Here is a 70,729-nt window from a genome sequence, read left to right on the forward strand (position 1 = left end):
GTAGAAGATAGTACAGGAACAAAAACAAGGAGGAAATTACATTTTTAGTAAATTATGTGCTCATGGGCACTGGACCTCATGGGGCTTTGCAGGTTCAGTTAAGGTGTAAAGTTTATAAAGTTTGCAAACAAGGGAAGTTTAAACAAAGGCCAGGCAGGCCTACCTATAATTAGCAAGCCATTATTTTCCCCATCTAAGGCAAAGCAGGAGGGGAAGGAAAAAATTTAAATTGGGTATATTTGACAGATTTTCAAATGTAGTATTTCAAGAATTTAGCTTTGTGACATCTCAAGAGCCCTGAGGTGACACAAAGATCTACTCTCTACAAAAACGAAACGGGGAGAAGGATGTTATGTGTTAATTTTTTTTGAATTATGATGCAGAGGGCTGTACAGCAGCTGAAAGACATTGGACCTCCAGTACCATAATCTCTTCGGAGTTAGCCCGGTGGAAGGATGCACAAATTGGACAATGGTTTGGACCAGATCCAATAACGATGTGGGGCAGAAATTGTGTTTGTATCTTTCCAGAAGGAGCAGGGAAGCTATTTGGGTGCCAGAGCGTTACGTGTGTCACCACAATGGGTCCAGAGAAGCTCCTTGTTCAAAGGACTGAGAGTTGCCCAGATGATAGTGAGAAGGTTAACTCCTATTTTGTAAAACGACTGTTTAGAAATCTCTGCTATTTTTTAGATGGCCTCTTATTCTAAAAATATAACTTTGCTTTCTAGCTTGCTTTAGCCTGCTTGAATAATGAGGAAGATAAACTTAGCTGTCTGACCTTGTAGGCCAGAGACTAGATATGCCCATACTCGCAATGTCATGCCACGTGCATTTCTTAATTGGCTAGAACTGTGTTGTTTTTAAGGCCAGCAGCAAGAAAACCACTAAGCCCACATAGGGCTGGCTCTTTAATGAAAAGGCAAGTTCTGCTTGTAGCTTTGCTTAGAATTTGAACTCATTTTCTCTAAGCTCACCTCAGTGAATAAACTGTGACTCCAAACTCTGAGCATTGCCTGGTTCTTCTCTGATTTCCTGTAACAGTAGCAATGCAGAAGAAGAAGATAGCGATGTTATGCAAGGGGTCAAGGTGCCAACATGGGGTCAGCTGAAGAACGTAATGTCTGAGGCCCAGCAGATGGTAGAAAAGAAAGGAGTGGAAGCTACTCCCCTCAGCCATGTTTCTGAATAGTGTTGGTGAGCTGCCAGTTTTCTATAGTCTTTCACAGCCAAATATGAGGACTTTGAGTAGATATACACCAGCAGAAAAAGAAACTTTCATTTTGTAGAAATAGTCCTAAAAATGTTAAAATGTCTGTAGTTTGGTTTCTCTCTTGTTGCTGTGTTGCATCGGCAATTTCTTTTAAAAAAAATATATCTTATTGATTTTCCACAGAGAGAAAGGGAGAGGTACAGAGAGCTAGAAACGTTGATGCGAGAGAAACATCGACCAGCTGCCTTCTGCACACCCCCTACTGGGGATGTGCTCGCAACCAATGTACATGCCCTTGACCGGAATCGAACCTGGGACCTTTCAGTCCACAGACTGATGCTCTATCCACTGAGCCAAACAGGTTTTGGCCAGCAATGTTTTATTAATAGCCAGAGTTTTGCTTTTGATATTCAAGTTTTATGTTTATTGTAATAGCTTAAATTTTTTTTAGAACTCCCAACATTGAAATAATCCTTATAATTCCAAGTGATCATAATGAATAAAGTAAATGGAAATAAATAAAAATAGATAAAGGGGGGAGACAGAGGGAGTGGCTACAGGGTCAAGCCTTGGACTGATCTATGGTAGAGTCACATATAAGGCCCAGAATAAGCACAATTAAGGTGGACCTTATAGTCCTTCCTCATTCCTGGGTAGTTTAAGAGCTGTGGAGGTACAGCAAGTGCTACCAAAAGAAGGCTTGAGTGATGAAATGGAAATGAAATTTCCAAGAACTTTGCAAACATGTCGATAATCCCCCTTACTTTGCTTTGTGTGCTCTGACTATAAAATAAAGCTACCGTTTACAGGCTGTGTCATTGTTTCCTCATCCAGGCAGTGATCCACCTTGTCCCATCTATGTTCTTTTGTCTGTCTTCTTTAATCCTTCACCGCTCCAACTCAGGTTCACCACTGGAATGCTGGAGTAGCTTCACTAACTAATGTTGAAGGCATTCCTTTTAACTTAAGGAAAATACAATCGGGGGGAAAAAAAGAATTTTTAAGCACAGTGACCGACTTCTTCAGTAAGGCTGAAGGTCAAAACTAAATTGTTTCAAAGCAAGTACACTTCTTGGCCTCTCTTTATAAGAAGTTATTGTTCACTGAATCTCTAGACCTTTTTGTCGAGAAAGATTAGATTTTTTTTGCCCTCATGCTGAAAGATTTGTTATTTCCATTTCCTTTTATGACATTTAAGATCCTTTGTTTTGAAATGGTTTTAAAGCTTTGATACAATGTTTGGACGATTAAAAAAGTTTTAAAAAATCACCAAGATAAAAATTGTTGATGTTTTAAATATTGTATCAGTTGTTATAAAAGTGCTTTGTTCAAATCCCAGAATGTTTACCTCAATAATGTAAAGATAAAAGGTTTGAAGGTCATCTGCCCACAAGTGTAGCTCTTCAGACAGGTTTCTGGAATATTGGGCATCATCAAAAGTCCGTCTGCTTAAGACATCCAGTGGAATCCAGGGGCCCACCCTAATCCTGCCCCAGACCATGGCCACCCCTTCCCACGCAGTCCTGGGGGAGGATGGAGAAACCAGGAGCAAAGGCAAAGGCAAGCAAGGCCACACGGATTATCACTAGGGAATGGGCCCCAAGCCTGGTGAGGGACCCAACACAGCAGGTAATGGGGGAGGCTCTGTGCACCCCTCCAAAGCCCAGTCTCAGACTTTCCTACCAGCTGGACGCTCAGAAGGGAAAGAAGTGAATGATGTGGGTGTGTGGGGCTGCCCCCCTCCCCTCCCCAGTTTGGGTGGATGATAAAGGGCAGGAATGGGAAGGTTAGGCCAGCTCCCAGCTGAGGATGGCACTAGCTCTTCATGCTGAGGCGTGGGGGAGAGGGTGGGGTTTGCTGCATCTTTTTGTGCATCATCTACTCTCTGAGACCAGAGTAGAAAGTGTGGGGAAGGTGGGGATCTGGGGGGAAGCGGTTTCTCCTCTAGCTTGCATTGTCCTTGTTAACCTATTGAGTTTGGTGGCCAAGTCTAGCTGTTTTGGGTGGCTGTAGAGTGTTTATTTATTTATTTAATTTTTTTAATTTTTTTAATTTATTTATTTTTTAAATAAATTTTTATTGTTCATATTATTACAAATGTTCCTTTCCCCCCCTTCTCACCCCACCCTCTGCCCTTTCCCCACCCCCCATTGTCCTCATCCATAGGTGCACAGTTTATGTTCAGTCTCTTCCCACATCCCCCTCTCCCCTTTTCCCCAAGAATAAACAGTTCACTCCCCTTCCATACCTCTGATTCTATTATATTCAACAGTTAATATTGTTCCTCAGATTTTTTTTATTTAGTTTCCTTGGTTTTTAGATTCACTTGTTGATATTGTAGTTACGTATTTGTTGTTCATAATTTTTATCTTTATTTACTTTCTCTTCTGAAAGAACCCCCTTCAGCAATTCATATAATTCTGGTTTGGTGGTGATGAACACCTTTAGCTTTTTTTTTATTAGTGAAGCTCTTTATCTGACCTTCGATTCTGAGTGATAGCTTTGCTGGATAGATTATCTTTGGCTGTAGGTTTTTGCTATTCATCACCTTGAATATTTCTTGCCATTCCCGTCTGGCCTGCTCTTGGAATCTCAATTATGATTTGTCTTGGTGTGGTCCTCTTTGAATTCCTTTTGTTTGGAGTTATGTGTGCTTCCTGGACTTGTAAGTCTAATTCTTTCACCAGGTGGGGAAAGTTTTCTGTCACTATTTCTTTCAGTATGTTTTCGATATCTTGCTCTCTCTCATCTTCTGGGACCCCCATAATTCTGATGTTGGTTCGCTTGAAGTTGTCCCAGAGGTTTCTTACATTATCTTCAACTTTCTGGATTCTCTGGCCTTCTTGCGTCTGCGGAGGAGTGTCTTCTGGCTCTTTATGTTCCAAATCTTTGACTTGATTCTTGCGATCTTCCATTCTGTTTTTAGGACTCCATAAACTATTTTTTATTTCAGACAATGTATTCTTTATTTCTTGTTGATCCCTTATTATTTCTAGTTGATCCCTTTTCATATCCTCATATGTCTTGTTTATTTTATCGGCCTTTTCTAGGAGATTCTTGAACAACCTTATAAGTGTGGTTTTGAACTCTATATCCAGTCGCTTTTTGTCCTCCATTTCTTTCGTTTGTGATCTATTTGGTTTAGGCATTTTCGCAGGCAGCTTTCCTGATGGGGCGGGGTTTCAGGGTGGAGCCTACAGCCTTGGCTTCCGTCAGCCCTGCCCTATGCGACTCCTGAGACTCAGGGTCCTTCAGTACTTGTTGCGAGCGCCTCTGAGAGAAAGGTGCCCTCGATTTTCGCCTGCTGCCAAACTGTCTATGCTCTCCCCCAATGAGTCCAGTATTGGGGTTCAGTTCAGTTGGTAGTGGGATTGGAGGTGGCGTTCAGAGCAGTCTGGAGCCCCTGTCTCCTTCCCGTCAGGGCAATCCCTCGGCACAGCCGGCTGGCCCTTCTCTGCGCGCAGTGTGCACGCCTCCGGGGCCTCCTTTCGCCGCTTCCCCGGAGTCCCGCCTTACAGCCCCACTCCCTATGGATGAGCCTGGGTCCCCGGGGTCTGGCCAAGAATTGGGGTTCAGAGCAGTTGGAGCTGGGCCCAGCACAGTCGGAGCTTTTCTCTCCTTCCAGCTTGGGACCGCCAGCCAGGCACTCGGCCTCCCTCCTCTCCGGCTCTGTCCTCTCGGCGCGCGCCGTGTGTCTCCGTACCTTGGGCTTTTACAGCTCCTCCGCACTTCCTTCTGGTTTTCTCCTCGCTTGTCGTTGTAGAATTTCCAGTCAGTCGACTTTCCTGTAGTTCTGGGTAATGTCCATTTTATATTTTAGTTGTATTTTGTAGAAATTGTTGTGTGTGGCTGCGGCTAGTTGCCTACCGGAGCAGCCATCTTGGATTCTCTATTTATTTAAATTTTTAAATTAAAAAAAATTAAATTATCTTTGTACATATACCATTGCTCCCCCTCCCATATATGCCCTCCCTCCCCAGATTTTTGTGTCCATTGGTTGTACTTATATGTGTGTATATAAGTCCTTTGGTTGATCTCTTATCTCCCCCAGATCTCCCTAACCTCCCTGCTGGTTGCTTTACTGTCCCTATGGTTCTTCAGTTTATAATGGTTAGCCTGGCTAGAGATTCATCAATCTTGTTTATGCTTTCAAAGAACCAGCTCTTGGTTTTGTTAATCTTATGTATTGTTTCTTTGATCTCTATGTCGTTTATCTCTGCTCTAATTTTTATTATTTCCTTCCTTCTGCTTACACTGGGCTTTTCTTGTTGCTCTTTTTCTAACTCTTTCAGTTGTAGAGTTAGATAATCTGTTACCATTTTTTTTTTCTTGTTTATTTTTGCAATAGGCTTGTAGAGATATGAACTTCCCTCTCAAGACCACTTTTGCTGTGTCCCATAGATTTTGGATTGTTGTGTTTTCATTGTCATTTGTTTCCAGGATGTTTTTAATTTCTTCCTTGATTTCTCTGGTAACCCAGTCCTTGTTTAATAGCATGCTGTTTAATCTCCATGTATTTGATTTCTTTGGATTATTTTTCTTGTAGTTAATTTCCAGTTTTATGCCACTATGATCTGAGAAGATGCTTGATATGATTTCTATCTTCTTGAATTTGAAGAGACTTTGCCTATGTCCCAAAATGTGGTCTATCTTTGAGAATGTCCCATGTGCGCTTGAGAAGAATGTATATTCTGTAGCTTTGGGGTGGAATGTTCTGAAGATGTTGATTAATTCCATCTGGTCTAGTGAGTCATTTAGGATTGATATTTCTTTGCTGATTTTTTGTTTAGACGATTTGTCCAAAGGTGACAGTGGAGTATTAAAATCTCCTACTATGATTGTATTGCTATTAATCTCTCTCTTAATGTCCTCCAGCAGTTTTTTTTTTTTTTAATGTATTTGGGTGCTCCCGTGTTGAGTGCATATATGTTTACCAGGGTTATTTCTTCTTGTTGGATTGCTTCCTTTAGTAGTATGAAGTGGCCTTCATTATTTCCTGTTATGTCCTTCACTTTGAGGTCTAATTTGTCAGATATAAGTATTGCTACCCCAGCTTTTTTTTTTTTTTTTTTCATTTCCATTCGCCTGGAAAACTTTTTTCTATCCCTTCACCCTCAGTTTGTGTGTGTCTTTTTTTCTGAAGTGGGTTTCTTGTAGACAATAGATATATGGGTTTTGTTTTCTTGTCCAATCTGTTACCCTATGTCTTTTGATTGGAGCATTTAATCATTTACATTTAAAGTTATTATCGATAGGTACTTATTTGACACCATTTTTATTCTATACCCCTGTGTTCCTTCTTTGCTTCCTATTTCTTTATTTTTACAATAGACCGTTTAGCATTTCTTGCATTGCTGGTTTGGTGGAGATAAATTCCTTTAGTCTTTTTTTTGTCTGTGAAGCTCCTGATTTCACCTTCAATTTTGATTGATAGCCTTGCTGGGTACAGTATTCTTGGATTCAGACCCTTCCTTTGCATGACTTTGTATATTTCATCCCATTCCCTTCTGGCCTGATAAGTTTCTGTGGAGAAATCAGTTCCTAGTTTGATGGGGATTCCTTTATATGTAACTTTCTGTCTCTCTCTGGCTGCTTTTAAGATTCTTATTTTGTCGTTGGTGTTTGCCAGTTTAATTATAATGTGCCTTGGGGTCGGTCTTCTGGGGTTCATTTTGCTTAGGACTGTGAGCATCTTGGATTTGTGTGTGTGTGTGTGTGTGTGTGTGTGTGTATCTATCTCAGGAAAGTTTTCTGTCATTATTCCTTTTTAAAAAAAATAAGTTTTTATTGTTCATATTATTACAAATGTTCCTTTTCTCCCCCCACCATTGCTCTCCTCCACCAGGTTCCCACCCCACCCTCTGCCCTTTCCCCACTCCCCATTGTCCTCATCCATAGGTGCACAGTTTATGTTCAGTCTCTTCCCACATCCCCCTCTCCCCTTTTCCCCAAGAATCGTCAATTCACTCCCCTTCCATACCTCTGATTCTATTATATTCAACAGTTAATATTGTTCATCAGATTTTTTTTTTAAATTTCCTTGGTTTTTAGATTCACTTGTTGATAGTTATGTATTTGTTGTTCATAATTTTTATCTTTATTTACTTTCTCTTCTGAAAGAACCCCCTTCAGCAATTCATATAATTCTGGTTTGGTGTTGATGAACTCCTTTAGCTTTTATTTTATTTTATTTTATTTTTTTTATTAGTGAAGCTCTTTATCTGACCTTCGATTCTGAGTGATAGCTTTGCTGGATAAATTATCTTTGGCTGTAGGTTCTTACTATTCATCACCTTGAATATTTCTTGCCATTCCCATCTGGCCTGCATGGTTTCTGTTGAGAAGTCAGCTGACAATCATATAGGTGCTCCTTTATAGGTAACTACCTTCTTTGCTCTTGCTGCTTTTAATATTCTCTCTTTGTCTTTTGCTCTTGGAATTTTAATTATGATTTGTCTTGGTGTGGTCCTCTTTGAATTCCTTTTGTTTGGAGTTCTGTGCATTTCCTGGACTTGTAAGTCTAATTCTTTCACCAGGTGGGGGAAGTTTTCTGTCACTATTTCTTTCAGTATGTTTTCGATATCTTGCTCTCTCTCATCTTCTGGGACCCCCATAATTCTGATGTTGGTTCGCTTGAAGTTGTCCCAGAGTATTCTTCCATTATCTTCAATTTTCTGGATTCTCTTGCCTTCTAGCTTCTATGGAGGAGTGTCTTCTGGCTCTTTATGTTCCAAATCTTTGACTTGATTCTTGTGATCTTCCATTCTGTTTTTAGGACTCTGTGTAATATTTTTTATTTCAGAGAATGTATTCTTTATTTCTTGTAGATCCCTTATCATTTCTTGTTGATCCCTAATCATTTCTTGTTGATCCCTTATCATTTCTTGTTGATTCCTTATTAATTCTAGTTGATCTCTTTTCATATCCTCATAGGTCTTATCGATCTTTTCTAGGAAATTCTTGAAAAACCTTATAAGCGTAGATTTGAACTCTATATCCAGTCGCTTTTTGTCCTCCATTTCTTTCCTTTGTGATCTATTTCGTTGTCGCATTTCTCAGCTACATATGGGGCAGGGTTTCAGGATGAAGCCTACAGCCTTGGCTTCCGTCAGCCCCACCCTATGCGGTCTCAGTAATCCCCAGGGTCCTTCAGTAATCGCTGCAAGCGCCTCTAAGAGAAAGGTGCCCTCGATTTTCTCCTGCTACCAAACAGTCTATGCTCTCCCCCAATGAGCCTGGTATTGGGGTTCAGTTCAGTTGGAAGTGGAGTTGGAGGTGGCGTTCAGAGCAGTCTGGAGCCCCTGTCTCCTTCCCACCAGGGCAGTCCATGGCACAGCCAACCGTCCCTTCTTTGTGCGCAATGTGTGCGCCCCGGGACCTCCTTTGACAGCTCCCCTGGGGTTCCGCCTTACAGCCCAGCTCCCGCTGTGTGAGCCTGGGTCCCTGTGGTCTGGCCTAGAACCGAGGTTCAGAGCAGTCACAACTGGGGCCCAACGCAGTCGGAGCATTTATTTCCTTCCTGCTAGGCAACACCTGCCAGGCACTCAGCCGCCCTCCTCTCCGGCTCCATCCTCTCCGCGCGCTGTGTGTCTCCGTACCTCAGGCTTTTCCAGCTCCTCCGTGCTTCCTTCTATTTTTCTCCTTGCTTCTCGTTGTAGAATTTCCAGTCAGTCGACTTTCCTGTAGTTCTGGGTAATGTCCATTTTATATTTTATATTTTAGTTGTATTTTATTGAAATTGTTGTGTGCGCTGCGGGTAGGTGTTTACCTGGGTGCAGCCATCTTGGATTCTCTCTGTCATTATTTCTTGAAACACATTTTCCATGTCTTCCTCAATTTCCTTTCCTTCTGAAACCCCTATTACTCTAATATTGTTTTGTTTTGTATTGTCCCAAAGTCCCCTTAGGCTCTCCTCCTGCTTTTTAATTTTTTTTTTCCTAGAAGCTGCTCTAATTGGGTATTTTTTCCCCATCTTGTCTTCTAGCTCACTGATGCGGTCCTCTGGTTCTTCTAGTATGCTCTTGAAGCTTTCTATTGAGTTCTTCATAGTAGCGATGTCATTTTTAATTTCTTCTTGAATCATCTTCATTTCCTCTTGGTTCTTCTTCATTTCCTCTTGCATCTTACTCATATTGTCATATTTGTCTTCCATTCTTTTTAGCCATCTTATGATTATTACTCTGAATTCTTGCTCTGGTAGGTTGCTTGCCTCTAACTCGTTTACTTCCTTTTCTAGTGGTGCCTGCTTTTCTTTCTTTTGTGGGCTGTTTCTTTGTCTCCCCATGGTTTCTCTTTTCAGGTTGTCTGGTTATGTAGATCTCTCTCTCCTGCATTGATTTAAAGTCACAAAATACAACACAACCAGGTACAACACACAAGGCACTGAACAGAAATGTATTTTCGATATTAATAACCTCCAATAAAGGTGACCATAGGGGAAGGCAAATTAGGGGATAGGAGAGAAAGAGGAAAAGTAAAAAGAGAAGAGGGAGGGAGTAAAAGAAAAAGATAGGAAAAAGATATATATATATATATATATATATATATATAGTGTCAAAATTGGGAAACAGGGAGGAGAGAGAGAGAGAGAGAGAGAGAGAGAGAGAGAGAGAGAGAGAGAGAGAGAAACAGAATAAGAGGTAAACGGGGAATAAACTATATATATGGGGAGAGAATTTCAATTGAACAACCACTAACTCCAACAAATGCTGGCAACAGTACCTGGAGAATAATATATCGATAATCTACAACATCCCCTAATTTCCAGCAAAGGAAGGGAAAACAGAAGTAAAACTAACAAATAAACAAAAACCAATCAAATAAGAAAATACCAAGCAACAGCAACAACAAAAGAATAAGGAACATACTCTCAATAAAAAGCATAAAAATACAATATAATCAACATTCCCCCAAACAGCATCAGAAGGACAGTGAGGAAAACTTTTTTTTTTTTTTTTTTTTTTTTTTTTTTTTTTTTTTTTGCTAGTTAATACAGCTCAGAGAGGGGTGTGTATGCACTTGGCACAGGGGCTTGGAAATTAGATATATAAGTAGGGTAGAAATTTTAGCGGGGGATACAGAAAGAGTAAGGAAAATCTAAAGCAGGAAAGGGTTAAGATAAACAGGATAGCAACAGGGGGAAGGTTAGAAAGAGAGTGACTGTGTTGAGATAGGGTTAAACAATGTTAAAGGAGAAATGAAAATAAAATGAAGAACACTAATTCCAATGTAAAATAAAAAGAAAATAAAATTTCACTTAAAAAAAATTAAAATAGCAGTAGTAATAATGCTTATTGAACCTAAAAAATGTAATAATTAAAAAGTTAAAATCAAGTGAGGAAAAAAGGAAAAAAATTTGTTTCTTAAGTAAAAGATGCAAAAAATGAAAATAAAATAAAAAACAAAAAATTTAGCAAAAAAAAGTGTGCATTGTGAAGGCCATTCACTTATTCTGTTATTCTGTTTGGCACACCTGTTTCTCAGTCCAGACAGCATTGCAGTTCCCTGTGTTCTGCTGCACCTCAGTGAGGATTCCTTAGTTTCTTGGTTTTTGATCAAATAAAACTAGTAGTAAACACAGTCAGTTTGTACTTAAACCCTAGGTGGCAGTGTTTCTGGATTGATGTCCCCATGTTTTTGGCTGTTTTAGCCTTCTTTTTCTATGACACTCAATACCGTTTTTGTGTGTGTGTGTTTTTTCTTTGCCTTGGAGCTGAATCCTGGATGATTTCTCCCTGCTCTGCTTCTCAGCGTCCAGAAAAGCAGTTTCCCCCTGCTGTCTCTTAGCGCCAGCCAATCTGGGTGATCTCTCCTTTGTAATCAGAAGCAAAGTATTGCAGGGGAATCAGCCTAGGTGCGCGGTGGGCTAGTTTGCTCGCTCTTACAAACAGACTGCTTTCCAACTCCTATGTTCTCCCTCAGTGTCGGATCAGAATGGGTTGCTCCCTAGAGAACCCTACTATTAGCAACCTTGGGGACCCCTGTCCACTCTCTCAAATCACACCAAACCCAACAGAGGGGGGCTTTTGTGGACACAGATTTCCATGGTCCCAGCGCGCGCTTTTTCCTCTGCTGCCACAGTGGCCTCAGCGTCTGCAGCTGCCACTTTCGCTGTTGGGACACAGACACCCCACGTTATCCCAGCCAAAATCCAACCTTTCTGTGGAATCCGCGTGTCCGCACCGGTCGGGGCCTCCACAGTTGTAGTCTTCCCAGGTCTCAGGTAAGATCCCCAGTTGCAGCACTGATGTGGATGTGAGAGGCAGCACTTACAATTGTTTACCTGGCCGCCATCTTCCAGAACAGGAGCTGAAGGAGCATTTTGATCACTTCTGAAAGCCAATTGGGTGATTCTGGCCAGGCACCTGGCTGACTCTAGGGACCAGCCTGCCTCACATTGATTCCCAACCAGTTCCCTGCAAGCCCAGGATCCTACCGTGCAGTCCTCCTTGGTTATGTCCTGCCAATGCAGACTCCCTTTATAAGCTGGTTGGAGATAGTTCTGTTACTTCAAGTAAAGACAAGAGGAGACTAATCCACAGAATTAAAACAATTCACCAATTCAACAAATTGTGCTTTCCTGGACAATAAAGAAGTGCCTGTGCTTGTTGGTGGTGCTCCTCTTGCCCTTTTGAGTGCTGCTTGCCCTTTTGACTCAAAAGTGAATCACACGGTGGCCTGAGACAACCCTGGAGGTTTCGAGGCACAGTCTTCGGGCCTGGAGATGGAGAATCAGAGAGGACAGAAAGAGTAAGGGGTGCAACAAACAGATAAAACATGTGAGTGCCTGGAAGACATTTCCTGCAGGAAGGCAGGCATCTGGCTGCTCTGTCTTTAGCCTTCCAGGCCTCCAGGTCCTCCCCAGGCACACCTGTGAGGAACATGAACTTGGACCCAGTGTTGCAAACAGTAGGCTAGCCTCAGAGCCTGGCTTCCGGTGGGAACCTTTGACAGGGGAGTCTCAGCAGCTCAGGGCGCCACCTAGTGCCCAGCTGGTGGCGGTGCCGGCAAATCGCTCCCCCTCTCCCCTGCCTTGCCCCTGAGAACAAAGAAAGGGAGCCCAGAAACAACAGGCCTTCAGTGCCTGGGAAGTCCTGGCAGAGGGAGGGTAGGTAGGTGATGAAGAAACAAGCCCCTTGCTCTTTTGACATGTACCCTTGAATTCACGTGTCCTTGTAAAATATGCTTCTTTGTTGCCTGAGGTTTAAAAATAGTGCTTCTTTTCTCTGTCCTTCTTCAGGGTCCTTACTGTTACTGAAAGAGTAATGGCTGGATTGTTTGGATGCAGTGTTTTGTCCTTGTGCCCCAGCTCCTGAATGTGGGAAGTTGAGAGTTATTGAAATATCCCGCCACTCTATTTGTTCACGTTGTACCGCTTTCTTTCCTTTTAAATTTCCATTTCCCAGTTGTAGTGAGATGTAACCGACATGTTACCTTGCATTAGTTTTAGGTGTATGATGTGATGATTTGAAACATGTAAATAATGCAAATGATCACCACAACAAGTTTTTAACACTCATGACCATGCAGAGTCACAATATTTTTTCCTGTGATGAGAACTTTGAGGATCTATGCTCCTACCAACTTTCAAATGTGTAATAAGGTATTGTAAACTACAGCCATGCTGTACATTAGAGCCCCAGAAATGGTTATAACTGGGGTTTGTACCTTTTTTTTCTTTTCTCATTTTTTTTTATTAAGGTATTATATGTGTACATACATTACAGTTTTGTTTCTTTTGAGCACTGTCATCCATTCCATTTCTGGCAACAACTACCAATCTGTTCCGTTTCTGAGTTCCGTGTCTTTTCAAACAATTTAGAGTTAAAGGAATAAGAAACCTGTAAAAGTAACAAGACTTTTACTCTGCTTTGCTTGAGGAATGCCACATGTATTTTTTCAGGTTAAAAAAAAATCCTTTTATTTTGAAATAATTATAAAATCACATGGGATAGCAGAAATAGTACCAAGAATCTGAGTCCCCTTCATCCCGATTTCCCCAGTGGTGACATCTTAGTGCTGAGTAAAAAGTCACAACAGGACCTTGATGTTGGTACACTGCTAGCTATGCCACAGAAGGGACTCAGTTTCCACCATGTTTATCTCTGGCGTAGACCTGTGAATCCACCACAAAAATCAAGATGCAAAACTCACCTGCTGCCTCCCTCTTTTATTCACATGCCTCGCCCACTCCTACTCACCTCTCCATCCTGATGGTTTCCTCATTTCGAGATGCCATCTGGATGATATCATTATGGCTCCATTGTTTTGGGGTGAACTTTTGTTTTTGCCAAGCATAATGCCTGGATCACAAGCTCATTGCTTTTCATTTCTAATCATTGCTCTGTTGTACAGAGTTTGTTCAGGGATTTCTCCACTGAAGAACATTTGGGATGTTACCAGTCCACTATCCTCCCTAATATAGAGTAATACTCAAATTGACCGTACCTCTGCTACATCCACAAGTTAACCTAACCAAGAATGTGGCCACAGAGTGAGCGGGAGGTTTGGGTTTCCCTGGCAATAGAGGAAGCCAAGCTTTCCACATACCTGGGCAGCCTCTGGACTCTACTCAAGGTTACAAAGTTTCAATTATAGGAGATAAATAAATCCCAGCTACCAGGGCCTTGGCATGGTTTGCCAGGGGGCATGCTTGGCCTGCAAACCACCACAGGCCCCTCCCCCAGGCCAAACCATGCCCCTAGGGAACCCCTACCATGATCTGCAACATTCTTGAGGGCAAACCAGTTGAACCCCATCCATACATCAGGCATCTATCTTATGTAATAAAAGAGTAATAAGCTAATTGACCTTCACTCCAACACACAAGATGGCTGCTCCCTTGTGGTCAAATATGGCTGTCCCCATTTGGACACAAGATGGCTGCCACAAGATAGACAGCAGGGGAGGCCTGTTGGGAGGGACCAGGTCTGTAAGGGAGGGCTATTGGGGGCGATCAGGCCTGTAGGGGAGGGCAGTTTTGGGGGACCCAGGCTTGCAGGGGAAAGAAGTTGGGTGGGACCAGGCCTTCAGGGGAGGGCAGTTAGGGGAAAACAGGTTCGCAGGGGAGTGTTTAGTGGGTGATCAGACTGGAAGGCAGAAGTGGGTAGGGGAAATCAGGAAGGCAGGCAGGCAAGCAATTGGGGGCCAGCAGTCACGGATTGTGAGAGGGATGTCTGACTGCCCATTTAGGATTGGGCTTAAACGGGCAGTCAGACATCTCTCAAGGAGTACTAGATTGGAGAGGGTGCAGGCTGGGCTTAGGGATCCCCCCATGCCCAAATTTTGCGCACCAGGCCTCTAGTGATGAATAAGTCTGCTGTGAACATTAGTGTACAGGTTTTTTTAATTTTTTATTAAAAAATTTTTTTTCATGAACATATGAACCACTTTCTCTGGGCTCAATGCCCAAGAGTAAGACTGCTGTTAAGTAAGTATGGGGTTAATTTTATCCATTTTTCTAAAATAGAAAGGAGAAACTCCCGATTATGGGATGTGGATTTGGAAGAGACCCCAGGACAGGGAATCATGCAATGCAATAGAGCATGTAACTCATCTCATGTGCAGTAATAAGTTACAGATGAAAGAGGTCCAAGATGGCAGTGTAGGTAAATATCTAAACTGCTGCTGTGCACAACAATTTCAAAACTACCACTAAAAGACAAAATGTCTATTACCCAGAACCATGGGAAAGCTGGCGGAGTGGAAGATCTACTACTAGACTGAAAGAGTAAAGAACAATCAGTTATTTTGAAAAACTGATGTATGGGGGCGTGCGCGTGATTCGAGCTGGCGGCAGATCCCGGCTGGCTGTAGGCATTGCTTTCTTCAACCCGAAGAGAGACAAGCTTCCAATTTCTCTGAAATCCATTTTCCGGGGAGAATCTGGACTGTCTGCCACTGGTGGGAAAGTGGCTTGCTTGCAGAGCTGTGTGCAAGAATAATTGTTTGCTGTTTTGGGGTGTGAGATGCAGGGACACAGTTGGAGAGGCAGAGAAGGCTCACTGCCAGCCATTGCTGTTTGCCACGCCTTAGCCTAGTGATGCCCTGAGACTCTGTCCTGCACAATCTACAAACACACCCAAGCTCCATGCAGCAGCTTTTGCATATAAATGGCCTTCTCTATTGCAGTTTAACCTAGCAAACTTGCAACCCAGTGCAGACAGCTCCAAAGCCTCCAAGCTCCAAGTAGAGAGGAGAGGACTGTGGTTCTTGCTGTAGCTCCTGCAAGATGGCTTCAGACAGTAGCTGAATTGCACCCCATTGGAGATCCAGTAGCCAGTGTACCTAGTGGTCAGTGTGAAACACCAGATTTCAATTCCTCACATCCATAAGTAACACATTTGGGAGGCAGACTCAGTGAGCACCAAAGCCCCTCTGAAACAAGGCCTGCACCAGAAGTGTGTCTCCAGCACAGCAGTTCTTCCATTATAGACCCAATGGGTCCCCACAGCCAATTGGCCTGGAGGTTAATTCCTCCCAGTGTATCAACAGCAATCAAGGCTTAACTACACTAAGACTTTGCATTCAGCCCACAAAGGGGTGTACCAAGAGCAACCACCTCGGGTGATTGGGAAGGCTGAGCTACTGGCCCCTATAGGTCACCTACCACACAAAGCCACTCCATCAGCACAGGGAGGCAGCCAAAATGCGGAGATACAGAAGCATGTCACAAATGGGAGAGATGGAGGAAAGTAAACTACTGGATGACACAGAGTTCAGAACCATATTTATAAGGTTACTCAAGAATCTTCTAAAAACCACTGAGAAACTTGAAGAGACCTTCAAGGACATTAATGAGAATGCAAAAAAAAAAAAAAAAAAAAAAAGGAAAAGGACCAGTCAGAAATTAAGCATACACTGTCTGAAATAAATAAAGAATATACAGAAACTCAACTGTAGATCAATGTACCTCAAAGTCAAACCAAAGATTTGAAATATTAGGAAGCAAAAAACACCCAACCAGAGAGGCAGAAAGAAAGAGGAATCCAAAAGTGTGAGGATAGTGTAAGGAGCCTCTGGGATGGCTTTAAGTGTACAGACATCTGAATTTTTGGGGTGCCAGAAGAAGAGATAGAGCAGGATATTGAAGGCCCATTGAAAGAAATAATGATAAAAAACTTTCCCTACCTGGTGAAAGAAATAGACTTACAAGTCCAGGAAGCTCACAGCATCCCAAACAAGAGGAATCCAAAGAGGACCACACCAAGACACATCATAATTAAAATGCCAAGGGCAAAAGACAAAGAGATAATCTTGAAAGCAGCAAGAGAAAAACAGTCAGTTACCTACAAGGGAGTACCCATATGACTGTCAGTTGATTTCTCAACAGAAACTATGCAGGTCAGAAGGGAGTGGCAAGAAATATTCAAAGTGATGAACAGCAAGAACCTACAATCGCCGAAACTGGTTTGGTTCAGTGAATAGAGTGTTGGCCTGCAGACTGAAAGGTCCCGGGTTCGATTCTGGCCAAGGAAATGTACATTGGTTGCGGGCACATCCCTGGTAGGGGGTGTGCAAGAGGCAGCTGATCGATGATTCTCTCTCATCGATGTTTCTAACTCTCTATCCCTCTCTCTTCCCCTCTGTAAAAAAAATCAATAAAATATATTAAAAAAAAAGAACCTACAACCAAGATTACTCTACCCAGCAAAGCTATCATTCAGAATTGAAGGGCAGATAAAGAGCTTCACAGACAAGAAAAAGGTAAAGGAGTTCATCACCACCAAACCAGGATTACATGAAATGCTGAAGGGTATTCTTTAAGAAGAGGAAGAAGAAAAAAAGGTAAAGGTAAAAATTATGAACAACAAAAAGACATCAAATACATACTTACCAACAAGTGAATCTAAAACTCAAATGAATAAAAAATCTGAAGAACAGAATGGACTAGTGAATATAATAGAATCAGGAACATAGAAAGGGACTGGACTGACAATTCTCAAGGGTAAGTATGTCTGAGGGGTGTGGGAAGAGATTGGACAAAAAACTTATACCTATGGATGAAGACAGTGGCGGGGTTGGGGGAGGGCTAAAGGCATGGGGTGGGGAGGGGAATCAGGTGAAGGGGACGTATGGGGGGAAAAATAGGAACACCTGTAATAATCTGAACAATAAAAATTTATTATGAAAAATAAAAAATAAAAAATAAAATAAAAGGCTAATATGCAAATAAAACAAAAATAAAACAAAAATAAAAAAATAAAACCTAAGCTGGACTTGGGCTTCTCCAGGGCACTTATATTTTTAGAGGCCCAGTCAGACTGGTCATTCTCATGGCATCTCCCTATCTTTTGTCAGTGTTAGGATTTGGGTAGGGACATCTGCTAGTCTCCCTTCTTCCACTTGGGCAGAGCCTGAGGATAGAGCCACCTTCCTGGCCCGAATGCTGTGCCCTTGGGAATGCTGTGGTCACAGCTGGGCTCTAGGCCAGACCAGACTTCCAGTCTCAAAATGAGATGACCGTCCAGGACAGCTCTCTCAGTGGCACTGCCCTGTCTCTCTGTCCTGTCTCCCCAGGGTGACCTAGACTTCTGAGGTCTGGGATTCTAGCTTCCTTGTCTTTGTCCCCCTGTGCATCCTCGGTTTGCATCAGGCTTAAAGCAAGGAGAAGCAAGGAGAGCAATGCTGGTAAGTAGACTCCAGGGACTAGAAAGGAAGGAGGTGGGAAACTGGTTGCCTGTGAGGACCACCAGGGACCGGATCTCATGAGAGGGAGAAGTGAACTCTCTGGGGTCCTTGGGGCTCCTTTCTCAGGGGCAAGGCTCAGGTTCTCTTGCCATCTCCTTAGGGGGAGACAGTGTGGTCATCGCCAAGGGAACAGCCCAAATTATGTTTAGGGCCAAGGGACAAAGAAGGGACAGGGTGGGGAGGGCAGGGGGTGAGGAGTAGGTGTACTTTTGGTGTACTTGCATTACTAAGCTGTGGGTCGGTCCCTCAGTCCCTCCACAAGCATGGCTGGGCGCCCACTAAATGCTGCCTGGGACAGACCCCGATATGTAGGAGCAGATGGGCCTCTGAGAGGGGCTTCCTATGAGGGAAGAGCTTCCAGGGCAGGACTAGTGCTCTCAGGGCCACCACAGAGCTCCCGCACTACCCCAGACAGGTGAGGACAGACAGCGGCCAGCAGTCTGCAAGCAGAAGAGGGCCTTCATGTGACTTTGCTGGCACCTTGCTTGTGGATCTCTAGCCTCCAGAGCTGTGAGCAATAGAAGCCCCGCCTATGGCATTTTGTTATAGCTGCATGACAAGACTAAGAGGACAGGCAGCCACTTTCCTAGAGTTTTAATAAATCAACTAGGCACCTGTTGTAGGAATATTCCTGCAAGACTTACGGTGGGCTTCCCTCCCGCCACCCCCACCTGTCCTGCCTGTGCCACCACACCCACAGCCACTGCCACCACTGTTTCCACAGCCACTCTCACTGCTGCTGCTGTGTTCCTGCCCCACCCACTTGACCTGCCGCGCCCGCTTCCTCCCACTGCAGCCCCCTCTGCAGCCAAGCATGCTGCCTCTGTGCACTCGCCCAGCCCCACCCCATACTCACTGCCAGTACTGTCCCTCCAGCAGCCACAGCCTCCTTGCTTTCCACTTTCCCTCCCTCTTCCTTCTATGCTGTCTTCAGTCTTCACTCCTCCATCCCTCTGTGTATGCAAATTAACCACCATCTTTGGTGGGTTAATTTGCAAACTTGCTCTTATTGGCTGGTGGGCGTGGCTTGTGAAGTGGAGTGATGGTTAATTTGCATATTACTCTATTATTAGGTTAGATATAAACATGTGTGTAGACTTATAAGTAAATATACATCTTTCTCTCATGCAGAAGTTGGCACGCTGTAGAGATTGTTCTATGCTAGTGTTCTTTTCCTTCTTAGGTTCCCCCAGTGGTACAGAGAACACGCTCTTTCATGCTTCTTTTATGATCCCCTAGAATTGCACCGTGTGGATGTGCCTTAGTTTATTCAGACCTACAAGCTCTCTCCCATAGATGGGTGTTGGGTTGTTTCCAGATTTTGCTATAACAAACAGCTCTGCAGTGAGTCACTGTGTACACGCTTGTTTCTGTGTTTGTGAGTAGATCTCTGGGATAAACCTCTAGACATTGGATCGATGTGTCCAAGGGTAGAGGTGTTGGCAGTTTTGCTAGATGTGGAAATCTGGGAAAACCCCGTCATTGACCCTGCAGATGTGCCCAGGGAGTGGCTGGACCAACCCAGTGCCCAGAGCCCAGCCGCTCCCGGGGCAAATCTGCAGGGTCAATGACGAGGCTTTCCCCAATTTCCACATAATCTTTCGGGAGCCTATCAGACTGAGGGTCAGCTGGGGCTCAGGTGCTCAGAACACTCCCCTCCTCAAACAGTAGGGTGTTAGCGTCTCCCTACAGTTGCACTAATTTGCCTGCCCCTTGGTGACCTAGGGGAGTTCCCCCACAAACTCCCTAGAGGGAGCTGTCAGCCTCAGGCTTTTAAAACCAACATAACAGATAAAGTTCGAGTTTCAGTGGCTGTCATTTGCCTTTGTAATGGAGGTCTTTTCTGGGATGGAGTACACCAAAGTGAATGGAAGCCAAGGAAGGGCAGGGGTGTGTCTTTCCCGCTGTGCCCCCCACAAGAAGCAGCACTTGGAGCTGAGCTCTGGAGGGTTTATTATCCGGGTGGTGGGGTGGGGGACTCGGGCTTCTAGTGAGGAGTTAGCTGGGGTCAGGGGCCCTTCATACAGGCCTGTAAGTCCCATTGTAGCTAAGGGGGGTAGGCGTGAAGCAGTGCCTGCCCTCCTTAGGGATCCATCGCTGCACGTAGTTGGGGCCCTTGTCCCGAGGCCACACGATCACGGTGTCCCTGGATGCCACGGATGGGTCCTCGGGGAAGAAGTTGAAGGGACGGAGCAGGAAGCCCACAGAGTTGCCCGGGGTGGCTGTGTTGGGGATGTCCTCTGAGTGGGGGATGTGCAGGAAGCCCACTGTCACCCAGGCCACCAAGTCCTGTGGGAGAGAGGGGTGGGCAGCACTGACGGGCTCAGAGAGGTAAGGGGTGAGCGACCCCTCCAGCTCTCCTTATAAGGAATGGGCAGGTCTGGGGACCACTGAGCTTGCTGTCCACACAGCAAGATGCTGCTGGCACAGGTCCCGGGACTGGACAGGGCACAGCTCTAGTCTTGGGCTGGAGCAGAAAGAAGGCGGGGCCAGTACCTCTTCTTCAATGTTCTCATTGTTTCGAAGAAACTCCTCAAAGACCACAGGTGGGTCCCAGGGGTCGTTCTGGTTGTAGATGCTGCTGCTGCACAGCTCAGACTCCCGGTACTTGGTCACTGCCAGGGGGTACCTGCGGGGCAGAGCAGCCAGGAGGCTCTGGGCACTGGGGTGGCCCAGCTGCTCCCGGGGCACATCTGCAGGGTCAACATCGGGGCTTTCCCTGATTTCCACATCAACTCCTGGGGTCTGTCAGTCTCACTGAGGGTCAGCAGGGGTTCAGGTGCTCAGAACAGGCTTTCCACTCCCCTCTTTAAACACAGAGCCATGCCTTGGAACACACACATGCACACACATGCACCACACACACACACACACACACACACACACACGTCCAGATACACTGCCACAAAGCCCAGAGTCTCATAGACAGAAATACAGCCTCACCAGACACAGGAAAACATAAGGCAGGGCCTCCAGCCTTCCCTCCTTCCCCTGCCTCTCAGCCTCCTCACCTGGCCCAGGTGACAGCCCGCTCCTCCTGCCAACCGGACGGCAGCACCTGCTCAGCCATGGAGTGGATCTGCAGCCTGTAGCTGCGCTGGTGGCCCCAGCGGTTCTCCTTGGGGCTGGTGAAGAGCAGGTACTTGGGCAGAGTCTGTCCAAAGCGGAAGGCCGCCTGGCGCTCCCGGGAGTACCCCGTCTGCTCTAGTGTTGGCTGGACCAGGTGGTGCTCCGGGCTCCAGGGGTTGGTGATGTTTTCTAGCTTCATGCCCAGGGTCTGGAAGCTATTCTTGGTGCCTGCATGTGTGAATGAAGATGCAGAATGAAGATCCAGCCCCCAAAACACCTGCCCCATTTATACTGTGTTCTCCACCCCAGACCACATCCAGCAGCAAACCATTGGGAGCGAAGAGGGTGTTAGAGTTTGCATGGAGCCAGCTGTGGGGGGAAAGAAGGGAATAAACACAAAATCCACCAGGGAAACCAGAGGATGATGCCATAGGTCGCAGCTGCTGTGGTGGTTGTGGTGGGACTGTGGGCAGTTCCTTGGAGCCCTGGGCCCCAGGCTCTGGGCTGTCCTGCAGTCCCAGAGGGCGGCCGTCTTTCCCCAGGCGGGGGCTGTGTCCATTGTGCTGTACCCGGGGCATGGAAAAGGGGAATGTGCCAAGTGGGGAGGGTGGGGTTAGGAAGAGGAATCATCATCTTGTCCTAGGGGCCGGTTCTGACTTGATGTCAGGCCACATCCTGCTTGTTGCCTATGCCGCGGTGACACCATTAACCCAGGAGACATAGTGACTAACCCTCATGGAGCTGTGTCCACCTCCCGGTGCCAGTCGGCAGCGACCTTGCTGACATTCGAGGCACTGTCCTCTCTGCTACCCTGAGCGCACTTTTCTGCAGATTCACCCGGCCCAGGGGTCAGCACAGCCCCAGGGCAGGCACCCTTCCTGGGGCACAGGGACTCAATCCTGCAGGCTCAGAAGCTGGCAGGGCACATTCTCCTGATGGTCTGCCTGTGGGGCACAGCGTCGCCTCCCGAAGTGGAGTTAGTGTCTGCACACGGACGTCTGATCTGGGGACGTTCGATGCCAGGGATTCCTACCTGCCACGTCCAGGTCTACGCGGTAGTGCACCAGGTGAGTGTGCATGTTGCCGAGCAGGTGCGTGTGCAGGCGCGTCCCATGACGCAGCCCCTCGGGCGTGTAGAAGGTGGCGTGCACGTAGCCTGTGGCATGCATCTTGGCCTCCATCACCCCGTTGGGGTAGAAGATGAAGTCCCAAATGTAGTCGTAGTTGTAGACTGTGGACGTGGTCCGCAGCACCAGCACCTGGCCCTCGAGCCCTGCATAGAAGTTGAAGCCTCCGTTGAAGTCGGAGTTAAAGTGGCGCCGAATGGGCACCCCTGTGGGCATCTCGAAGACACAGAGGGCCCGGGGGTAGCGGACAGGGTCGTCGGCATCGTAGTAGTGGAGGGCATCCAGGAAGGTGGCCGTCTCCGGGCAGTCGATGCCAGGGGCCAGCTCATGGGTGACGGTGCCCAAACCCCAGCCCACGTCGATGTACTTGGTCTGCATGCCTGCGGGTGTGTGGCCTCCGTACAGCGCCACTGCTTCCTGGACGCTCACCTCGTAAGCAATGCGCTCCCCACCGAAATGCACGTTCAGCACCTGCAGCCCCGTGGAGGACCGCAGCCTGTAGGCGAAGCTCCAGCCCCCATAGTGCACGGCATTGCCCTCCAGCCTGTAGCGGGGGCCGTGGGGCTGGACCAGGTGGGGGCCCTTCCCAGTGAGGGGACTGGGGAAGTCCCCGCGTGGCTTGTAGGATGAGAAGAGGGGTGGCTCCCCAGCGCCTTTGGCCCCCGGGCCCTCTGGGGGCAGGTCCTCCAGGATAACCACGTCCACCTGTCCGGCATGGTACTTCCGAGCCAGCTCTTCTGGGCTTCGGTAGAACTTCCCGTTGTACCAGAGCTGCTCCACTGCCCAGTCCTGGGCGTTCATGCTGCTGTGGTCCAGGAGGAGCTCCAGGCCAATGGGATGCAAGAAGAAGCCTTCCACAAAGCGCTCCAAGATGAACCACGTGCGGCGCTCTCCTGAGGCCAAGCCCCGAGGGGCCACATCGGTGAAAGTCAGGCATCGGGTTTGGCAGTCGTGGAAGGAGAAGCCTGTGGTGTCCAGGAAAAATCGGTGCAAGGGCCTGGTGGCCTCCTTCAGGGTGTGGTCCAGTAGGACATACTCCGCCGAGGTGATGGGCCTGGAGTTCCAGGACAGCCGGTGCCCAGACCTGGGGGGCAGCAGGCGCATGTAGTGGGGCCTTGGCAGGGGCCCCACGGCAAACTCTGTGATGTTGGGATGCTCCTGGGCTCCGAAGAAGATGACGGCACGCGCCTCCCTTGCGGGCCGCCTCTGACTGTGGTCCAGAAATTTCAGCACCTGCTGCTTCCTGGGCAGCAGCATCTCAATGAGGAACACGGAGTTCTTGTTGATGGTCTCTGCTCGGGAGGGCTCCAGCCTCAGGTCCTTCTGGGCCCAGAGGAAGCTGCGCACGGCCTTCAGCTCCTGGGCGCTCAGGTCAGCGAACACCCCAGCCTGGCTGCGCAGGGTCCGGGGGGAGTGGTTCGCCATGGCCAGTGTCTGCAGCATCAGGATGGCAGCCAAGGCCCAGCCGAGGGCCGGGCTCTCTCGCCTCATGGCTCTAGAATCCAAGAGAGATGAACTTAGTTGTTTTATGGGAAGACAAGGGTTTCTACTAGGCTCGCTTTGTAGTTTCCCTACAGACACAGCCTCATCCCTTGGCCACCGCGTCAGCCAGAGGCCATCCTAAGGCGGTTGGGGCCCCAGGCTGCTCAGATCTGTGCTTTCCATTGATTTTAATTCCACACTCTCCTCACTTGTCAGTAAGCCTCGTTTGGTCCTGCAGATTTTATCACCTACGTCAACTCTGATTTCCCCTTATCTGTGCGTTATCTCAGTGTGGCTGCACCTCCACCTTTAGGGTGACTGATCCAGTGCCTGTGACACAGGGAATCCCTCCAATGTATTTCTTGTGTCCTGTGTCTGGACAAAAAGGGTGTGCAGTGATAAATTATAAACCCCTACCCGGTCAGGTCTCGGTGGGTAGGGACAGCCCCAGCCATGAAAGGTTTTTAAGCCTGCCTTGGCCACTGCTGCTGTCTATCAACGGTAACACACCTTTGAAATACCACAGTGACCCTCTTTTTCATTCCTCTAAGATAGGGGTGTCGAACTCAATCAGAGAAGGGGCCAAAATCTAAAATCCAGCCTAAATCGCGGGCCGAATGGTTTACTGAACAGTCATAAACTGTCATTGTGATGGAAACGCAGCGGAGTGCAGTGATGACAGCGCGGTGCGGGCCACATTGCAAGGCCTGGAGGGACAGATTTGGCCCGCGGGCCTTGTGTTTGACACATGTGCTCTAAGATGTAACCATCCTCAAGGGAGCACACTATCTTGTAGATTGAGCACTGGCTCTTGTTTTCTTGCATCTTCATGTCATCTTTCTCTACTCTCAATGTGTAACTGAGACTACAAACTGTCATTCTCAGAAGTACTTGAGATCCTGCTTCCTGTCACTTGTCATCAGTCTTGGCTCAAATAAACTCTTATAAAAATTATCTATAGTTTTGTAGATTTCTTATGTCGACATGTGTATTCATAGTAGAACTCTATTTTTGATACACCAGAACATTTTTCATTCTAAATTTGAAATGCAGAGCAGAAGTTCAAAGGGTGGACTCTGGGGTCAGGCTGCCTGGGTTCAAGAGCTACATGTCCCGCCACTAGGACCAGCTGTGTGACCTTGGGCAGGTTGCTTAAACTCTCTGGGCTTCCATTTTCTCACTTGTACTATGGAAATGAACAAGCATAGCACCCACTTCCTAGGGTTTTGAGGGAAATGAGTTGGTCAGTAGAATAATGTGTTTAGAACTGTGCTTACCTTCTAGGAAGCACTCAGGAATCCCTAACTACTCTTCTTTAATATTTTTATTGATTTCATAGAGGAAGAGAGAGATAGGAAGAACAATGATGAGAATCATTGATTAGCTACCTTGCATGCCCCCCCATAAGGATCACGCCCACCACCCAGGCATATACCCCGACCAGGAATTGAACTATGACATCCTGCTTCATAGTTTGACACTAAACCACTGAGCCACCAGGGCCGGGACTACTCTTTAAAAGCCAACCCTCAGGAGAGGCTCAGTGGTACCAGAGATTTTAAATGTAAGCAGTGTAGATGGATTTGACTGAGATTAGTTGTAGACTATGGCTGAGTGAGGACCAGTTGGCCAGTGCTGCCCAGCAGCTTTGTGTCCTTGGTGGGGCGCTCAGGTTGTGGCTGATTGACCATCTGTGGCTCTTAGCAGGGCACTTCAGTGTGTGGCCATCCCAGGTGTTGATACAGGGAGATGTCCTTTTCCCTTCCATTTCTGGGGTGGGTGTGGTCAGGGCCTTCACTCATAGCCCATCCCCCAGAGCATCCAATCAGTCCCTGTGCCTCATCCTGTCCCCCTGGCCCTGGTGCTGTCCAGCCTGAAGGGATGGGTGAGACACAGAGGTGCTGGGGGAAGCCAGAGACTGCAGAAGGCTATGGGTGAGCTCTTGTTTTACTATTACATTTTGGGTCAGCCTCCTTTTAAAAGTAGACTTTACTTTTTAGAGCATTTTCTAGGTTCACAGCAAAATTGAGCACAAGGTACAAAGACTTCCCATCTGCCCCCTGCCTCCCACATGTACAGTCTCCCTCATTTTCAACACTCCTCACCAGAGTGGTACATTTCCTACAATCAGTGAACCTACACTGACACACCATTGGCACCCAAAGTCCATAGTTTACCTTCGGGTTCACTCGTGGTGCTACACTCCATGGTTTGGACAGGTGTATACTGAAATGTAACCACCATTGCTAATCCCACAGAATAGTTTCACTGCCCTAAAAATCCTCTGTGCTCAGCTACACAGCCCCCCCTTCCCCCCCCCCCCCCTGATCTTTTACCATCTCCATAAATTTTCCCTTTTCCAGAATGTCATAAGGTTGAACTCACCAGTCTGTAGCCTTTTCAGGCTGGCTTCCCCCACCCAGGAATATGCATTCAAGTTTCTAATATCTTTTCTTGTCTGGGCCCCCTTTTTAGAACTGCTTATCCCCAAATGCCTTTCTGCTCTGTAGAAGAGGGAGGTGACTTGGCTGTTCCTTTAAGTTTATCCTCCCTGCACAGTCCTGTGAGTGGTGTCCCAGTGGGCAGCCAGGGCGTGGACTGTGGCACTGAGGCCACGGGAGGGGAGAACGTGGCAGCCCGTGGGCTCTGTTCCTCTCCACCTGAGAACAGCATCCACCTCCCCACTGAGGCTTTACCATTTTGCCTCTGCAAGGTTGCCCCCTCGCTTTCTGGGCCTCTGGAGTCTTCATTTCTCCTGGCCCTCACTCCAGGCCTCACTTCTCTCCCCTCTCACTCATCCCCTTCTCGACTTTCCCCATGGCCCTTCAGAACATACCTGTGTGCTCTGCTCCTCTTGCCTCCACAGCCAGCCTTTGTCTGGGCTCCTTCTGGAGCTTTATAGCTCTGTTGGACCCGCCCTAGAGGGAGGGACAGCATGAGGGCGGGGCCAACTAAGGTGTGGACCCACATAGGGTTCAGAGGGCTCCACAGTGGGCAGGGCAATGGCCCAGGATGGGCACCGGGTTCTGCTCCCATGGGGACCCTGTTGCCCTTACAAGTACCCAGGTTTGGAAATGCCCCAAGCCTCCATCACTTCAGCCATGGGGCTCACTTTTGTTTCTCCCAACACCCGTGTCCTAGTTGTCTGTTTCCTTTCATTCCTCCTGCCACAGGGCACCGTCCACAAGAGCTGTCTACGGTGTAGTATTTCCTGTTGGGAGCAATGTGAACTGTGTGATGCCATAATTTATTAAAGTAAATGTTGAGTTGCAGAGGCCAGAGATAAAGACAAGAGGAAATTTACCAGCAAGCAGTCTCAGCCTGAAGCGGATGGAGGGATAAAGGCAGAGGCTGGTAGAGTTGGACACCACAAACAAAAACAGGGAACCTGACCCACCTCTAGAGAAAATAGTTAACGTGATATTTGTTTTCAATTCCAGAAGGCTCTTGGTGTCTCCAAGGAAGGCAATTAGCTTTAAATGCATAAAGGATGATTGATACAGTGACTTCATTTATGTCTCTCACCCTCAGTCATGGGGTCCTTATGGAGCCTTGAGGAGGTTTGCATGTTAAGAGAGTTCTAGGAATGAGCTGACACTGAGAAACACAGCCTGTTTCTGTTCTACAAAGGACATCATTACCAAATGAATGGAGTGAGGATAGATTGGGAGAAGATACAAATAAAGATTAAAAGAGAAAGGGACCACATGCAAAGGAATGAAGTTTGGCCATTAGCTCACACCATACACAAAAATTCACTCAAAATAGATCAAAGACCTAAATGACAAAACCATAAAACTCTTAGAAGAAAACATAGGGATAAGTCTTTTTGACCTTGGCTTTGGCAAAGGATTCTTAGCTATGACCCAAAAGTACAAACAACCAAGGAAAAAACAGATAAATGAGACTCCTTTAAAATCATAAACTTTTGTACTTCCTGTGCATTTTACATATTTGTTTCTGTCTTTTTAACAATCCAAGTGTTCATCATGTATGTTATGAAGAGATAAACAAAATGTGACAATGAATGTCAGTTAGCATTAAAAAGGAATGGAGTAGTGATGCATGTTACAATGTGGACATTGTCTCAGTGAAAGAAGCCAGTTTAAAAAGACCACATATAATGCCAGACCAGTGTGGTTCAGTGGTGAGAGTCGACCTATGAACCAGGAGGTCATGGTTTGATGCCCAGTCAGGGCACATGCCCTCGTTGTGGGCTTGATCCCCAGTGTGGGGCATGCAGGAAGCAGCCAATCAATGATTGTCTCTTATCATTGATGTTTTTCTCTCTTTCTCTCTGAAATCAATAAAAAGATTTTTTTTAAAAAGACCACATATTATGTAACTCCATTTATATTAAATGTTCAGAATAGGCAAATCTATCAAGACAGAAAGTAGTTAGTGGTTGCTTAGGGTGGGGTTGGAGGTGAGCTGTGACAGCTAAAGAATATGGGGTGTCTTTTTGAGGTGATGAAAGAGACCTAAAATTGCCTATGGGAAGGGTTGTGCATATTTGTAAGTATATGGAAATCCTCGAATCATTCATTTTGCAGGTGAATTGTATGGTATGTGAATGATAGCTCAAGAAAACTTTTTTTTTTTTTTTTTTGTGAGAGACGGGGGATGTAAAGTACAGCATAAGAACATAATTGATAATATAGTAATAACTATGAATGATGTCAGGTGGTTATCAGATTTATAGGAGATCTCTTTGTAAATGAATATGTAGAATGCACAGGAAGTCTTAAAAATCAGCTGGAATGAGGAAGAGATCCCAGTGGAAACATGAGTGAAGGAACTGCAGGCAACTTACAGACGAGGAAACCAACAGAGTTCAGGGGACAGGAAGAGAGCTAAAAACCAGTGGTGATCAGGGCAATGCAAAGTACTCAACAGTGAGGTCAACTTTTATAGGCATTGCTGGCTGGAATGAGAAAGCTGGATGAAGCCCCAGTGTGGGCAGAGGCTGGGAAAATGGGAACCTCAGGTAGGGCTTGGGGTGGGGGTTCTGCGGATGACCCAGCAATCAGTATCACCATCCACAGTAAGGAAGGGGACAGTGAGAGTCACAGACCCTGTAGGATACAAACAAGCCTTGTTGTAGGGATGAGGCCACCTGGTGTCCATCACCAGGAATGACAGTCAGTGTTCATGGTGGGGTGCTGTGCATCTGTGGATGTGGATGACCATACAACAACTCACTGGAGTGGGTCTTAAGAAGGTAGGAGGAAAGAGGATGAATGAGAGAGCACAGTACCATCACACATAGCATGCCCACAAAGCCACCGGACACGTTTTTAAGAACAGATAGAAATGAAAGAATAGACATTAACACTTTATTTTAAATACATTTATATTGATTTTAGAGAGGAAGGGAAGATAGAGAGATAGAAACACCAATGATGAGAGAGAATCATTGATCAGCTGCCTCCTGCACGCCCCCTACTCGGGATCAAGCCCGCAACCCAGGCATATACCCTTGGCTGGAATTGAACCTGGGACACTTCAGTCTACAGGCCGATGCTCTATCCTAGGGGTGTCGAACTCAATCAGAGAAGGGGCCAAAATCTAAAATCCAGCCTAAATCGAGGGCCGAATGGTTTACTAAACAGTCATAAACTGTCATTGTGATGGAAACGCAGCGAAGTGCAGTGATGACAGCGCGGTGCGGGCCACATTGCAAGGCCTGGCGGGGAGGATTTGGCCCGAGGGCCTTGTGTTTGACACATGTGCTCTATCCACTGAGCCAAACTGGCGAGGGCTAATTAACACTTTAGAATGATTGCCTGGAACAGTGGGTGTGGACACACACACACACACACACACACACACCAGAATGACATGACAGAGGCCCGTATGACCATGATGGTGAGGTCAATACACGGAGGCCCACGGCTAACTCCGTTTGGCAGTGGCTGTTCATGCACAGTAGCTGAAAGGCCTGAGGAGAAGGGCTGAGTGGCTGTTAATCACCACCTAGGGCAGGTGGCCTGGGAGCAGGGACACTGCTGGTTGTAAAGCTGGAGGGTGCCGTGTGCGGAGGGCCAGCAGCGCTCCATATGCCGGTGGTGAGCAGGGAGTCTACTTTTTAAGTGAAGGAGTGCATAAAGGTATAGAAGGTAAATATTTGATAACATCACAAGGCAGTGTGACAGGTGCAACGTGAGTGATGAGGAGGGCATGTCCTGCAGAAGTGGGAAGGCAATGGCACCCGGACTGCGAGCCCCTCCAGGCCAGGGGCTCTGTCTCCCTGTGTTAGACTCCCAGGGCTGCCCTAACAAACAGCCCAAACTCGGGGCAGGGGTGGGGGGAAGGGGCGCTTCAAACAACAGAAATTGATTCTTTCACAGGTCTGGAGGCGGAAGTCTGACCACAAGCTGTCCACGTGGTGGGGCTCCCTCTGAGGTCTCCCGTCGGGGGTGGTCCTTCCTTGCCCCTTTCAGCTTCTAGTGTTTCTGGCACCCCTTGGTTCCTTAGATTGTAGATGCATCACTCCAGTCTCTGCCCCAGTGTCACCTGGTGCTGTCCCCTGTGTGTCTGTACCTCTGTGTCCCTTTCCTTCTTACAAGGACATCAGTCATTGGATCAGGGCCCCCCGACCCAGGTAGGATTTCTCTGTTACTAATTACATCTGCAATGACCCTATTTCCAAATAAGGGCACATTCTGAGATTCCAGGAAGGATGTGAATTTTGGGGGGGACACTATCAACCCAGTGTTACGAAGCGAGTCCCCAAGAGATGGACCACCGGAGCCAATTTGATTAAGCATGCTAGAATTTATTACAGATTCGAATCTGGACTCAAACCATGGCTGACGCAGCAGCCGGTAAACACCCAGGTAAGAGCCCCGATGGAGGGGCAGTCCCTCCAGAGCGCTCACACAAAAATACAGACAAAGACACACCTACCGCGGCCAGTCAGGCTCTCCGGAGTGGGGTCCCTCATGGTCCTGGCTGGGGATTCCAGTCATGATCCCCAAGGACCACCAGGGAGCCGAGTCCGATGCAATAAACAAAAGAGCCATCTCCATGCTAGCATGGGCTATCCCACTCATGCCGGCAGCATGGCGGAAGAGAGCGAATTTCGCCCAGTCCAGGGGTTTTACTCAGGTCGGTGATGTCACTGCCTCGGCTAACCCTGATTGGCCCCTCAGGACTAAATTCTAAAGACTGGGGACAGCCTGCAGGGTTGGTTCCCAGTCACACCCTGCTTGACATTGGAATGTGGCCCTATCTTGCCCATAATACAAAAGCAGAACTAAAGGTTATCTACAGTTTCTACCCCTGAAGCTACTGAGTCAGTGGGAGTCAATCTCCTGCAACTACCCTATTGTTCAAGCAAGTAATCGAAGGTCGAAGTCAGATAGCAAGGTTAAAATTCAAACAGCAGTTTTTACCCAAGTATGAGTGCTACCATATTTCACCCAGCACACCCCCTTCTGTGAGCCCCACTTTGCAGATGCCTGGCTCTTGGCAAGCGAGGGTTTCCAGGGGCCAGTGCTCTGGGCTGCTGCCACGCTGAGGGCTCCACAGAGGGAGGACAGGGAGAGCGGCGCCAGGAGCTGAGATGGACGATGTGTTCCCAGGACCAGGAGCAGGGCGGGGTCCTGGGCAGACTCGGGTGGTGCTGAGGAAGGCAGAGTAGAAGAGGTGTCAGTGGGGAGGTGTTTAGAGAGAGAACCCCTCTGGGCACTTCTGTACAGACGCTGGTGGAAAGGAGGACTTGAGGGAAGCCCCAGGGACGGTAGCCCTTGGGCAGACACGCTGGGTGAAGCTATTGTTTTCAACTCAACCACCCTCAGGCCTGTCCTCTGGCCCTCCTTATTATTGTAGATGACCTTGATTTCTGAGGTGTGGTTCCTCCCTTCTTGGGGTTAATGATTAGTAGCTTATGGATAATACCTGGGCAAAGATTGTGTCCTGTACCTTCGGGACTGCCTGCCTTTCTTAAAGGGGCAGAACCAGTGGCCTTGGAGGGAAAGATGTTGTATCCAACAGACAGGATGTCTAGTCTTGGCAGGGTCAGCGTAATGTGTAAAGACAGATTCAATGTCGGGGGTTACCGTCTAGAGATCGCAGCGTACAGCTCTCCCATTGCTAAATTTTGATATTTTGTTTTCAGAAAGTCCCACCAAACCAGAGACAATGGGAATAATCTGGAAAGTGGGATTGTTTTCATGGAACCATGGCAAGACTCTCACAGGTGCCTGCACTGAGGCCCTCTGGGAGTGGGTCAGAGAAAGGCCTCGATTGAATCTCCAGGCTACAGAAGCCAGATTTGATCTTTGATGAGTAAAGAAAGGTTTACAAAGAGAAACTCCCACCGTTTTCCACTTGCAGTCCTGAGGGGCCCTGGCACTATGGGTGCTTTGAGTCCGACAACTCTTTGTTTTGGGACTGTCCTAGGAAGTTTAGCAGCATGCCTGGTCTCTACCCACTGGATGCCAACAATAGCCCAGTGGCACGTTTCATTCTTTTTATGGCTGAGTAATGTTCCATTGCATTTATGCACCATTTAAAAAATATGGTATTTAAATTGATTTTAGAGAGAGACAGAGGGAGGGAGAGGGAGAGAGACATGGAAACATTAATGAGAGAGAACATAGATAGACTGCCTCCTGTATGCCCCCCACTGGTGATCAGGCCCAAAACCCCGGAATGGAACGGGCATCTTCTTGGTACCTGGGTCAATGCTCAACCACTAGACCACACTAGCCGGGTGCAACACTTTTTATCCTTTCATCTATTGATGGACACTTAGGTTGCTTTCATATTTTAGCTATTGTATTGTAAATAATGCTGCAATGAACATAAGGGTGCATGCATCTTTTTGAATTAGTGTTTTTGTTTGCTTCCAAAGTGGAATTGTTAGGTGGTATGGCTGCTCTACTTTTACTTTTTTGAGGAATCTCCATACTGTTTTCCATAGTGGTTGTACCAGCTTATAATCCCATCAACAGTGCAAGAGAGTTTCCTTTCTCCACATCCTCCTCAGCACTTATTTGTTGATTTTTGGATTAGAGTCATTAGGATTGGTTTTCACAAGTCTTTCCCTTCTACTGCTTCATTGAAGGCAGGGACTGTATCTTAATTTCTTCAAACATACAGAGACCAGTACAGTGTCTGGCAGAATGTGGGAGTTGATGTCTTGCTTTTAGAGTAAATGAATTTACAGATTGTGTAGAGGTAGATGGGAGAGATGTTAGGAACCTATTGTAGATGTCAGAAATATTTTGATTAATTGGTGTGTGGCATTCTAAGAAAAAAACCCACATGCTTGATAGCAAGGCTTCAACCAGTTTTACCCCAACTTTATTATTTAATTGATTTATACCATTGTGTAAATTTAAGGTGTGGAATGTGCTGGTTTGATACACTTACATATTGCAATATAATTACTACTTTAGCATTGGCTAACACCTCCATAAGATCACATAATTACAATTTTTTTTTCTTTCTCCATGTCTTTACTTTTAAACATTAAGGCAAAATCGTACAGGTATACATAAAAAAAGGTAGACATGATTACAGGTAAAAGCGAAGAAAATCTAACCAGAAAGCTTTACTGTCAGCTGTTGAATCTGAAGTTCTGAGTAGGGCTGAAAGGAAATAGTATTCCTCCCCTTCTTCCTCACCCTCTCCCTCAACAGAACCACACCAACTTCCTCATAATCCTTCCCCAGGGCAGCCATGTCCTCTCGGGCCTCAAAAAAACTGTCCTTCCTCCATGCTCTCATCCACGTACCAGTGGACAAAGGCACGCTTGGCATACATCAGTCAAATTTGTGGTCCAGGCGGGCCCAGGCCTCAGCAATAGCTGTGGTGTTGCTCAGCATGCACACAGCTCGCTGCACTTTGGACAGGTCTCCACCAGGGACCACAGTGGGAGGCTGCTAATTAATGCCAACTTTGAAGCCAGTGGGGCACCAGTCCACAAACTGGATGCTGTGCTTGGTCTTGATGGTGGCAATGGCAGCATTGACATCTTTGGGGACCACATCACCATGATACAAAAGGCAGCAAGCCATGTATTTACCATGGCGAGGGTCACATTTCACCATCTGGTTGGCTGGCTCTAAGCAAGCATTGGTGATTTCTGCTACAGAAAGCTGCTCATGGTAGGCTTTCTCAGCAGAGATGATGGGGGCATATGTGGCCAGTGGGAAGTGGATGTGGGGATAGAGCACCAGGTTGGTCTGGAATTCAGTCAGATCAACATTCAGGGCCCCATATAACCTGAGGGATGCAGTGATGGAGGACACAATCTGGCTAATAAGGCGGTTAAGGTTAGTGTAGGTTGGGCGCTCAATATCGAGGTTTCTACGACAGATGTCATAGATGGCCTCGTTGTCACCCATGAAGGCACAGTCAGAGTGCTCCAGGGTGATGTGGGTGGTGAGGATGGAGTTGTAGGGCTCAACTACAGCTGTGGAGACCTGGGGGGTTGGGTAAATGGAGAATTCCAGCTTGGACTTCTTGCCATAATCGACAGAGACGTTCCATCAGCAGGGAGGTGAACCCAGAACCAGTTCCCCCACCAAAGCTGTGGAAAACCAAGAAGCCCTGAAGGCCTGTGCACTGGTCAGCCAGTTTCCGAATTCGGTCCAGGACGAGGTCAATGATCTCCTTGCCAATGGTGTAGTGTCCACGGGCATAGTTATTGGCAGCATCTTCCTTACCTGTGATCAGCTGCTCAGGGTGGAAGAGCTGGCGGTAGGTGCCAGTGTGAACTTCATCAATGACTGTGGGTTCTAGGTCTACACACACTGCCCTGGGCACATGCTTGCCAGAGCCTGTCTCTCTGAAGAAGGTGTTGAAAGAGTCATCTCCCTCACCAATGGTCTTGTCACTTGGCTTCTGGCCATCAGGCTGGATGCCACATTCTAGGCAGTAGAGCTCCCAGAAGGCATTGCTGATCTGGACACCAGCCTGGCCAACATGGATGAAGATGCACTCACGCATGGTTGCAGGCTTGCAAGAGCAGGAAACAGCAATAGACACCAGGTTCCGGTTACTGTTCTCGACAAGCTAAGAGTCGAGGTAAGTAACACACTCTACAATTTCTTTTTTATGATGAAAACATTTAAGATTTATTCTCTGCCTGGCCAGTGTGACCTAGTGGTTGAGCATCAACCTGTGAACCGGTAGGTCATGGTTTGATTCCTGGTTGTGCCCAGGTTGTGGGCTTGATCCCCAGTAGGGATTGTACAGGAGTCAGCTGATTGATGATTCTCTCTCATCATTAATGTTTCTATTGCTCCCTCTCCCCTCCTAAATGAAGTCAATGAAAATATATTAAAATTTTATTCTCATAGCAACTTTCATGTATATTATACACCATGGTCATCTATAATCACAAAGCTGTGCATTGGACCTCAGAACTTACTCATGTCTAACTGGAAGTTTGTACTCTTTCTTCACTATCTCACTATCCCCAGAACCCCCCAGCCCTGGTAACCGCCATTCTACTCTCTCTTTCCTACAAGTTTTATTTTTTTTAAATTCCATATGTAAGTGATAGCATACAGTATTTGTCTTTCTCTGTCTGACTTATTTCACTTAGCATAATGCTCTGAAGGTCCAGCTATGTGGTCGCAAATGGCAGGATTTCCTTCTTTCTCATTTAAGGCTTCCATACCTTGGCTATTGTGAATTATGCTGCAATAAACATGGGAATGCAGATATCTCCTTGAGATCCTGTTTTCATTTACTTTGGAAATATCCTCAGAAGTGAAATTGCTGGGTCATAAAGAAGCTCTATTTTTATTTTTTTGGGGACCTTTCATACTGTTTCCATAGTGGCTGCATTAATTTACATTCTCATTAACAATGCATGAGGGTTCCCCATTTCTCCACATTTTCATCAACACTTCTGTCCTATCTTTTTGATAATAGCCATCCCAACAGGTCTGAAGTGATATATCATTGTGCTTTTGATTTGCATTTTCCTTATGATTCCTGATGTTGAGCACCTTTTCATATACCTATCGGCCGTTTGTACTATGTCTTCTCTGGGAAAATGTCTATTCAGTTTCTCTGTCCATTTTTAAATCTATTTAAATGTCTATCTAGTCTCTCCTTTTTTGGTGTTGTTATTGAGTTAAGTTCTTTACATGTGTTCAATAATTAACCCTCTATCAGATATATGATTTGCAAATATTTTCTCCCCTTCTGTAAGGTGCACTGTTGTTTCTTTTGCTGTGCAGCCTTGTAGTTTGATGTAGCCCTTCAGTGAGGTCCCTATTACAATGGCCATATAGCCGGGGTATTGGGTGATCAAATGGGGCAAGAGTCTTTCTATGGTATCACATGCTACTTAGGGCAAGGACAGCTGAGAGTGGTGTGGGTTAGCTCGGCTGCAGGACGAAGGGCCTGTGTGGTCTCCAGGTCCCACATTCAGAAGGGCCCCAGCTTAATGCTCTATTACCACTGTCTTTAAGTTCTTAACTTCTGAATAAGGGACTGCACATTATCATCATTTTATGCTGGGCTCTGCAATTGATGTAGCTGGTCTTGGCTTTAGAAGGTCAAGTTCTAGACCTGACTTTAGAAGGCCAACCAAGGAGGGATAGGGCAAGGGGATATGGTGAGGGCAGTCAAGCCAGCCCAAAGCAGGGAGTGAAGGTAGAAGAGACTGGTTGATAACATTAAAGGGTGAGGCTGAATTGCAGGGGCACCTCGTTAGGGATCAACCCCCTGCAGGCAGGTTGGAGGCAGCAGCAGAAAGATAACAAGTAATTGAGGACAAAGTCTCAGATGCCTGATTCTGGCCACAGCCCTGCCACCTCCTCTTCCTTGTTTACAGTTGGATCTTTCAGCCCTGTGCCCCGTACCAAAGACTGATCTCTCTGAGAGCAAATGCCCATTTACTTAAAAAAAAAATTTCTTTAAGGTATCACATATTTGTCCTCATCCCCACATTCATATCCCAAACCCCTTCCCATGCATGCCTCCCACCCCCTGTTTTTCATGACCACTGGTTAGGCTTATATGCATGCATACACGTCCTTTAGTTGATCTCTCCCCCTTATCCCCACCCTCCTCTACCTTCCCTCTGAGGTTTTACGATGCTTCCCTATCTCCGGGTCTGTTTTTGTTAATCAGTTTTTGATGTTCATTATTTCCCCTAGATGAGTGAAATCATGTGACACTAGAAATACACTTGTAAGAACCAAAAATGAGACAAACAATAATGGTTATGCTGAATCACTCTGTAGTGAGTTTCTTTCTGGGCCAACAGTTCTTTTGGATGGATGAGTCCCAATTTCAATGTCAAATATTTTAGTGCAAAAAATTAAATTTTAAAAGCTATCAAGACTATATTATAAACTTTCCAAAAGCCCCTGAATATTTAAATAAAAAAGGGGGGGATAGTAGAAGAACATCATGTAAGAAAAAATAACCTGTAAGTAAATTACATCTAGAAAATTTTTACTTTAGAAAATTAACTTTTATTTGTAATGCTAATAGCAAGACACCCATGAAAAACACACAAGGTGTCAAAATCGTTTGGACAAAAAAATGAAAAAGAATCCCAAGTCAAATTTATAGAAAATATTCCTTTATTAACTTTTGGTCTAGAATATGTTTGTATATTTTCAGAAAGCAACTCCAAGACCATGTGGATTCCTGCAACAGAGGAATTGACAGGACTACTCCAGCCATGAAGACAGAAGAAAAACAGTCCAGAGATGCTGGATGGCTTGCCATACTAGCAGTCAGCAACTGTGCATCTCTGCAGGACCAAACCAGAGACAGTTGGATCTGCATTACCACCATTTGTCCACCATCCAGAACTGAAATATCATTTCACATGTACACATAAGGAACTGTTTGACATTGAAATTTCCCACTTACTTTTATTGAGCCAGATCTGGAGGAAGGTGTGGGATCCCTTAACACGACCCATGTGGTTCAGGCCCACTCAGGGTCCGGTTTCTGGAGAAGGCCACACACTAAAATGAAGAGAGAGACTGGAAAAGAGTTAATTTGGGAAAATGGGGGCCAGGCGCGAAGTCCACCTCTAGTGGGAAGACTAACCCCTCTCTGGCCTTTTACCATTCCTTTTATTGAGATTCTGAAACAAAGACATCTCTTAAGGGGGAAGTTCCAACAACAGAAAATCAACTTACATTTACATATGATTAACAAATTAAAGTTGCCTCAGGCACCACTATCTTAACTAGACAATGAGTTAATGGCTCTGACCATTCAGAACCATCAAGGTCGGCTAGCTCTTTTTACATTTTATCTCCAGTGACAATGTTAGGTTTCAGTTCCCCCTGGCAGGGAGGTTGGGGACATTTGCATGATCAGGCACCAGAAGGCAGGAAGCCCTGGGGCTGTCTGCAACCAGCACCAAGAAATGCAAGAGCACCCAAGCCTCTGTAGTTGTGCCCGGGGAGCTTCTTGTCCAGCTTAGGTTGTTGTTGTTCATTCTCCTCCTCCTCCTCCTCAGCAGCAGCATCATTATTTTTTTTGCTAAAGGCTGTGGGGTTTCATAAATAGCAAGAAAGAGAAGACATATATTATCATACATTATCCACACCAGTGGAGGGATGGATGAGGCCCAGGGAAGCCACTCAGATAACAGCCAGAGGGAGAATCAAGGCCTTAGGCCCTGGTGGGGCTGGGCTGAGAGAACATAAGGAGGCTGGGCTTTCAGAGCCCTGATTCTGCAGGATCAGCACCAGGCTCCACATGGCAGCTTCCACGCTGTTCTGTTTCATTTACTCCCCGCTGGGATTCAGTACAGCCTTGTGTTACAAGTTTCCACACCTGTGAGCTGTGTCTTGTGTTTTTGTCAAAGGGAGGTGACCCTGCAGGCAGGGAACCTAAAGGAGGTGATACTTTAGGGATAAACAGAGGCTACTAGTCAGCTCTTCTCGACATTTAGGAGGGTCCTTTTCAGCACCTGACCACTCACGGAGGTCCCAGGCATGGCTGTGCCAGGAATCCTGTGCACGGTCTTGCTGAAATCCTAAAGATGACAGTGTAATTGGCACCGTCCCCGTGGCTGCACAGTGCTTCAGTGGCAGAATCGGGATCTGTACCTGGTCTCTCTGGCCCCCAATCCTGCAGCCATCCCAGGGTTACTAAGACTTGTAAAGGCCCCACTGGTTTTTGGGCATCTTCCTTAGCAGTTTGGTCTGTGGCTCTATTTCCTCTGGCTTCAATTGTCTCCCCTTTCTGATGTCCTTTGCAGTGCACTATTGCAACTGCTTTTAGGAGTCAGATGGACTCAAATAAGCTAAAATCTCTTCCTTATTTTTAATGTTCTTTCTGGCTGAAGTTGGTAATCCTCTTTCCTGGGGGACGGCACTGTGTCCCCATTGAAGGGCCTGGATTAAGGCCAAAAGTTCAGGAACTGTGCCCACATGGTGCGGTCCAGGGTGACTACTGCTGTTCCTGTATATCAGATCCCATCCTGAACGTAACTGCTCCCATCTGTGAACAGTACCTTGTCTGGTGATGACGGCAGGACATTTGTCAGTACTGTGTCTGTTACCTCTATGCCATCATGAATGGGTTCCTCTGGATCATCTGGAAGCAGGCTGGTAGGGTTGATGGCCAGTGTCTTATGAAACCGGATGCAGGGCTGGTCCAGGAGAAGAGCTTGGCACTGGGTAATTCTGGTGTTTGACATCCATCTCTCTGGAGCACCCGAAGGAGGGTCTCAACGACATGGGGTGTTGTCAGGGCTAGCTCCTGGCCCAGAGTCTGCTTATCTGCCTCCTTCACCAACAATGCTGTGGTGGCCACTGACTAGAGGCACACTGGCCACTCTGCTGCCACAGGGTCTAGCCTCTTAGACAGATAGGCCACAGGTCTCTTCCAGGGACCTAGAGTCTAAGTGAGAATCCCTTTGGCAATGCCCCTTACCTCACTCACTTCATGACATCTGGCAAGGCTAGGGCAGGTGCTGAGATGAGAGCCTTCTTTAGCTCCTCAAAGGCCCATTGTTCTACTTCAGTCCAGTTCAGCTACTGCATTCCTCTAGTTACTAGAGTCTAGTACATGTTCCTTCTTAGGTCTACAGTCCTTGATGTCCAAGGAAAACAGTCAGTTTGGCTGGTGGCTCCCTGTACTGATATCTTCCTAGAGGTCCCATCAGTTCTGTCAAGACTGAATAAACTGCCCCAGTGCTCACCAGGAAATTAATAGGTTTGCCTCTCACTTGTAAGGTTACCCTTGGGGGCTTAATGGAAAGGAGCCCTGGTTTTGTCAGCCCTCTTCCTCTAAGTTAGAAAAAAACAAAACCTTTGGAGTCTAAGTCTCCCTTCTTGCCTCTCCAGCTAACCTGCCAGGATGTCCTTCCTTCCAGTGTCCTATTGGCTGCTGGCTTTCTCTTCCTTTCAACCCTTTCTTGTTCCCCTTCTCATCACATGCACAACCTTCATAAAAACCTTCATTCTTTTAAATTAGCCTTCAAATCTTCTATGTTCTTTAAAAATGCATAACCATGCCTCAAAAACTCCCATTATTTTAAAATATTTAGAAAAGGCAGAGGGAAGAGGGAGCAGGTCCAGCACTCTGTTCCTAGGCCTCCAGCCGATTGAAATTTAAACTGCCACATTTTTCCTACAGATACAGATCTCAGATTCTGATAAGCCTGGAAAGGGGAATGGGAGAATTTCTAACTGTGCCTTTAAGTCCCCTAACAGAACACGGTGAAAAGTGTCCAAGGAGTCTCCGAGGGTTTTTGGGTCTCCTTGGGTCGCAGGGGGTCACAGGGGAATTTTCTCTCCTGCTGCCGCCTCCATCTACTCAAAACAACTTCTGGAGGTGGGCAGAGGCAGGGAGCTCGCGGGTCCCAGGTGGCGAAGTCTTGTGTGTTGGAGCTCACTGGTCCCAGGTGGCGAGCTTCCACCAGGGCGTTTCCATCTGGCAGTCCGCCGCTTGCCTCTTGCTAGCGAAGGTGCCCTGGGGGAACCGGTAACCCCCACACTGCAATCACACTCCCTGAGCTTTCTGAAAAGCTCCTCTGCGCGTGTTTCCATTAATATCACTGATTTTATTTTTATTTATTTATTTGTTTGTTAATTCATTTATTAGTGACCATTGTGCAGACCAGGAGACAGTGGGAGAACAGAAGTCCGCACACTCCCCACGAACCCCCACGTTTCACCCACAACACAGGGCGAGTCCCCGCACAGACATCGAGTAAAGAGCTGCCCTGGGCCTCGGCACATGCAGTAACCTGGGCCCCGCCATCAGGGGCGGCCACGGGCCACGGCCGGCTACTCCGACGGCCAGTCCCGCACAGACAGTGCAATACACTGATTTTAAAACTATAACTTAAGAGTTGACACACACACACACAAGGACCAAGTTGCCCTCAAAATATTTTCCTTTTCTTCTAAAGATTTTACAATGTACTGTAATCACTAATCACATTAAACTTAGATGGCCAATTGAAACAAACAGTTCTGAGACCGTTCCTCCACCACTGATGAAGACTGGGTGGAGGCAGGTGTCTGAAATAAGATTCATTTAGTTTTTGAGCTTGCTGGGCAGACTTGATGACTTTGCCAGCTCAAGCTTCCTTCTTGTAAATATGGTAGTTAATTTTAGAATTTGGTCTCTGCTTTTAACCTTTCTGGACCATAATTGTTACAACTTCATACCTTCAAATTAATAAACATATAAATAGGTGGGCCGATTCCCCTCTGACAGAAAGCAAAGCACCCTTGGGAAAAAGGAATCCCAGTGGCCACTCAGGGTGGTTTGCTAGCTGTCAGAGCCCTCAGCTTTAAACAAATTGAAGGTTTCTTTCTTTCTTTCTTTCTTTCTTTCTTTCTTTCTTCTTCTTTATTTCTTTTCTTTTTTTTTTTTTTTACAGATTTTCACACTTACATGAACAAATAATTATACCCAAGCAGACAAACAAAATATTAAACAAACGTCTGTACTTATACCCTTTCAGTAAACAAGTACTATTACAATGTTTCAGCAAAACAGAAATGGCACTCATGTTGGACAAAGGAAACAAGCCTAATACTCTAAGAACTGTGAGGGAAAGTTACCCTACAGACCGGCGTTGACCTGGGAAAAAGAGTGGTTAAATCAAAAGCATTAACATCAGAGCCGTATTCGTCTGCCTGTTTTTGGAAATCCTGAAAATTCTTAAGAAAACATTGCAACGGGGTGGAGGGTCCAGATGGACCCTGCCCCATCCTGACCGTACGGAAAAAAGACACAAACAACAGACTAACAAAGACAATACAACACACAGAGACCAGACACACCTGTCCAACCCCACTCCTGCTACCACAGACCTGTGAATCCCGAGCGCCGTTGCTGTGGGATTCTGGACCTGAGGGTTACGCTGTGTCCAGCCCTCCTAGGGTCCCCCAGATTGGAACGTTCCCCAGACCAGACCAGACCTTACCTCAGTCTCTGAGGTCCAGATGGCTTCAACTACCGGCTCGCCGTTTTGTGTGGAGGTCACTCTGTCTCCCTGGAACCCGGGACGGAGATCAGAGTGTCCTCCCTGGGGTGTCCATCCACTGACAACGAGGTCAGAGTGGATCTCGCTGGGGGCCTCCAGATGTTGTGGGTGACCCGCCAATGACGACCACCAGTCAGCCAAATTGGAATTTAGGAAGCCTTTATTACGAACTCGAGTCCGGGCTCCCGTCTCAACTGACACAGCAGCGAGCAACGAGAGCCCCGACCCACTCTAAGCACGCTGCTTTTATCCCCGTCTTAGGGATGCCTGGCAGATTATGATTGGCTAAAGTTTTAACAAAGAAATGTCAGTTATAAGTTATAGAAAAAGTCCACTAGTACAGTAACATTTAAAGTTTATACAACACCTGGGGTGGGGGTTTATTTTCAGCTTAAGCAGTCTGTTTGACCTGGTTTGGTCTGTTTGTCCTGCCTTGCGACTACTGGAACCAGGATGTGCCTGCCTGGGGGTTGAGCCTTACAACAGAACTATTTTATGACTAAAAGTTATGCTACATTCTTTGTTGTGGGTCTGGCTGCTCGTTCCTTCCCTGGCCTGGAGTCTTGCTGGCCATCTGGAGCCCTGCCTTGACGGGGTCTTGCCGGCCACAACAAAAGGAGATGAGAGAAAACAATCTGTCTCTAACAGCCAATGAGAAGGGAGCTGTAGGCCTGAGTACAGCTCCCTTCTCATTGGCTGTTCCAGGCAGTTTGTCTATTGGCTGCGAGGATGCTCTTAGCCCGGCAGTCCTCACTCTGGACTGTGAACAGCGCCACCTCCTGTCTCGGTGGCGTGGCTTTGGGGAGCTTGGAAGCCCTTCTGTTCTGGTTTCCTCTTCACCCAGCCAATGTGAATGCCTGTCCGCTGTGGGCAGGCACTAAGCCAGGGACTGGCTTTGGAATTGGATGAAAAATACAGTGACAGTTAACATGGTAACAACAATGAAAGGATTTGTGGTCTCCACCCTGGTGCATTGGTTGTGCCTTGAGGGGTCTAGAGCACATGTGTCAAACACAAGGCCCGCGGGCCAAATCCGTCCCGCCAGGCCTTGCAATGTGGCCCGCACCGCGCTGTCATCACTGCACTCCGCTGCGTTTCCATCACAATGACAGTTTATGACTGTTCAGTAAACCATTCGGCCCGCGATTTAGGCTGGATTTTAGATTTTGGCCCCTTCTCTGATTGAGTTTGACACCCCTAGAGAGGAAGGGGAATTACCTGAGATTCCAAAGGTTATTGTAGGTGCAAAAGACGATAGACAACCTAATTAAGGTAAAGACTGACCTTTGTCAGGGAAGATTCTAGCCTAGGACATACCTGTTACAAACTGCTTTTTGTTAAAAAGTTTCATTTTATGGGAGGGAACCAGTGGAGGAGAGCAATGAGGGTGGGAAACGGTGGACATCAGTAAGTAATCTCAACAATAAAGATTAAAAAAAAAAAGTGTTCATTTCAGACCATCGTTTGTGGTTACTATAGATTGGAATTTGCAAGGCCACCACGCAGGCCTTCCCTGAGCTTGTCAGGTTGGCACGTGGCCTTTTTCCATCCGCACATGAATGAGTGGCGGCTCCTGCAAACTCAAGCTCTCTTACTTTTGCCTTTCGGGTCTGGCCACATGCTCTGATCGGAAGAAAGCCTATCAATCTAGTTTCTAGGGCAGAACCTAACTGGCTTCCACAAATTCTATTCTGAGCACCCACATTCAACCCCGTGCCTTCAGGCAGAAAACCGCACGCCCAGGCTGGGCGAGGCTAATCTGGAGGACGTGGAGTCCCAGAGGAATTCTGTGCCACCTTCCATCCAGCTAGTGTTCCTTCCCAGGCAATGGAGTGACAGGAAAGCCCAGTTCTCTTCGGAACAGGCGAAGGGAACCGGCGTTGCCCCAGGAGCTAGGTCGAGCTGGGTGATGTTTCCAGAGACCCGCTCCCGGGTACATCCCCAGGTGAGAAGGAGGGAGGTGCAGACACACGGGACCCAGTCCTGACTTCAGGGTTTACCTTCTCGTTGGGGCTAGGCAGTTACAAAGAACACGCAGAGTGAGTATACCTGCCGGGTGGGGGCTTCCCGTGCGAGGAAACGTCCCCTGTTTGAGAAAGGATTGTGAACATATGAGAGGCAGGTGTCACAGGAGGTGGGGTGGGCGTGACCGCATACACTGCAGTGCGGGCTGAGCGGAGGGGGCGGAGGGGAGAGGGCTGGTCCCCGGGGATCCAGGAAGCGCGCGGAGGGGTGGGTGGGTGGGGGGGGGGCAGCCCTTGGAGGCGGGGATCAAGACTCTGGGTGGGGACGGCCTGGGGGTGGAGGGCTCTTAGAGGCCACGGCTCTACTGGTCTAGAGGCTCCGACAGCTCCCCAGTCTGAGTTCAAGGCCAGGTGCGCGGGCATCTGGGCGTGCGCTCTCCCTGGCCCTGAGCACAGCTCCCTTCTCATAGGCTGTTGGAGGTAGATTATCTCTTGGCTGCGAGGATGCTCTTAGCCCCGCAGTCCTCACTCTAGACTGCGAACAGCGCCATCTCCTGTCGCGGTGGCGCGGCTTCGGGGAGTTGGAAGCCCTTCTGTTCTGGTTTTCTCTTCACCCAGCCAATGTGAATGCCTGTCCGCTGTGGGCAGGCACTAAGCCAGGGACTGGCTTTTCTTGCATGGTGGGGACAGACAGATATCCCTCAAGCCCTTGGGGATATGGCACCACCCTTCTAAATTCCTCTCGTCTGTTGCTAGGCCTTCAAACCATGTCACCTTTTATGAATTCAGCAATGGAATGGGAGCTCGTACCCTGGGAGCGTCTCCAGCTATTACATTTCTGTATCTCATTCAGTCCTACGTCTAGCCTCGGCTTCTTTTATTACCGCATTCCTCATTATTTGTGGCTTTAAACATTTCCGGAACTAGGGGTATCCTCAATGTTGGTTTTATTTTCGTCTTGAAAGTGCTGCTTGGCATATGAATTCCTTCTTTTAAGACGGTGCTCTCCAATGTTTGGGAATGCGTTCCCAGTTTGCTGAGGCTTCTTAATAGCTAGAGTGCCTGGTTGGGATGTGTCTGCATCAGGTCTGACACAGTAACGGGACACCCTGAGCTCTATTCATAGTCCAAAATAGGGACTTTACCACTTAGCTTTCCCTCTTAGATTTGGGTTATCTTTCAAATTTTTAAGTCAGATTATAACCTGTAAACTCCTGCCCAGGTCGTTGCACCACTTCACTGAAATCTGCATTCCTGCTGTCATTAAGATTTGTATAAAGAAATTTTTAGTTCTTTACTTTTATTTTTAGTTGTAAAATATAACATATATACAAATGCACATTAAACATGTAAATTTTATTGCATGATGAATTAGAAAACAAACATATATCTTCAAATCAAAAAGTAGCTCATAGTCCCAGAGGCACCCCCAATTACCTTATAATGACTCCCTTCTTTCTCACTCTGCAAGGGACCCATGTAATGGCTCATGTGAACATCACTTACTTGCATTCCTTTAAACTAGTGTTTGCCATCTATGTATGCATCCCTAAAGGTTTTGCCTGTTTTGAATTTTACATAAATAAAATCCTACTGAAGCTATGTTTTCATGTCCTGCATATTTTGTTCAATTTAGTTGAGTAATTGGTTGTGATATGATGTAATGCATTGGGAATTTGCAACAATTTATGTCCATTCTTCCAGAGGCTTGTTTCCGGGTATTAGGATAGTTTGGGGGATTGTGAACAATTTTTCTACCACCCATTTGGTACATGTGAGCTGGTGACTCTGTACCTGCATGCATACTTTAGGATGCAATGAGGCAGCCATAAGCCACATGTCTGTCTGACTAGTTCATGCATGTTTTTCAAAGTGGTTCTTGTATGTGTCTTCCCAATGAATCAGCAGGCCTGTGTCTCACTCACAGGCCGGTTGGGGCTGGACGGAACTAACATCTCTATGGATGCTCAGGCAAGGTGGGCTGTGACAGGGACTGAATCCAGTTCAGAACTGGGATATCTGGTTCCTGAATTGTGTGTCCCTGAAATGAGACAGGGAGAAAACGGACTGGAGGCAGTGGAGCAGACAGAAAACCCCGATCTACCTTCTAATTCTGGGATTTGGGGGATGAAATAGCATGATTCTAACCAATTATCTCAAAAAGAGAAGGTGGCATGGGGTACCCACAGTGTCTGACACATGGAGATATTAGTAGATATTTGTTTAATAATGAATTAATAATTTTCAAAGAATTGTGAAAATTTATTTTTTTCTAGTTTCTCAAGAAGAAAACTCTGTAGCCATTAGGTGGCAGTGTTGCTCACATTTAGATGGTTTATAAGGGGGAATTCAGATGTGGCATCATTATTTGAAATAAAATTCAATCTTGTTTCAATTCTGTCTTTGAACTTGTTAATCATTAAGTTTTTTTTTAAAGGGAAAAATAAAAAAAACTTTATTTTATGACTCTTCAACAGAAAAATCCTTTACATATTGTCAATATTGTTTTATATACTTAAACAAGGATTTCAAATGTGGATAAATATGTCTTTAATTGCAAAATTTCAGAGACAGGCTGTGCTTTTCCTGGATCATGGTGTAGTTCAGTGAGAAGCTTCACATTGAGGACTTGGGCAGCATGGGCTTTCAATCTTTCTTCAGTCCGAACAGTTTCTGGTTTATGTGCAGGGCAGCTCTCCACGTTGGTAGGTTGGTGAGGGATGATGAAGGATAGGACGTCCAGTCACTTCAGGTGTCTAGGATGTACTCTTATTTTTACCACTAGTCAGCACCACAAAGCAGTGTGTTGGGATGGGAACACTGCTTGTTAACTACATATTCTGTAATTTCCTTTGGATCATTAAAATGACCATCATAATTATAATCAAATACTAGTCCACTAACGACATTTACTCCATTTCTTTCTATGGCATGTTCTAGGAGAACACTGTGGAAGTAATCCCGTATTTTTTTTGAATGCTTCATACATAGGAACCTAATTACTTATAATGAAAGCACCCTATTGACGATCAGAAGTCCTATTGTATACAGGAGGATAGAAGAAGGCATGGGTGATATTCTTGTGTGGTAAATAGAAGAAACAGTTTTGGCTCTCAGAAGGAGCAACCTTGACATCAGTCCTCAGTCTAGGACAGTGGGTGGAAGAAGTGAAATGCCTTCCAGTTTGGGGTCTGAATATGAGCTCCACCTGGGCATCTTGGTAGCTTTTCTAAGTCCACTGACATATTCCCTGTGACAAAGGAGACAGTGTTCCTTGTTCTTTTGCAGAACCCTGGGCCCCTCACATGGCAAGTTTAGTTTCTTTGTCGCTGTCATTTCATCGTGAGGGAGATTTAGCATTACCGATTCTACATTAGAATTTTTTTGGTAGCTCAGTGCATAAACAATCTAGAGCACATGTGTCAAACACAAGGCCCGTGGGCCAAATCTGTCCCGCCAGGCCTTGCAATGTGGCCCGCACCGCGCTGTCATCACTGCACTTCGCTGCGTTTCCATCACAATGACAGTTTATGACTGTTCAGTAAACCATTCGGCCCGCGATTTAGGCTGGATTTTAGATTTTGGCCCCTTCTCTGATTGAGTTCGACACCCCTAATCTAGAGTATGTGTGGCCTATGGAACAGTAAAGCCTCAAACTGAACACTTGGACACTTCTGCCTGGGATGGCTCATGAAAAGGCATTTTCTTTCTTTTTTTTTTTTTTAAATATATTTTATTGATTTTGTACAGAGAGGAAGGGAGAGAGACAGAGAGTTAGAAACATCGATGAGAGAGAGTCATTGATCAGCTGCCTCTTGCACACCCCTACTGGGGATCTGCCCGCAACCAAGGTACATGCCCCTGACCGGAATCGAACCCGGCACCCTTCAGTCCCCAAGCCGATGCTCTATCCATTGAGCCAAACCGGTCCCGGCTGAAAAGGCATTTTCAGATGATGGTTTAAACTACTGTGGGTACCATTGTTTGGTGCTGGTTGGTTGTGTAGAAGATCACACATTAGATTATAGACTTTAATATGGCCAAATGGTTCAACTTCAGTCTTTTCTTTAAAATGGAGTCCTTGTGCCAAAAAGATAGCCACCATGGCCTTAAACTTATTGTCAAAACCACGATCACCTAAGTCAGTCATTTTATGGCCAAACTGGATGTAAATTCTTTCCATTTTTCATTCAGATAAATGAATGTCAGTTTGCCCTGCTGCTCAGAAGTGGTCTTTTACTATCAGAATCTGGCCATCTCCTTTTTTGATTGTGTCTGATGGATTTGAGTCTCTTAGAGATCCAATTCTCTCTGCCAGACCCTTCACACCCCTCTTCCCAAGCCCCTCTGGGCTCTGTCTCCTGGGTGACCCTCCTCTTTCCCAGCAGCCTCAGAGTTCCGGATCTTTGCTTTTCTCTTCTGTGGGAAATCAGATGTCACGCCACTCTGCCTTTTTAAAAAATTCAAAATCCATTTGATTATTTGCAAATACAGTGAAAGCCACAGGTTCCTATTTCCTATAGGGAAAATGAATATACAAAATTAGAGATGACTTTAAATATGACATAGAGATAGAAAAATAACCCCCAATTCATCTCTTCATCACTGTCTTGGTATCATTATAAATTGTCATTATACTAAAAGTGATATTTTCCCCTCCTGTGTAAATCTGTGAGATTTAATATACAATATATAGAGTCATGAAACCAACACCATGATCAGGATGGATAGTATCATTACCTTCAAAACGCTCCCTGTGCTAGCACTCCCTTTTTAGTCATGCCGAAATGTTGCTGTACAACATGGTGCCGATACTCAACAACTGAAAACACACACTGTTCTGCCGCCTCCTTTGCCAGAGAGCTTCTCTTTTCTTCTCCTTGGGCAATGGGCCATTTTTATTGAATTATTTTCAAGATTTTTTTCTTTAGTCTTTAGCAGCTTGATTACAATATGAATGGGCTTGTAGGCTGTTGTGTTAGCCTCCTTTGGGTTCAACTGAGCTACTTGAGTTTGCAGGTTTATGTCTTTGCGAAGTTTTCAACCTAATTTCTTCACAGACACACAAAAGTCGTTGTTCTGGATATCTTTTCTATGCCTCTCCAGATATTCTTCCCACCTTTCTCTGGCCTTCTCTGTCCCCCAGATGGATGTCTCATATGGATCACATCAATGGGCTCTCTTGTTCTATGACTTCCTTTCTGGCTGGTTTGGTCAGTAGGAAACGTTAGCAAGATCTTAGCGGAGGGCAGTTTGGGCATTTACTCCCCAAGGCCCTCACTGGCAGATCATGTCAGGCTGGCTGTGCTTCTCTGGGAAGCTCAGTGAAGCACCCCCTCCACCAGTTCACTCTGTTCCCCAACTGAAACACAGTAAGTACTTCCTTTCCTCACCTTTTGGCCTCAAGGGTGCTGACCCCCTTCCTGACCTACCTTGATTACCAACCCCAGTGTTGTATCTATAAGGTTCTCCCTCCTCCCAACTGGTGGGCGGAGTTATGACATTACTGGCATCTGTCACAGAGACATCTCCAAGACATTGAGCCATCAATCAGCGCCTGCCAAAGTGTCCTGGAGTCCACCCCTTCCTGTTCTGCCCTGGGTCCAACCCTCTCCTGTTCCTCCCCTTAAAAAGACCCCCAGACCAGCCACGTGCTGCTGATCCTCCATGTTCAGGTGGCAGCCGGGCTGGGTCCATCCCCCCTCCCAATTCCTTCAATTCTGATTTCTCTACATCCATAATGAGTCCCGCTCATTACTGGGGAATAAACTTTACTTTAAAACTCCTTGGTGGTCAGTTTCCTGAGCCTCAAACCTTACAGTATCGTCACTTACAGTTTTCCCCAAACTTTGCTGGCATCTTTGTAAATAGTCCCTTTACCACACGCTTCTCAATTGACTCACTCTGAGCACGCTGAGTGTGCCATCTGTTTTCTGCCGGGATCACGACAGCTAGAGTGTTTCTTTGGGGATCATAATTAGCCTTACTCTGACTGCAAAAACAGTTTTCAGTCAGCTGTAAGCAGGGTACATTTTCCGGCTTCTGGGACTGTCCTTTAAATGATGGATTTTATCTACAATATATTTACTGGACAGACTGAGTTCTCATTATTTTTGAGGTGAAAATGTATTAATTAGAGTAACGTCTGGTTGTAAGTGACAGAATACGTGAAATGGCATAAGTTTCTTTCTCACATAAACATCTAGGCTGCACTCACCTCTTTCCATGACCACACCAACATTATAACTAAATTATGGAACCATCAGCCTGGAGAACCATACTAAGACTCGCTGAACAGAAGTCCTATAACTAAGGAAAAAATGGAGAAACCACATGGAGATTGGTAGGAAGGGCAGAAACACAAAAGGAGCAGGCCCCACACCACATGAGTGGTGGAGAATCCCGAGGTATATCTCAAGGCTTCCTAGCCTGGAACACCAGTGCCAGGAAGAGGAGGCCACATAATATCTGACTGTAAATATCAGTGGGGTTTCCACCATCCTCATGAAATGGAAGGCTGCTAGAAACCCAGACATTTTCTTAAAGGGCCCACATACAGAGGGACAGTGGCTAAGGGGGTGCCAGAAATATGCACGGCAGTTGGGTGCTACTTTTCCTTTGTTGAGCTGGGTTCAAGTTAACCTGCATTAGCCTAGCTCCAGCCTGAGGACTCCGTGAAACTTGGCCAGACCTCAAGGTCTGCAGGCCCTACTGGGTGGCTGCTGTACCCTGAGACTTTTGCTGAGGAAGAATTAACATTGTTAAGATGTCCATACAATTTATAGATTCAATGTAATCCTATCAAAATACCAATGACATTTTTTCACAGAACTAGAACAAATAATTATATAAAGTCACAAAGACCCTGATTAGCACAGCAATCTTGAGAAACATGAACAAACTTGGAGGTATCATGCTACTTGACATCAAACAAAATTGAGAACCCAGAAATAAAATGATGTCTTTATGGTTCAATTAATCTATGACAAAGGAATCAAGAAATATACAATGGGGTAAAGGCAGTCTATTCAATAAATACTATTAAGAAAACTGGACAAATACATGTAAAAAATGAAACTAGACACCTTCTTATACCATATACAAAAATAAATTCAAAATGAATTAAAGACTTAAATATAAGACCCAAAATCATAAAACTCCTAGAAGAAAACAGGCAGTAAATTTTCTAATATTGCTCTTAGTAATATATATTTTTTTCCTGATACATCTCCTCGGGTAAGGGAAACAAAGGAAAAAATAAGTAAATGAGACTATTTCAAATTGAATTTGAAAAGGAAATGTCAACAAAATAAAAAGATAACCAGCTTGTCCTGGCCAATGTTCTAAGTGGTTAGAGCATCAGTCTGTGCACTGGAGGGCCAAGGATTCAGTTCCCTACCTGGGTTGAAAGTTCAATCCCCACTCCTGGGGGCACATATAGGAGGCAACCAATCAATGTGTCTCTCTCACATAGATTTTTTTTTCTCTCTTTCCTCTCTCTCTCTCTCTCTCTCTCTCTCTCTCTCTCTCTCTCTCTCTCTCTCTCTCTCTCTCATCAATGGGAAAATACCCTTAGTCCTCCAGTGAGGATTTAAAAAGACATCCTACTGAATGAGAGAAGATATTTGCCAATAATACATCTGATAAAGGGTTAATACCCAAAATTTATAAAGAACTCATACAACTCAACACACACACACACACACACACACACACACACACACACACTCCCCGAAACAATCCAATTAAAAATGGGCAGAAGACCTGAATAGAAAATTCTCTAAAGATGACATACAGATGGCCAACAGATATATGAAAAGATGCTCAATGTCACTAATCATCAGAGAAATACAAATTAAAACCACAATGAAATATCACCTCATACCTGACAGAATGGTTGTCATCAACAAATCAACAAACAACAAGTGTTGGTGTGTATGTGGAGAAAAAGAAATCCTTATGTACTGTTGGTGGGATTGCAAATTGGTGCGGCCACTATGAAAAATAGTATGGAGGGTCCTCAAAAAATTAAAAAATAGAACTACTATTTGGTCCAGCAGTTTCATTCCTGGGAATATAGCTGAATAAATCCAAAACACTAATTTGAAATTATATATGTACCTCTATGTTCATTGCAGCATTATTTACAACTAGAGGTCCCAGTGCATGAAATTCATGCATGGGGGCGTGTCCCTCAGCCCAGCCTGCACTCTCTCCAATCTGAGACCTCTCAGGGGAAGTCTACATGCTGGTTTAGGCCCAATCCCAAAGGGATTGGACATCCTTCTCACAATCTGGGACTGCTGGCTCCCAATCACTTGCCTGCCTGCCTGATTGCCCCTATCCGCTTGTTCCTGCTATCCTGATCACCCCTAACCACTCCTCTGCCAGCCTGATCAATGCCTTACTGCTCCCCTAACAGCCTAATTGCCCCCAACTGCCCTCCCCTGCCAACCCAGTTGCCCACAAATGCTCTCCCCTCTAGCCAGTTCACCCCCAACTGCCCTCCCCTGCCAGCCTGGTTGTCCCCAATTGCCCTCCCCTGCCGGCCTGGCCACCTCAACTCCCTCTACTGAAGGCTTGGTTGCCCCTAACTGCTCTCCCCTACTGGCCTGGTTGCTCCCAACTGCCCTCCCCTGCCGGCCTGGTCACCCTTAACTGCCTTCCCCTGCTGGCCTGATTTTCCACAACTTCCCTCCCCTGCTGGCCATCTTATGATTACATGGGGGTGGCCATCTTGTGACCACATGGGGGTGGCCATCTTGTGCAAGGGTGTGATGGTCAATTTGGATATTATCTCTTTATTATATAGGATAGCCAAGTTTTTTAAGCAACCCAAATGCCCATCAATAAATGATTGGATAAATAAGAGGTAGCACTATATACAATGGAATATTACTTGGCTATAAAAAGAATGAAATTTTACCATTTGCACAACATGGATTGATCTAGAGGGTATTATGCTAAGTGAAATAAGTCAGACAGAGAAAGACAAATACCATATAATTTCACTTATATATGAAATCTAAACAAACAAACAAAAACAGATTCAAGGATACAGAGAGAAAACTGAAGGTTGCTGTTCTTGGTCTTTTGATTCTGTATCAATGTGAGAATTGGCTAATAAGGTACTAAGAAAACTCTGCTGAAATTTTGATTGGAATCACATTGAAATTAGGTATAAATTTGGAGGGTGATGACGTCTTTACAAAACTGAGTTTTCCCTTCCTAGACAGGTGCATATATTTCTATTTATTTAGCTATTCATAAATATTTTCCAATAATGTCTGTTTATTAATGAATTGTCTGTCTAGAATTAGTCCTAGCTAACTTTACCCCTATTTTTTTTCTATTATAAATGGTTTAAAAAGAAAAAAAAATTTCATTTAAAAAAATTAGCAAGGAATTACTTTACCTCATATAAAGTTATTCAAAGGTAAGCCAAACATGGGCACGTTCTGTTGTGCTATAGAAGGCCAGGCTCCTTGGGTCTTCCTCTTGCACCATGGCTCTGACTTATCCCTTTGACCATAATCTGGCTCCTCCAGCTGGAGGGGTGGGGTCCTGGTCCCAGGAAGGAAGGAATGAATTGGAAGAAGGAAGGAGAGAATGCTGGCAAGACTGACCACTTTATCTCTAGGAATGCTTTTTGCCTTAATCTCTGATTTTAACAGAGCTTGTTATTTGTTATAAATGTTTTCCATCCTATTACTCGCAATTTTTCCGTATCCTTGTTTTAGACATGTTTCTTGTAAATAGTACCTGGTGAAGTTTACAAAATACAGTGGGCCAGCAACTCTCGATGCTGGGAATGGGCTTGCTCTTGGCTCACTCTCCACTGCCTCCCCAACCAAGGGAAATTCATTGGAATAACTAAGTGCGAAGCTGGGACCAACAATGTACGAGTTTATTATCATCCTGCTCAAGAGGGGACATGAAGTGGGGCAGTATGGCGGAGGAGTGCAAGAAATAGGTGAGAGGCACTGTGAGGGTTGTTGGACAGGGTGTGGCTGTGGCCCTGGCTGTGGGGCAGGATAACTGGGGTCACTAGAAGGTCTCATTTCCTTGGTCTGGTTCTTACTCAAGGAGTCAGACGCAGGGACATGGATGCAGAAGGAGCTCCAGGCATGAGTACTCAGGAGAGGCAGGGCTAGATTATACTTGCTCCCAGCAATGGCTTCTGGTCTTTTTTCTAAGGGAGGAAGAGGAAGAGGAAGAGGAGAAGGAGGAGATGAGCCAACACAGAAGGGGAGAGGAAACACAAATTCTCTCCTCAAAGGCAGCTTAGTACTGGAGCCAACCAGATCCATCCTCATCCTCATGGTACCAAATGCAAAGGGCCCCAAAGTCCCACCATGGGTATGGACTTCCCTGGATTCCTGGGGTCTTTGGCCTGGGGCCATGTGGTCAGGAACAGTGGCTCTCTGGGCTGGGACACCACTGCGGTAGAAAGACAGGCATGATGTTCTTGGGACTCACTGTCATGGGGCCTTTTCTCTTGCCCAGCTGCCCACTCTCCATTCTATCTCCTAGCTGCATAGCCCCCTGCCTCAAACACACAGACACATATGTTGGGACTCACCTCCTTGGGTTGGAGTCTTCTCCAGCAGTACAGAAACATGGGGGTCAGAGAAGTCAGAAGCAGCAGAACCCAGATACTCAACAGCATGGCCTTAAGGCCAATGGTCAGGGACTGAGAACAGAGGAGCAAAGCTGCAGGCACCAGAGTGACCGTTGCCATCTGTGATCTGTCCCTAGCCTCATCACCGACACACAGACACCCTCCACCCTGGTCTGTAGGGGGCTGGAGGGGACTAAGGAAGTAGCACTGTGTGTGGCAGGGTCAACAGGTCTAGTGTACAAGAGGTCCCTCTCCTTGAGCCTCAGCATCCTCATCTAAATAGAAATTGGCCTGGGCTATGATTTGGTTTCCCAACTGCCCCAAACTTGACAAGACCCAGGGAAAAGCTGCATTCATGCCTTTGCAGCACCTCACACACTGGGGATATTGATTCACTTACTGTTGTTTCAGTGTTTGTGTTCCCACTAGGCTGTGACACCCACAACCACAGGAACTGTTTCTGTTTGTTCAACACCATCATCTGTGGTGACAGTAGTCAAGCTTGGTGCAGAAGAGGTGACACTGTTTTGGATGCACTGTCTGTGCTGCTCCTCTCCCTTGCCCACCTACCTTGCTCAGGTCCAGGTAGAACAGGCACTAGTGCTGCCTCTTGGCTTCTTCGGGAGTGCTGATGGGGAGGGTAGGTGCCCAGGACGGGGGGCTAGTACACAATTCCTGTTCAAACACATAGCTTAATTCCTGGAAATAATAAGCCCCAGTGTAGATGGCTGCAATGGCCGTGGCAAAAGCTGCCAGGGCGAGCAGAGTCCTCAGCAGGGTCTGGGATGAAGAGGAGACAGGGAGACCTCATGATTAAGTCTCCCTTGGGGACCAATGCAGGGGAAGGGGGTTCAATGAGGTGGGCGGGAGATTTGGGGTGGCCTTCAGCTTCTGCCTTTCCCCGAACTCACCCAGCAGGTGCCACCCCATTTCTCGTAAATGAAGCAAATGACTCCAGCCAGCACAGCCTGGGGAAAGGTGGGACACATAAGCCCTTCTAGCTGCCCAAATCCCTGTCCCTCTGTAACTCTCACAGGTAGAGCTGGCCTTGCCCCAGAACATATGTTGGCTGGGAGTTTTGAGCTAAGCTAGTAGTGAGGGAAGGTAGCAGTGAGGGTGTGGAGGCCTGGATGCTCCTCAGGCTGCGGGACCCTCTCTTTTAGTGACATTAAAGGTGCTAGTGGTCAAGCCAGGTGTGAACTCTCTCTTTCTCCAAAGTCTTTCTCTTTAAGCCACACCAGTGCTTTCTGCAAGTTCATGTGGAAGACCTGGGCTGTTGGAGAAGTTCTCAGTTCAGGATGAGTCTGCTCTGCCTCAGGTTGGCGCCTGTCCCCACACTGCTCTGCTCCTGAGTTCATGGAACAGGAAGTCTGGTCCATCCGGTGGATGGATGGTGACTTCGGCCCCTCTTTCAATAAATATGTTTTGCTGTTATTTTGTGAGTGTGTATGAGTTTGCCAAGTGGCTTCAATCCCACCATGACCTGCCCACCAAGCTGCCACTGCAGATCACACCCCTTCCATCTGTTGACATTAGCCATTGTCCTTCAATGACACCCTCATGGTCCCCGTGGGGCAGAACCTGCAGAGGGCACTGTGAAAGGACTAGGAGGTGGCCCTCTCTGTGGGCCTACACCCTGCAGCGCAGGATGCCTCCCATCTCTATGCAAGTTTCTGACGATTAGCTGGGGCCTAGATACTTAGTTTATATTTGCTGTTGAAAGTGGGGAGAGGCAGCCAGCTTGGTCGGGGAGGCCCTGGGCAGAGATCTGGGAGAGCTGACTTATGCCACTACTTTCCTTGACTCTTTAAAAAATTAAAAAAAATTATTGATTTTAGAGAGGAAGGGAGAGGGAGATATATATATATATATATCAATGATGAGAGAGTCATTGATTGGCTGCCCCCTGCAAGTCCCACACTGGGGATCAAGTCTTCAACCTGGACATGTGCCTGGATTAGGAATCAAACCATGACCTCCTGATTCATAGGTCGACACTCAAACACTGAGCTATGCCAGCGGACTGGTTCTTTTCTCATCTGTTGAAACAGGGGATCGACCTTGAGAACTTAGGGTCTTTTGGGTTGCCAACATTCCACAGTACCACATTGATGGTGGCGGTATTGATGGTGTTGGGCAGTCCCTTCTGATAGGTCCACTGACCTGCCTGCCATCCTCTGGCCCCACTCACCACAGCCCCTGTCCAGATGCCAGCGACCCATCTTTCCATGGAATACGGGTAATTGTTGGAGAATGCGATGCAGCCAAGTCCTCCCAGGACCCCACTCATCAGCCCCAGCATGATTTGTACCACCTGAAAGATGAAGAGCTTAGAACCTGGCCCCCAAGTCTCAGAGAAGCTTTAAGAACCTGCTGCTCCAGGTGCTCACTGTGAGAACCCCATACAAGAGGAAGAGAGGAAGGTAGAGAAAGAGAGGTGAGGGAGGGACAGGAGACTGAGGAAGGGGTGCCAACCATTCTGTATCTGGCCCAGGGGAGAGGCTGGGCTCAGGGTTCCACAGGCTGGGACTTTCAGTGGTCAGCTCTCTAGCCCTCAGTGTACCCTACCTATAGTTTTCACCAGGAAGGCCAGCTAGTGATGAAGAAAGCTAAAAACAGAGCAGGGGAATGATCTCTAGGCATTAGATACAACAGACTCGATGTCCTATTCTGATTGAGACTGCAGAGAGTGAGCGTAGCTAGAGAGGGAGACTCTCCTTTCCCGATATAGGGGCCTGGGTCCTCCCCTGCTCCCCGCAGCCTTGCTCACTGAGGAGGCCACGAGCAGCCGTCTGTGTCCTGGGGTCCAGGAGGTGGTGTTGGGGGCAGAAGGCCACAGCAGGCAGCTCAGGTTCAGCACAGGCTCCTGGTGGCTGTGCACATTGATGTGGGTGGGCATGGGGGCCTCAGGGGCCTCCTCACCCCCTTCTGCTGTCCTCATGGTCCTGGACATGCAGCTGGAAGAAAAGTTGGCAGATTTTCACAGATTCCACTGGAGTTGGGGACTGGTGGAGCTCCCCCCCAAACCCCCGGCCCCCCATCGGTCCTGGAACAGCCTTCCAGAGCCCCTCTCCAGGGGTGAGGGGTGTTGTGGCAGGGCAGCCCCTAGAACCTCCCCCTTCATCTCAGATCTGCTCAGTCCCCAGTCTTCCTCCCAGAGCCTCAGGGTCTGGACCAATCAGTGCCTGCCTCCTTCCTTTCTCCCTTCTCTGCTTCCTTGGGGCCATTGCAGCCCCCCCCCTCCCCCCCCTGCTCTGGCTCCTCTCTCAGCCTTTTTCCAGGCCTTCAGGCTGCTGCAGGACAGAACCCCAGTCCCTACTGCCTGTTGAGCTTCTGTTGCTGCAGCTGGGCCTGGGGACACCCCTCAGCCCCCCAAGACCTCCCTCTCCACCAGTGGCCACTCAGCCAGCCATGTGGGGCCTGGTGAAGCCCCTCCACCCCCAGAAGGACTGCATTGTGGGTGAAGGTAGAGTTAAAAGGGCAGACTGATTGGGCATCAAACAGGGACGCAGGTGGCATCCATTCTTGCCACCTTCCTGGAGTCACATTCTCTATGTCATTGTTGCTCTCTCCTTCTCTCCCTCCCTCCCTCCTTCCCAGCAAGTTCTGAAGGGTGAGGCTGCAGAGGCTGTGAGGGGCAGCAGGATGGAATTCCCCTGGAATGGGGTCCTGTGAGCAGGTCTGTGGGGAAGTGCTGGGGCTGGGGGTTGCCTTACCTAAGCTCCCAGGAATTGGAGGCCAGCGGAGCAGGGAGGCCAGGAGGAGCTGAGCACTGAGACCAGGCTGAGGGTGATCTAGCATCAGGAAGGAGCAGCAGAAAGGAGTGGTTGGGCTTTAGCAAGCAGTATCCTGGCATCCAGCTGGGCAAAGGGGCCCCTCTGGGGTTTTCCAAGGTTGAGTGGATCACCAGGAGCCAGATGGCTTTGCCTGTGCTGTGGATGTGTTCGCCCAGTGTGTGTGCAGTCTGAGTAGATACGAGTGTGCGAGTGTGTGTGTGTGTGTGTGTGTGTGTGTGTGTGTGTGTGTCTGTGTGCACTCTGCTGTCTCCAGCCACCTGATTATCTGCTCAAGACAGAACCCCCCAAGAAGGGCCCCAGCAGTTTTCTGGGAAGTTGTGATGCTGAAGGTCAGACCCCATCTTCTCTCCCCCTTCTGTCAGCTCTTCTCCCTCCCACTCGAAAGCAGGTCCTCAAGTCCAAGCCAGCCTCTCCCAGCCCTGCTCTGTGGGATGCCGACTCCCAGAAAACAGCAGGTGAGCAGGGCCCTGACAGCCCAGGTGGCCCCTCACTGCAGGATCTCTATCTCTCTGAGTCCCCCAGACCAATCTCTAAAGCCCCATTCTGTTTCACAGGATGTTATTATCTCTCCATTCCTGTTCCCATAGGATTGGCTGGATGGGAGGGGTGTGTGTCTGGCATGTGCCAGTGCCTCAAGCCTTTATTCTGGGTGGGGTGGCTGAGGCTCAGGCGGTTGGGCGGTGAAAGATTCCTTCAGAGTGTGGCCTGGCCCCCTCCCCCCAGCTCCAGGGGATCCTGGTCTCCTCTCCCCAACTCCAGGGAGTTGGCAGTAGGAAAGAGCCCATAGCCTGGAGACAGGGTGGTGTGGGTGGGAAATCTTCATGGGGCTGGCCTGGTTTGGAGGAAGAGCAGGGGGCTAGGAGTTGGCATGGAATGGGGTACCCAGAGGGCTCAGAGGGAGCTGGAGCTGAGGCATATTCAAGGCTGTGGCATGATGCTGACACCCGGGCCTACAGGGAAGTTGTTGGAATCCTGGCTGGACTTCCTTGCGTGCGTCTGTGACAAAATTGGAAGCTCCTTGTAGTACTTTATACTTTAAAGGAGGACAGATCGGTGAGAGAGGACCTGCTCTCAAAAGCACATAGATACAAATGGGAAGACTTTAGGAATCCTGTGGTTGCTGCTGTTGAATAATATTACAAAAGAAACAGTGATACTTAAGTAGGATGTCTGCTAGAATCACCCACAGAGGATTTCTTTTGGAACTAGCCAAGTTGATTCTAATGTGCATATGGAGAAGTAATATAGCAAACATGGCTGTGCAAAAAAATAATATTGGGGGGGGTTGTTGTGAAATAGCTCAACTAAATATTAAACTCAATAGTCATAATTAAATTTTTGGCCATGATGCATGACTCATCAGACACACCAATGGGTAGAATATCAAGATTAGAATAAACCTGAATTCCTGTGATAATTTCATTTTTGTTAAGGGAGCATTTAATTTTATTTTTAAAAATAATTGTTATTTTTCAACTATAGTTGACATGTAATATTATATTAGGTTTATAACACAGTGATTAGAGATTTATATAGTTTATATGATCATCCTAATAGGTCTAGTACTCATCTGACACCATATGTAGTTATTATAATAGAATTATTATTTTAAAATTTCACCTTAAACATTTTTAATTGATTATAGAAACACCAATGAGAAAGAAACATCAATTGGCTGCCTCCTGCATGCCCCCAGGGATCAAGCCTGCAACCTGAGCATGTGCCCTAACTGGGAATCTAACTGTGACCTCCTGATTCATGGGCAGATCCTTAACCACTGGGCCATGCCTACCGGGCTATTACAATATTATTGACTCTATTCACTATGATGTACTTTACATCCCTGTGACTGGTTTTATAGCTTGCAATTGGCATATCTTAATCCCTTCCAGTTTTTCTGCTCATTTCCCCTGCTCCTTTACCATCTGGCAACCATCAAAATGTTCTCTAAACCTATGAGTTTGTTTCTGTTTTGTTTGTTTATTGATTATTATTATTATTTTTTAAAGAATCTATGTATACATGATATAGTATGGCATTTGTTTTTCTCTGTCTGATTTATTTTACTTAGCACAGTACCCTCTAGGTTAATCCATGTTGTTACAGATGGCAAAATTTGATTATTATTTTACTAGAGGCTTGGTGCATGAAATTTGTGCACAGGAGGTGGGGAAGGAGAAGGGATTGGTCCCCTCTGTCTGGCCTGCGCCCTCTCACAATCTGGGACCCCTGGATCCTAACAGCTCACCTGCCTGCCTGCCTAATTGCCCCTAACACTCTGCCTGACTTCCTGATCACCCCTAACCATGAGTGGCTGCCTGGGCCTAGGACCATCCTTCCCTCCCTCCCTTGAAGCCTTGGGTGGGCAGGTGCCTGGGCCGGGGTCTGTCCCTCTCTCCCTCCCTTGCAGCCTTGGGCGGGTGAGTGAGTATCTGTAGACTCGGCTTTGTCCAAAAGGATGGAAGAAGGTCTAGAACGATTTCTGGCCTATCTAATTAGCATATTACCCTTTTATTACATAGGATTGCTGAGTAATATTTCATTGTGTATATGTACCATCTCTTCTTTATCCATTTGTCTATCCATGGACACTTAGATTGGTTTCATATCTTGGCTATTGTAAATAATGCCCCAATGAACATAGGAATGCATATGTCTTTTCAAATTAGTGTTTTGGGTTTCTTTGGGTAAATATCCAGAAGTGGAATTGTTGGATCTTTCTTTGTTTCTTGTGATAGCCTTTGTTATAGACTTTGTAGGTATTACTACTCCAGCTTTTTAAAATTGCCATTTGCATGAAATATATACTTTTTTCTTCTGTTTACTTTAAGTTTGTGTGTGTCTTTCAATCTGAAGTGAGTATCTTGTAGGTAGCATATGTATGGATCTTGTTTTATTAACCATTCAACCACCCTATGTCTTTTGATTAGAACATTTAACCATTTACATTTAAAGTAATTACTGATAGGTATGTAGTTATTGCCATTTTATTATTCATATTTTTAATCTTTTTACTTCTTCTTGAAGAAGTTCCTTTAAGATTTCTTGTAATACTGGTTTGGTGATGATTAACTCCTTAAGTTTTTTCTTGCTTGGGAAGCCCTTTATTTCTCCTTAATTTTAAATGATAGCTTTACTGGAAGAGTAATCTTTGTTGCAATTCCTTTCTTTTCATCACTGAATATTTTGTGCCAATCCATTCTGGCCTGCAAAGTTTCTGTTGAGAAATCGACAGTCTTATGGGTGCTCCCTTGAATGTAATTAACTGCTTTTCTCTCTTTGTCTTCAACCATTGGCATTTTAATGATGTGCCTTGGTGTGGGCCTCTTTGGGTTTCTCTCATTTGGCTCTCTCTGCTTCCTGGATTTGTATGTCTATTTCCTTCACCAAATTAGGGAAGTTTTCTTTTTTCTTTAAAAAAATATTTTTATTTATTTCAGAAAGAAAGGGAGGGTAGAGATAGAAGCATCAATGATGAAGAGAATCATCGATTGGCTGCTTCATGCATGCTCCTAATTGGGGATCAAGCCTGCAACCCAGGCATACACCCTGACCAGAATCAAACCCAGGACCCTTCAGTCCATAAGCAAACACTCTATTCACTGAGCCAAACCAGCTAAGGCTAAGTTAGGGAAGTTATTTTTTTGTCATTATTTCTTTAAATATGTTCTCAATCTCTTGCTCTCTTGTTTCCCTGTGGTATGAATGTTGTTATACTTGACGTTCACAGGTCCCCTAAACCAGTAGTTAGCAAACTAATTAGTCAACAGAGCCAAATTTCAATAGTACAACTATTGAAATTTCTTTTGAGAGCCAAATTTTTTAAACTTAAACTTCTTCTAACGCCACTTCTTTAAAATAGACTCACCAAGGCCATGATATTTTGTGGAAGGGCCACACTCAAGGGGCCAAAGAGCTGCATGTGGTTTGCGAGCCGCAGTTTGCCGACCACGGCCTTAAAGTATCCTCATTTAAAAAAATTCTTTTTCCTTTTTTCTGTTCTAATTGGATGTTTCTCAATACCTTGTCTTCCAAATCACTGATTTGATACTTTTCCTCATCTTCTATACTGTTGATTCCTGTAACATATTCTTCATTACAATTACTGTATCTTTCATTTTTTACTGATTCTTTTTAATGTTTTCTATCTCCTATTTAATGTTTTGTTAAAATTCTCACTAAGTTCATTGGACATCATTGTAAACAGTGTTTTGAATTCTGTATCTGGTAAGTTGCTTGTCTCCATTTTGTTTAGTTATTTTTCTGAAGTTTTATCCTGTTCTTTCATTTGGAACATGTTTATGTCCTCATCTTGACTGCCTCCTTGTGTTTGTTTCTATGTATTAGGTAGAGCTGTTATGTCTCCCAGTGTTGGTAGAGTGGCCTTATGAAATAGGTGTCCTGTGGGGCCTAGTGGGGCAACCTACCTGGTCACTTGATCCAGGTGTTCCAGGAGTATTACCTTGTGTGGGCTGGGTTTGTCCTCCTCTTGCAGTTGAGCCTTTGTTGCTATTGGCATGATTGACCCTCACGCTGATTGACTGTGAGGACGGGCTGTGACTATAGCTGAGTTGCTGTTGTGCAGGGGCTGATATCATGGAGCAGGATTTACTTTAGTGAGGCTCTGGTGCCTGCAAAGTCCTCCCTCTTGGTGTGTCATTTGTGGAGGTGGTTATGTGGTGCTCTAGTGTTGTCTGAGCTGGCCACCAGGTTTGTTGGTTCTGGGGCCTCTTGGGTGGGGCTCTGGTTCAGGCAAGGTCAGTGGCTGCCTCTGTCCTGCCCATGGCCACCTGGTATGAGCTACAAGTGATCTACAGGTGGTTGGTGCTTTTGCTGAGATTGGAGGTGCCTGGGAGAGGCTAAGCTATGAACCAAGGCTGGCTGCTACTACTGCCAAGATTGGATTTGCTTAGTAAGAGATACAGGGTATGCTTGCTCATTCAAGTTGGATGGGATCTCAGGAAATCACTAGGATGTGGTGAACAGCAGTTTGCTGACCATGAACAGGTTTATGGAGACTCAGATATGGTACTCACTTGCTGGCTCTGTGGGTGGGGGTCTCAGTAAAGGAATAATGGCCTCTGCCAGCACTTCTGTCTGGGAGAAAACTGAAGACAGATAATTCACTTTATCCCTGTATATCCCTCACTTTTGAGCTGCTGCCCCAGCACTGGAGCTCAGAGTAAGTCTATGCACAGGCCCTTTAAGAAGAACTGCATGGGGCTTCAGCAGCCTCCATCTCCTTTAGTCTCAATCCCCGCTTGTTTTAACAGCCAGAATTTATGGGGACTTCTCTTCCCAGCACTGGAACCCTGGGATTGGGGTCCTGATGTGGGGCTGGGACTCCTCACTCCTCAGGGGGAACCTCCATGGCTGAGATATCACTCTTGCTGGAGGTCTTATCCAGCATCTAGAAGGGTTCAGGAATCTGGAGAAGGGGTTGAAGTAAATTAATCAAGAGTCCAGAGACAAAACATCTATTTGGAAGGCATTTTGGGGAGCCAGAGGAGACTTAGCTAAAGAAACCAAGTCCTCCTGTCTCTTTGGACCCCTTGCTTTTTATTAACACAAATTATCCTAAAGCAAGGTAGATATACATATTAAAGGTAAGTTCGGTATACAGTAGGTATTGTTAGATTGCCTTTGGCTGTTCAGGTGTTTGGCCAGCAGGAGGCAATAACATGTAGATTGAAATGCCCTCAGCTGTCTGGCAGCAAGCAATCATCTATGAAAATATTTAGGTGTGAGAAAATGCCCTGAGCCATTTCCAACAGGCAATAACATGTAGTTTCAGCTCTGCTGAATACCCAAGTTCCATCAACCTTTTGATGAAACTTCTTGCATTTATGACATGCTGGAATTAGCTTCTGGCACCCTTTGGATTTTAAACTGCCAAATGTGGGTGTGGGACCAGTCCATCTGTGTCTCTGTCCCTCCTACTAGTCTCAATGTGGCTTCTTCTGTACATCCCTATATAGGACTTCCATTCAGCTAGACTCCAGGCAGTTCTGAATGATGGTTGTTCTGTAGCTTAGTTGTAACTTTAGTGTGGATGTGGGAGGAGGCGGGTACAGCCTTTACATATGCCACTGTCCTGAACAGAAGTCTCTCAAATAGCAGAAAGGATTTCTTGATGCCAATGAGAAGCTACATGAATTGGTGGGCAGTTGATCCAGACTAGACATAGAGAAAATGAAAATAAATATGATTCAATAATCCATCCCAGAGAAACTTGAGTCCAGGTTCACACAGGGACAAGCACAAAGATGTTCATTACAACAGCAGGTTAGAAGCAACAGGGTGTCCATCACTTTGTCAACAAAAGGACTGGCAACAAGCAAACAGGTGTCTTCAACCAGGGGTGTGGTGAAAGGAGAAACTTTATTCTGAAGAACAGCTTGCAAAACAGGGAAATGCAGCATCTGGTGGAAACCGAAAGTGAGCTCTCAGGAGAGCATTTAAATTGATGGAAGAAAGATGATATATTCCACAGACAGAACATATGTTAACCATCTGAAAAAAGAAACCCAACCCATGTCTTCCAACTGACAAGAAGTAGTTCTGATGGATCAATATCACTGAAAAACCTAAAACCACTTAGAAAACACACACAAAAGAATTCCTTTATCATCTTGAAATGAGATATTCTTTTTAAGTATGATGCAACCCCCCCAAAAAAGATGAAAAACTTTGATTAAATGAAAATATAAGCGATGTCCAAAAATAAATCACAGATTGTAAAGAAATATTTGTAACTCATGTCAAGATGATAATTTTTTTTGAACACACAATAAAACTCCTATACAGACCAAAACAAAAATTAAACTGAGGAGGAAACAGGGTATGAATGGAGCACTCACAATAGGAGAATGAAAATGACTCTTAAACATAAGAAGAGATGACCAACCTCACTCATCACAAGATAACCACAGATTAGTCACAGAAAGCAGCTCAGAGGTTGCCTGGGGTCAGGGTTGGGGGTTGACTGAAAAGGGGACCATTAGGGGATTTTTGCAACATAGAAATGCTCTGTATCTTTATTGTAGTTGTGGTTTCACAAATGTACAAATTTGTCAAAAGTAGTTAATATATACATTTAGAAGGGAGTGTTTTTTTTGGATAAAACTGATTAAAATCTATAATGCAATTTAACTTTCCTGATATTAGTGGAAAAAGATTCAACAGTTTGCTGACACCTTCTGCTGGCCATGGGCAGGGGCACAGAGCACTCTTGACTTTGCTTTTGCATGGGGATTGCATGCACATTCCCATTGACTTGCCAGTTCCATGTTGTTTGTGAGAAAAAATAAATGATCTATAGGGGAGTGCTTAAAAAATTATGATGTATACAGACAATGGGATGCTATGCAGCTATACAAATGAATGAAGAAACATTTTATAGACTGATGCAGGATTATTTTGAATTGGTTCTGGGAACAAATCATTGTGCAATATAGTGTGTGTAGTATCTTGCCCTTTGTGGGGAAAGAATATTTTTATATTCTTTTATATGCAAAAAATGTCACTGTAGAAAATGCCATCTGAAAGGCAACTAGGTGGCTGTGAGAGAAAGAAAGGAGAGAGGGTCTTAAAGGTATATGCTTTCATGTCTTTTGAAATTTTTAACCATATGAAACTATTATGATTAAACACACAGTTGACTCTCAAACAATGTGTGTGGGGGGAGTAGGAGCACTGATCTCGGTGCAATTGAAAGTCCACATATAATTTTTGACTCCACAAAACTTAACTAAGAGCATACTATTGACCAGAAACCTTACCAATAACAGAAGCAGTTGATGACACATATATTGTATACTGTATGTATTATATATGCTCTATTCTTACAATAAAATAAGCTAAATAAATGTTATTAAGAGAATCATAAGAAAGAGAAAATACATTTACAGGATTAATTGAAAAAAAATATTCCGTGTATGGGTGGACCCACACAGTCCAAACTCTGGTTGGTCAAGGCTCAGCTGCACATACTAAGTCACTGAAATAAATAATACAGATTCCTTTCTTTGTCCAACCCAAGACCCAGATGAACTGTGTTAGGCCATTGTGGGGAGAGGCCCAGGAAAATATGTGCAGAGCTCCTGAGGTGATTTGCTTTTGCAGCCCAGATCAAGGTCACTGTGACATTGATATTGGCACTGGGAAGACCATTGGGATCTTGATAAAGAGGCTGTTTTCTCTACTTTTCTTCATGCAGTGTATTCCTTGTTATCTCACCCAGTTCCCAGACCTCATTTCTGTACATCTTCTCCCCAACAGGCAGGATGGCCCAAAGCATGGTGACTGTGAATGGGGTCAATGTGGCCTATGTGCTGTCCCAGCCCACCCACTTCAACATCCACATCCACCAGGAATCGTTTTTGACACAACTGCTAAAAGCTGGGGGCTCCCTGAAGGAGTTCTTCATTGGCCCTCAGGAAACTGGCACTCCCACGCCCAGGATAAACTATGGGCCACTGGCAAGAGGGATAAGAGTGGGCTGGAGAGGCATGCAAGCCAGGCAATAAGGACAGTAACTCTCCTTCTTCAATAGGATGTAAAAAAGGAAATGGGTGGAGTTCCCATGAGGATTCACTATTTGTATCCCATCTTGTTTGGGTAAAGAAGGTTTGGAAGCTTCCCCATGGAGATTTAGATGGAAAGGAATGAAGGAACTCTTCTTTGGTGCAGCTGGGCAGTCCCAGCTAGAGGTGGGGGAGGAAACTGGGGGAAGATCCCTGAAGCTGTTCATTTTAATTGAACCTCTATGGGCTGAGGCCTGCAGAAAAGGTCACCTGACAAGCACTTTGGGAGATAATCCCAAGGCTACACAACTTGCAAGTGCTCAGCACCCACCAAAGGATCAGGCAACTACAGAAATTCCTAGAATTAAAGGTAGATCAGGTGATGTCCTTGGGTGGCAGGGAGATGTCCTGCAGGGTTGGCAACTGACCTACATCTTGAATGAAGAAGTGGGTTTAGACAGATAGAGAAAGAAAAGAAACTGTAGGCGAAGAGAATGTCCAGAGTAAAGAAGCCAGAGTGCACAGGGCAAGTTCTGGCAGAGTAAAGAGAATGGCTCAACTGAGAATGCAGACCACAGGGCTGAGAGCCCGAGTGACAGGTGAGGAGCCTATCCTGAATCAGCTTTGATAGCAGAAGGGCTGTGGGTGGATTCTGAGCAGGAACCTGGGCTTTAGGCTGCCTCACAGCCAGGAACTGTCCAGGCAAGAATTGTGGAGGGTCTGCATTTGTGTAGTCATGGCAGCAATGAAGAGGAAAGAGCAGAGTCCAAATCCTTTGCGGATGGGACTTCCAGGACTTGGGAGTGAATAGACTTGGATTACACGGGAGGCGAGGTGTCTAAGAACATGATGAGACTTGGAATGTGGGTGACCAGGAAGTTGGAGCCTTGGAAGTCAGGAGAGGCAGGCATTGGGAGTGCAAGTGGGGTGTGGGATTCAGATGTGACAATTCTGAGATGCTGGCAGGGCATGCAGGCGGTAATGTCCAAGATGCTGCGATAATTGGGTTCTCCAGGAAGCAGACATGAGTCAGAGTTAGATGTGCATAGGTTTATTGGGGTCCAACAACCTATGAAACAAAAAGAGGGAAGCAAGATTGGGTAGGGGGAGATTTCAGACCATAGTGTAGACCAAACTGGTCTCTACCAGCCCAGTGGGCACCTGGGGAGCACAGACTGCCCACTACTTAGTTCCCTGCTAGGTGGAAATAGCTCTGCACCACCACCAAGATGAGGGGACCTGAAGGAGCTGACCCCTGTAATCTGTGAGCCAACCATAGTCCTTTCTTGCAGGGGGTCTTTGCAGCCCTAGATAGGATTATGGAATTCCCAAGGGAAAACCATCAGGTGGGATGACAAAGTGTGGTATTTAGGAAAAAGAAATGAAGGACAAAAGCCTAGTATATTAGAGGCCTCATGGATGTTAAGGGAACAGAACCTTCCAGAATCACAGCTACAGAGAGGTCAGGACAGAGGAAAAGGAGAGGAAAGGTACCTACTAGGAGCTGGGTGGCTGCTTCTGGGTACCTGGGCTCATTGAAAGGGGTCTGACTTTTTCCCTGTCTTGTAGGTGACCCAGATATTGCTGTGAGCTGTGAGCTGTGCCTTTGGAGTGTTTCTGTACTTTGGGCCCTGGACTGAGCTGCGTGGCTCAGGCTGCGCCTTCTGGGCAGGGTCTGCAGTGAGTTAAGGAAGTGATTGTGAACTCAATGGGAGGCAACTGGTTATGGGCCAGGAGAAAAATTTCTTTGGGTCTGAGTCAGGGTTTTGGGGAAGAGACCAACAACCCAGAGTCCAAATGCCCTTTGCCAAGAGGAAGCTTCTTAGGGGATGAACAAAACCTTCCCTCTCTCCTTTTTTCTCTTTAAGGCAACATTCGGAAGGGTGGGACAGTTGTATGGCATCAGGTCCATCTGCTAGGTGTCTTTGCCTATCCTTTGGATAATGTTTCAGACTGACTGTTGTGGGAACTGTTGGGAAAAGGGTAGCGTCAGAGATCACTTCAGGAGAGTAACTAGGAGGACTTTTCTGGTGTCTTCTCTCAGGCTATTATAGCAGGAGTTGGGACCATTGTCCATGAGAAGCAGCAGAGCATTCTATCAGTGAGTCTGGCCCCCATTGCCCCACCTTATCCCCTCCCCCTTTCTGTTTTTCTGCTCCTCTCCCCTTTGGGTCCCACTATCCTGAGATTTTTCCTGGAGGGTTGGGGAGGGTCTCCTCAGGAAGAAGAGACAAGTTTGAGGCCAGGACCCCACAGCTCTGCCATCAACAGAGAGAGTGCATCCTGAACCTCTCTCTTCTAGGGCTGGATGTCAGGCCTGCTAACCCTAGCTGGCATTGGCACGGCCATGGCTGCCGTTGTCCTCTGTGTGAAAAGAATAGCTTGGGAAAGTGACGACCTCTTCAGCTCCCTGTGTGATTGCCCAGCCTCTGCCAACACAACCACTGGTTACAAATGGCAGAGAAGCTACTCAGATTGGCTGGAGGATATGTGTAAGAACTCTATGCAGTTACTGAAGGTGAGAAGGGGGAGTCTCATCTTCCAGGGACCCATCATAACCATTTGTTGTTCCTAAGGAACTGGGCACTGGAGGGCAGAGATGTAGGCTCTTTGAGCTTGGACCTCATCCTAGGTCTTAGGTTCAGGTTTTAGCTTAAGCTGAAGTCATTGCTCAGACCCTCCTGGCATGAATATTTCCTGAATCAAAGCTGATGTGAGACAAAGTGAAGATCTTTAGAAGTGGGTATCATGGGCCACTCCTCTGTCTTTTCTGGTGGGCTGGTGTTCCCGTTATCTACTGCTGCATAGCACACCTCTCTCAAATAAAGTGGCTGAAATCTACAGGTTATTACAACTTCTCACAGTCTGTGCGTTGAGTGGGCTCAGATGGGCAATCCTCACTTGGGTTTTCTCATGAAGTCACAGTCAGGTGTCAGTTGGGGGATGAAGTCATCCAATGGCTGGACGGGGCTGTACATCCACATTGGTGCACTCCAATGGCTCTTAGCTGGGTGCTCAGCTGGGACTGTCAGGCAGATATCCTGCAGTGACTTGGCCTTCTCATAGTGTGGTATCTAGATTCCAACTCAGAGCATCTCACAGTGGGCACTCCAAGAAGTAGGAATGGAAGCTGCCAGGCCAGTTAAGGATTTCCCTATAATTGGCATAGTGTCATTTCCATGGAATTTTATTGGTCAGAGCAATCACAGGTCCTTCCACATCGTAGGGGGTAGAGAAATAGACTGTACCTCTTCATAATGGGTGGTAAAGTCACATGGCAGACAAGCAAATGGGGTGGAATCTGCTTTGGTGGGAAGAAGTAGTTAGTTGAGCGGTTTGATTCCTTTGGGGGAAAGAGATAATTAGGTGGTACTCAGAGCAGAATCAGAAAAGTGGACTCCTGATTCTAATCTTTTTTCTTCCCTTATCTCCAGAACTTGTTCCTAGGAATTCGTATTCTGCTCCTGGCTGTCTGTGCCCTACAGGCCATTGTATCCTTGGCTTCCCTGGGTTTGGGCCTTCTAAGCTTGTGTGGCCAGAGCTCCCAGCCCATGGTAAGCTGTTAGGAAGGCATTGGGGCAGAGTGGTCCCCATCGGGTGAGGCCCCGAAAACAGAGAGGAACATGGGACCGGGAACACTGCTTCTCAGAGGTCATGCTCCACCTTCCTCAACCTCTTCATAGGGCTGGGCTTTGCCCTTGGCTCTCTGGGGAATGTGACCCATCACTGGGCCCTACAACTCTCCGTACCCTCATTCACTCTCATTCTCCCACTTTCCCTTCCCTTGTGTCC

General features: G+C 46.2%; 3 protein-coding genes and 2 pseudogenes across 4 annotated transcripts in view; 1 reads left to right on the forward strand and 4 right to left on the reverse strand.

The window, feature by feature from the left end:
- Positions 1-19,846: 19,846 nt before the first annotated feature.
- On the reverse strand, positions 19,847-26,541 carry LOC118704793 (amiloride-sensitive amine oxidase [copper-containing]). 2 transcript variants are annotated; one of them, XM_036412738.2, is made up of 5 exons: positions 26,416-26,541; positions 22,004-23,592; positions 20,913-21,198; positions 20,398-20,530; positions 19,847-20,190 (listed from the first exon to the last, which is right to left on the reverse strand). In XM_036412738.2, the coding sequence occupies exons 1-5, from the start codon at positions 26,514-26,516 to the stop codon at positions 19,921-19,923; spliced, it is 2,379 nt and encodes a 792-aa protein (XP_036268631.1). In that variant the 5' UTR covers positions 26,517-26,541; the 3' UTR covers positions 19,847-19,920. The 2 variants fall into 2 exon arrangements, with proteins under 2 accessions (XP_036268631.1, XP_036268630.1); XM_036412737.2 differs by lacking the exon at positions 26,416-26,541 and adding an exon at positions 25,435-25,475 and having other exon boundaries at positions 22,004-23,594.
- Positions 26,542-33,023: 6,482 nt separating this feature from the next.
- LOC118704795 lies at positions 33,024-34,627 on the reverse strand (annotated as a pseudogene).
- An 11,809-nt stretch (positions 34,628-46,436) lies between these two features.
- On the reverse strand, positions 46,437-47,402 carry LOC118704796 (annotated as a pseudogene).
- A 6,478-nt stretch (positions 47,403-53,880) lies between these two features.
- Positions 53,881-58,431, reverse strand: TMEM176A (transmembrane protein 176A). Its single transcript, XM_045572386.1, is given in 7 exon segments — positions 53,881-54,186; positions 54,577-54,687; positions 55,186-55,395; positions 55,527-55,583; positions 56,807-56,929; positions 57,386-57,575; positions 58,331-58,431. Coding segments are annotated over 7 exon segments (819 nt in total). The 5' UTR covers positions 58,417-58,431; the 3' UTR covers positions 53,881-54,144.
- A 4,549-nt stretch (positions 58,432-62,980) lies between these two features.
- Positions 62,981-70,729, forward strand: part of TMEM176B (transmembrane protein 176B) — an 8,179-nt gene continuing 430 nt past the window's right edge. Inside the window, 6 exon segments of the mRNA XM_045572388.1 lie at positions 62,981-63,063; positions 66,693-66,907; positions 68,507-68,617; positions 68,982-69,038; positions 69,240-69,455; positions 70,372-70,491. Coding sequence (XP_045428344.1) covers positions 66,698-66,907; positions 68,507-68,617; positions 68,982-69,038; positions 69,240-69,455; positions 70,372-70,491 — 714 coding nt within the window. The 5' untranslated portion in view covers positions 62,981-63,063; positions 66,693-66,697.

The sequence above is a fragment of the Pipistrellus kuhlii genome, unplaced genomic scaffold (genome assembly GCF_014108245.1).
Source record: "Pipistrellus kuhlii isolate mPipKuh1 unplaced genomic scaffold, mPipKuh1.p scaffold_m20_p_47, whole genome shotgun sequence".
Classification (NCBI taxonomy): domain Eukaryota; kingdom Metazoa; phylum Chordata; class Mammalia; order Chiroptera; family Vespertilionidae; genus Pipistrellus; species Pipistrellus kuhlii.

What these genes read in the sequence shown, in the direction of transcription:
- LOC118704793 (XM_036412738.2), bottom strand. Translation starts at nt 26,516, where the DNA reads ATGCTGTCCCTCCCTCTAGGGCGGGTCCAACAGAGCTATAAAGCTCCA. An exon ending in AAGAGGAGCAGAGCACACAG is followed by an intron (nt 23,593 to 26,415) that starts GTATGTTCTGAA and finishes CTTGGATTCTAG; the next exon opens with AGCCATGAGGCGAGAGAGCC. An exon ending in CGTAGACCTGGACGTGGCAG is followed by an intron (nt 21,199 to 22,003) that starts GTAGGAATCCCT and finishes TCACACATGCAG; the next exon opens with GCACCAAGAATAGCTTCCAG.